The following is a 71208-nucleotide window of genomic DNA, read 5'->3' on the forward strand; positions in this document are numbered from 1 at the left end:
AAGTTGTCCTCTGACCTCTATAGGGATTCCCCCATAAGTAAACAAATGTACTTTTTAAAAAGTGGGGTGGGGGGAGTGACGCCACAATAGGGGCTCAGAAGGTAATAGCACTTGCTGAGCAAAAATGAGGACTTAAAAGTTCAAGTCCCCAGCACTCACGTTACAAGCCAGGCAGGCCTTCATACATCTGTAATTCTAGTTCTGGGGTGGTGATAGAGAAAGGCAGATCCTGGGAGCTTGCTGGCCATCCGGCATAGCTGAAAACAGCAAACTCCAAGTTCAGTGAGAGACTTTCTCTCAGGTAACCAGAGGAGGAATGACAGAGGAAGACACCTGACACACTCCTCTAGCTTCCTTCTGCATGTATGAGTGCGCACACAGATTTCTAAATCTCACATCCTCACAAAACAATGAAAGTAAAAAACATGACAAAGAGCCTGCTTCTTGTATTGCTGTTCTCCCTCAGACTCTGTTATGAAACTTGTGATGCAGTAAGTTTTCAGAAAGGAGAAATTCTGGAAATTAATATACATGGTTGAATTTAGGGGTTGTGGGAAATCCTAAGAACTGTAAGGGTTTCCCTTCATAGTAACAGAACCTCAAAAGAATTGCCTCCCTCAGATTGGCCTGTGGGCATGTCTGTAGCTCATTTTCTCGATTGCTAATTGATGTAGGAGGACCCAGGCCACCATGGGCTGCACCATCTGTAGGCATGTGGGCTGTATTGGAAAGGTAGCTCAACAGGAGCCTGAAAAGTGAGCCAATCAGCAGCTCCCCTGTAGTCTCTGTTTCAGTTCCTTTCTTGAGTTCTGGCCTTGGCTTCTGTGGAGACGACAGCTTAGAACCAGCAAGCCAAATAAATCCTGTACTCCTCAAGCTAGTTTTCGTCAGTATTTTATGACAACCATCAGCGCAAACTACAGTATATAATTTGTGTAATTAGGGATGTAGGATACAGAAAGTGGACATGGTGGTGCACTTTTAACCCAGTGCTTGGGAGGCAGAGGCATATGGATCTCTGTGAGTTCCAGGCTTGCCAGACTTACATACTGACACATGTTTCTAAATACATACATACATACATACATACATACATACATACAATTAGTGAAAGAGGTTGCAAATAGTTTACAGAGTCATGAGTGCTAGGCTGTGAAGTAACGCCATGATTTTAGGATGATCAGCCTACTAGTTTTTATGGCAATTAAAGATAAAGGCTCACAACCTTGCCCATTAACTTAGAATTCCAAATGCCCTAGACTTTTAGCAAGGGTCATCTGAAGTAAATCCTATTTTAGGCCATTTAGAAACTAAAACGGTGTAGATAGGCCCTGATCACTGAAGAATTCGACTAGAGAATATATTGTCTGTAGTGGAGGAAACTTGGGACATCTACCCTCACCCCAACTGTTGTCTACGGCCTTGTGCCTAGGAGCCCTGGAGTCCAGCACTCAGCAATTGCTGAGCGTAGTCCTCTCTTAACACACTCTCATCCAGGCTGCCAAGCCTCTGGGCAAGGAAGGTAGAGGTCACCACGCCTATTTTAATTGGTGAGTCTTTTGGAGCCTAAAGGGAACCAGTCACCCAAATCGGGGAGGGGGAGGGGGAGGAGACAGTAAAGCTTGTAACACGGGGGTTGCAATTCTGGTTGGGAAGATAAAGGGGGAAAAAGCGCTTCCGGTGACTTGGGGAACCTGGGTGGCAGGAGGTGAAAAGACACTCTGGAGACCGGCTCTGTTCTTTTAGGCCCCTGCCTTCTCATGGGCCGAGCAAAGAGAATGCTCTCCTGAGGTGACACCTGTCACCCAGCCACGTTTAGGTGCCGGTCCAAAATCACTGTACCTGATTGGCAAGATTGAAGGGGCTGGACGACTCTGATTGGTCAGTTGGACGTCAGACCAGGTTTTACCCGGTTACGGAAGCCGACAAGGACCAAGCGCGGGCCCGGCGTGAAGGAAGTTAGCCGCAGAATCCCAGATAGCGGCCGAGAGGGACTCGGATCCAATGGCGACCCCAGAGGCCAGCGGCAGCGGCAGGAATGGCCAGGGCTCCGACCCCGCCGTCACCTACTACCGGCTGGAGGAGGTGGCGAAGCGAAATACCGCGGAGGAGACGTGGATGGTGATCCACGGGCGAGTCTACGATATCACCCGCTTCCTCAGCGAGGTGCGGGCCTGGGTGACGGGAGGCCCCCGCGCGCTGCCCGGGTGAGGGGAGGAGGCCACGCGTAGCCGTCCGGCGCCCGGAAGGGGCCGTGATCCTCTGAGGGACTGCAGTCTCTGCCTCGGGTGACAACGTGCATTTCTTAATGCACGGAGCACTTGAAGTATGCTAGACCACACGCTACACCATCAACCCGTTTTCCATAAAGAGAAACTGAGGCTCGCAGAGGCTGAGAACTCTCAAGGGCACACGCACTTAACGACCTATCCACTCGAACCCAGTTCAGAACTGCTCCTTACTTTCCAGGAAGTATGCCTTAGAAAGCAATGCTTTTGGGGCTTTTATTTTCTTGAGAAGGCAGGACTTTTTTTTTTTTTTAATTAAAAACAATTAAATTATGTATGTGTGCCGGGGCATATGCATTTAGAGAAGCCAGAGGTCAGAATGCTAGGAACTGGAGTAAGAGGAGGTTGTGAGCCTCCTGATGTGGGTGTTGGGTACTGAGCTTGAATCTTCTGAGAGAACAGTATGTGCTCTTAACCAATGAGGTGAGATTCCTCCCACCCTCCCACCCTGTTCCTGGTTAGGCAGGAGCAGGAGGGAGGGAGGGAGGGAGGGAGGGAGGGAGGGAGAGAGAGAGAGAGAGAGAGAGAGAGAGAGAGAGAGAGAGAGAGAGAGAGAGAGAGAAAGAGAGAGAAAGAAATAAAGACAGCCTAGTTATGTAGCCCTATCTTCTGTCCTGGGACTTTTTTATGTAGACCAGGCTGGCCTGGAACTCAGAGATCCTTCTGCCTCTGCCTTCTGAATGTATCTTCTGTCCTGGAACTTTTATGTAGACCAGGCGTGGGCCACCAGCACCTGGCTTTCAACCCTTTTGTTAGCTCTTCAAATCAAATCTCATTACCCAGGATCTCTTGGAGACTGTTGGGCAACAGATAATTTTCGCCCCTTCTTGTGACAGGGTCTGATCTTCATCTCGATTACATAGTCTTTGTAGAACTTGAACTTCTAATCTTCCCAAGCGTGCCTTTCTAGGGATCCAGTCCCTTGTGCTTATTAGGCAAACACTGTCACTGTCTGTCCTGGGGTTTGACAGGAGGCCATTTGTGTATTTGGCCATGTGGTCACCTCAGTAAAGAAATTGAACATTTTCGCTCCCTCTTGTTCCTTGGCTGTCTGTCATTCTTTTTTGAAAGATTTATTTATTATATATAAGTACACTGTAGCTGTTTTCAGACAGACCAGAAGTGGGCATTAGATCCCACTGTAGACGGTTGTGAGCCACCATGTGGTTGCTGGGAATTGAACTCAGGACCTCTCCAAGACCAGTCAGTGCTTTTAACTGCTGAGCCATCTCTCCAGCCTCGCTGTCATTCTTAACCCAGGGAACCAGTGTGGAACAGTCACTGAAGATTAGTTTGAAGGTTGGATTTGTATGATCATTTTATTTTGTTATAGAATACTACCCTTATGGCTGACATCTTTTTTTTTTTTTTCTATTTTTTTCGGAGCTGGGGATCGAACCCAGGGCCTTGCGCTTGCTAGGCAAGAGCTCTACCACTGAGCCAAATCCCCAACCCCATGGCTGACATCTTATAACACAGCTTTGTTCTGAGAAAAATTAATTTCTTTGTGTGCGTGTGGTATAGGATGTTGTATATGAAGGCTTTGCACATGCCAGGCAAACACTACTTCTGAGCTAGTTTTTCAGAGTCATATCTTCCCTCCAGAGTCTCAGTGTGAAGTTTTACAAAGAGGATACTATGCTAATAATTTTTTTCTAGTAGGCAATGAGAAAAAGTCAAGAGTTGGTGATTTTGATTTGTGTAGTGGATGACTCCCTCCCTACCCAAGGTCAGGGAATGATCAGGATCCTTGCACATGCCAGGCAGCTGAAGTACTCTATCCCTGAGCATCGATGCTTGAGACATGATTTTACTCCATAGCCCAGGCTAGACATTAAATTTTCTGTAGGTCTCCTAGTTTAGCCTCGTTAGAGCTGGGATTTCAACTTTATGCCACCACATCTGACTCGCAGGTTTGTTTTTCCTCCTTTAAAAAAAAAAAAAGGTTCTTTGGCTTGAACCCAGGGCCTTAGATTAGTACAGGGCAAGCACTGTACATTGAACCAAACCCCCATACTCCAGCCCAGCTGTCTGCTTTATTGAGTGTTATTTTGAGATAGGCTCAAATATATGATATAACCTAGAACTCCTGATTCTCTTTCCTCTCCCTCCCAAGTACTAGAATTACAGCTGTGTAATAAATACTACTCCTGGGCTAACTTTTTTTTTTTTGAAACTGTATCTTTCTACGTAGCCCTGGGCTGTCCTGGAACTCACAATGTAGCCTAGATTGGCCTTGAACTCACAGAGATCTGCCTGCCTCTGCCTCTTGAGTGCTGAGATTAAAGTTGACCCAGCCTCATTTTTTTTTTTTTTTTTTTGGTTCTTTTTTTTTCGGAGCTGGGGACCAAACCCAGGGCCTTGCGCTTCCTAGGCAAGTGCTCTACCACCGAGCTAAATTCCCAACCCCTTGACCCAGCTTCATTTTTAAAACAACTGGTTGAGAGCAACATGGATAGAAGTAACTGTTGTGTTAATATGGACACCAGAATCAGTTGCTGTGAAATTCTGATAGTATATAATTGTCTGATGAGTGAAGGAGCCTGTCTGGGCAGATCCCTTGGTTTCTTTTGTCCATACAGTATTACTTCACAATACTAGTCTTAACTCTGTCTTCTGGTATTTGCCTTTCAATACATTTTCTGTTAAAGCATGGTATATGCTATATAGACAGTCCACGTCCCAGAATTTCTTGATTGGTTGAGCATAGAGAGTGAGTTTGGAAGGGCTCAGATAAGGAAATACTGCCAGCTATTTCACCTTGTATCTTGTCCGCAAGGCTTTCCTTGAGATCGTAAAGATACAGATCTTTATCTGTAGTTAGCTATTTCTTTTATCGTTGTCATTATTATTATTTAGACAGCGCCTTACCCGTATTTTCGGTGCCCAGACTGGCCTTGAATTTGTGGCAGTCCTCCTGTGTCACCTTCCTCAGTGCTGAGGGGACACGCTTGAACCGTCACCTCGCTGAGCTTGCACTTAGCTGTCCCATGTTAACTTGCTCCCTGCTCTCTAACCCTGTCCAAGCTTATTCAGTCACCTGCTTAATCGACTATCGGGTCCTTGCTCGGTGCCAGATACTGTTTGAGGTATAAAGATACAGTCGAGTAAACACCTGTGCCATCTAGAGTAGGAAGCAGACAGTAAACAGTAAATGAGTGACTTGTGCTCTGTGATGAGATAGTAGATAGGTGGAATCTGTGTGTGGGGGGAGATCATGAAGAGGAGGGTTGGCATTTTTTGGTATGAAGGCCAGAGGTAGAGTCATGAAGATGCCTAAAGGCCAGGAGGAAAGTGAGGGAGCTATCCGTGTGGATGTCCACACAGAGCATTCCTGGGAAAGGCACCAGAGGACTTGAGGCAGGAGTATGTTATGTTTGGAGACAGTCAGGGAGGCTTCAGTGGTTGGATCATGAGACAGAGTGATCAGAGGGATGATCTTGTCCTAGGATGAACTTGCTTTAGGTTGAGTTTTTGTGCTCAGAGGGAAAATCTTTGGAGACAAAGCATGGGGTACTATGATTTAATGATTAATTGGGTGGTTCTGGCAGCACTATTGAGAAAGCAGCACTAGAGGACTAAGGTGGAATTGAAGAGCGCAGTTAAGGAAGTTGTAGCGAAGGCAAGGAAGAGTGGCGTGGACCAGAATGGAATCGACGCGCGCAGTAAGAACTGCTGCCGGGCTGGGGATTTGGCTCAGTGGTAGAGCGCTTACCTAGGAAGCGCAAGGCCCTGGGTTCAGTTCCCAGCTCCAAAAAAAAAAAAAAAAAAAAAAAAAGTGCTTTAAAAAGAACTGCTGCCGATGTGTGCTCTGATGGTATGTGATGCACTGGATTCTAGACGTGAAAGACAGGCTGCTGAGGATGAGCCAGCGTTCTGGACTCCCAGGACACAGCAGGCAGGTTGCTGCTAGATAAGACGGAAAGACCTGCGTCATTTTCCAGTCTGAAATCATTTGGGGATTAGCAAGGGCTTCTTGATTGACTATCTTGAATCTATAGGTTTGCCATTTTTGTTGTTAATGACTGTGGTTGGATGAGGATATGACTAGAGTTTGTGATGACTTAGAACTGGTAATGTTTTTCTCCTACCTGATTACTTTTGCATTAAAAAAGGCCCTTGGTTTATGTATTAAAACTTAGAAATGAAAACAGTATGTATCATCACTTGGTGGGTTTGTGTGTGTGCATGTGTGCGTGTGTGTGTGTGTGTGTGTGTGCGTGTGCGTGCGTGGATTTGTGTGTGTGGGTTTGTGTGTGTGTGTGTATGTGTGTGTGTGTGCGCGCGTAAGTGGCTTGTGTATGTGTGAGTGGCTTGTATATGTGTGTGTGGCTTGTGTGTGAGTGGTTTTCTCAGAAAAGTGGTTTAAGCTGAGCAGGGACTCACTGCAGACTGTATTCTGCCCTCTTTCTATTCTAGGGAAGACCAAAGAAAACAAACCAAAAAAACATACAGTCCATCGATGAAGCACTTAACAGTGTGCATAAGACCTTAAATTTAACTTCCAGTACTACGGAAACAAACTGCTCTGGAAAAGCCTTCATGAGAAGATGACTTCCTTTGGCCAGAGAACTATGCAGAGGCCTGGAAATGTGTGGCTTTGTAGATAACTCATGCTAGGGGCCTGTGGAGGCTAGGTGTTAGTGCCTCTTTTTTTTTTTTTTCGGAGCTGGGGATCGAACCCAGGGCCTTGCTCTTGCTAGGCAAGCGATCTACCACTGAGCTAAATCCCCAACCCCATGTGTGTTAGTGCCTCTTAAACTAGAGTTACAGGCAGCTGTGAGCTACCTGATGTAGGTGCTGCGTGCCAAACTTGAATTCTTTGTAAGCACTTTTAATCACTGAGCCAATTTCTTCAGCCCCTGCATTGGTTTTTTTGTTGTTTGTTTTTTGTTTAATTTTTTTTTTTCGGAGCTGGGGACCAAACCCAGGGCCTTGCACTTGCTAGGCACGCGTTCTACCACTGAGCTAAATCCCCAACCCCTAATTTTGTTTTTTGAAACAGGCTTCCACTATGAAAACTTGTCTGATCTGGAACCCACTATGTAGATCAGGCTGGCCTTGAACACACAGAAATCCCTCTTTTTCTGCCCTTCTAATGCTGGGATTAAAGGTGTACACCACCAGCCTGGCCCCTGCATTTCTCTTTTTTTTTTTCTTTCTGTTTTTAAATTTCAAATGCATAGGTGTTCTGCCTGTATGTTTGTCTGCTTGAGGGTGTCAGATCCCCTGGAATTGGAATTACTATGTAAGCTGCCATGTGGGTGCTGGGAATCAAACTAGGGTCCTCTGGAAAAGCAGGCAGTGCTCTCAACCACTGAGCCATCTCTCCAGCCCTGTATTTCTCTTTTTAACCTATGTATCTGTTTTAGTTACTATTCTATTGCTGTGAAAATATACCATGACCAAGGCAACTATACAAGAAAACCTTTAATTGGGGATTTGCTTATAGTTTCAGAGGGTCAGTCCATGAATATAATGATAGGAAAGAATTGGATCAGGAGCTGATCCACAAGTTGCCAACAGAGAGAGGGAAAGGGAGAGGGAGGAAAGAGGGGGAGTGAGGGAGAGAGGGAGAAGGAGGGAGGGAGGTAGGAAAAGAGAGAGAGAAGAGACAGAGACAGAGACAGAGACAGACAGAGACAGACTAGGGCCTGGTGTGGCTTTTAAGATCTCAAAACCCACTTGCAGTCACATCTCCAACAAAGGCTACATCCACTCCAACAAGGCCATACCCCTCAATCCTTCCCAAACAATTCCACTAACTGGGGATCAAGCATGCAAATATTTGGGAGGGCGGTGTAAAGAGAGCATTCTCATTTAAACCACCACATATCTCAAGGGCTATGTTGTTTCCAGTAACATTTATTTATTAGTGGTGGAGATCAAACCCAGGATTAACACATTCCAGCCACATCTTTGGAATGCTGACAGGTGCTTTGAAATGGTTAAAGGTGAATCAGATGCCTAGGAATAGCAGGGAGGAGCTGGCAGTATTATTGTCACCTTAGAAGACAGTGGCATTGTCTGAAGGAAGGCAGAGAATGCAGGCTCTATGTAGTGTGATCAGTCCCCAGGGATCCCCTGAAATCTTGAGTTTGACTAATCATTTGCTGTGGATTTTCCCAAGGATGATAAAAGCAACAAACCAAACATCCCCTCCCCCTAAACCTACAGTCCAATTGTTACATAGGTGGTAAGTAGGCATGTACAGAAGGCACTCTGTGTTCCCTCAGTATTCATGCGAGCCGACCTAGAGAAGACTTGGAATAAGATAAGGCAAAGGTTAATCCCTGGCCTTGAGCAGGCAAAGTTACCCAATCAGTGCCTACTCATGTGTGCATATATGCACCTATGAGAACAGTGAGAGCTCCCAATCTTTCTGTGTCTTAGGTGTCATGCTCTGTTCTCAGTCACACTGTGGTCCCTATTCCTAAGAGTTTATAGTCTAATGAGAAAGAAAGACATTAAATAAAAATAACAATTGTAGGTTCTAGATGGCTTGGCTGGTAGAGCATTTGTTCAAGTCTGACTACTTGAATTTGATTCCTGGGACCTACATAAGGGGAAAGATGAACCTGCTTTACTTCACAGCGTTGTACTCTGATCTCCACATATGTGCTTTGGCATGTGTGTGCCTCACCCACCATATTAATTAATTAATATTGTGATTGTTTATGAAGATACATAAACTTGTGAGAATCTGTAGCAGCCGGGCCTGGAGTAGTTAAGGTTATCAGGTTATATTGGAATTCCTAGACCTGAATTTGGGACGTAGGGTAGTTTGGTGACCTTGCCAGGTTACACCCTTTGGCATCAGACTAGTTTCCTAGGCAACACCCTTGTCTTCCCAGACTCACCCTTATCCCAAAGCAAATGGCATCATTTCCTCCTGTGACCCACTCGTTCTCTTATCTTTCTCTGCCCTGCCATACTCTAATCTTCGCAGTTGGCTTTGGTGATAGAATGTATTTGGCCAGAGATTGCTCTTTATCCTTCAGTCTGTTTCTGCAGCTTCCTCAAGCTGATGGCTTTCAGTTCCATTTTCCACGTCAGGTGGGCTTCAGTAGCGTTCCACTGTCACATTTTTACTGCCACTGTATGGAATTTCCATCCACAGGAAACTTGAATAATTTTTTTCCAGCTAGAATTTTAAACTGCAGTTGTCATTCCTCACATTCTCTTGTCAGCTCCCCAGTCCTCTGTTCTTTCCATAGACTTAGTAATCGGGAATGGTTCCCATTAGTAGTTTGTCCTTTCATTCTTATAAAGCAGAGACTTTTCTGTCCCATCAGTAGTATTAAGTACAGTAATTGAATTTAAGACTAATTTTGCTCCCTGTCATGTATTCTTTAGATGGTCGTTGAATTGACTGAGATCCTTCACAAGAGGACAAAGCCTTCTACTAGCTGTAGTGTTTTACTTGGCTACTTTTGTTGAGGGAGTTAGAAATAAATAGACCACGCAGTCAGTTGTTTCTTCTCTTTTACTAGTTTATGTGGTAGCTTACCTGAGGTTTAGATGCAAGCCAGCTGTGCTGTCTCTTAGCTGAAATCCCTGTACCTATTATGCTGAGTTGGGAAGATCTTGAGTTGGGAACTGTCTGAGCTGTAATAAGAACCCAAGACCAAACACATAGAGTCACTTCCTTTCTTCCACCTTGTAGGTTCTGGTGATCAAACTCAGGCACTAAGTTTGCCAGCAGGGACCATGACCTACTGAGCCACCTCATCAGCCCTTCACTGGACTTTTTAGATGAAAAGCATCTTTATCACGCTGTTTTAAGCCCACCCTTCGCTGTGTGCACTGCTTTTAGACACGCGGTTTGGCATGAAGTACATCCGCATGCTCTCACCTCCCATCCTCAGAGCTTCTCACTCCAGACTGAAATGTCGCTCACTAAACAACACATCCCAGCTCCCAGGGCTCCCAGCCTCGGAGACCACGGTTCTGATTTCTGTTCCTCTGATTGAACTACAGCAGGCACCCACAGAAATGGAATCATGTAAGTCAGCATGGCGGTTCATGCCTGTGATCCTCCATCAGGAGGCTGAGGCAGGGAGATTGATGTAAGTGTGGGGCCAGCCTGGGCTTCCTTGGCTGTGGTTGAACTCAGGTGGTAATTCTTCTAGATGCTATTTTGAGTAGAATTGCTTTCTTTATTTTTCCTCCTCCTTTTCCTCCTCTTCTTTTTGGGTCATTCATTGATGGTTTATGGTAACACATTTTTTTTAAGCTTGTTCCCTACTTTGTTGACTTAGTTTGTGAGCTGTTAATATGTTTCTTGCAAATTCTTGGTAGATTTTCTTCTGTTTTTCCCTATCTCCCTGCCTCCCCCGCTTCATTCTTTCTTCTTCTTCTTCCTCTTCCTCTTCTTCTTCCTCTCCTTCTCCTTCTCCTCCTCCTCCTCCTTCTCCTTCTTCTTCTTCTTCTTCTTTTATATATATTTGTGTAAGTGTCTTGGCTAGAACTTTGAGTACAGTATTGAACAGCAGTCCTTAGAACTAGTGTCTGATTTTGTTATTGATCTAAGGAACAGTCTTTTACTTTCTATTGTATGTTTTTCATAAGTGCTCAGTATTGCTGAAATTTCCTTGTTTCTAATTTTCTAAGATTACAGGATTTTGAACTTCATCAGATGCTTTTCTCTGTCACTGAGATGACTGAGTTGTTTTTCCCTTCTTCTAGTTAATATGATCTGATACATTGACACATTTTATTTTTCTTATTTTTTCCTAAATTTTATTATGATTAAACATTTATTTATTCAAAGTGTGGGGGGTCTGTGCATGTGTGTGCACACATGTGTATGTCGTAACACATGTGGAAGTCAGTAGACAACTTTTAGGAATCTGTTCTTGTTCTCTCCCTCTACCATGTGACTCATGGGGAATGGACTCAGGTCTTTATGCTTGTGTGAAAAGCACTTTACTGACTAAGAATTTTCCCATCCTTACTGATCATAGAAAAAAAAACCCCAGAAAATAGGGCATGCACCTTTAATCCCAGTACTCAGGAAGTAAAGGCAGGTAGATCTTTGTGAGTTCTAGGCTAGCCTGGTCTATGTAGTGAGTTCCAGGATAGCAGAGTTATATAGAGAGACTTTGCCTCAAAAACAAAACAAATCTATCTATTCATTTATCCATCCATCCATCCATCCATCCATCCATCCATCCATCCATCCACTCTTGCTGGGTGGTGGAGATGCACATCACTCAGGAAGCAGAGGCAGGCACATCTCTGAGTTTAAGGACAGCCGGAGCTACACAGAGAAACCCTGTCTCAAAAACAAAACAAAACAGGTATGGGACTGGAGAGACGGCTCAGCAGTTAAGAGCACTGGCAGCTTCTCCAGAGATCTGAGTTCAATTCCCAGCAACCCATGGAGGCTCACAACCATCTTTAATGGGGTCTGATGCCCTCTTCTGGCATGCAAATATACCTGCAGATAGAATAAATAATTTTTTTTTTAAGATACAAACCTCTCTCAAAAGAACAAAAACCAAAAGATTCCTTTTTTCTTTTTTAAAAAAGATTTTAATAAACTTATACATGAGTAATCCATATCATTTCTATTCCTCACTCTCTTCCTCCAACTCCTGCCATATTCCCCTCTAATGTTATTATATATACATGTGTTTAGGACTGACCACTTGGGACTGGATAACTTTTCAGGAGGCTTCTCCCTGGAGAAGAATGACTGCTCTTAGCAGCCATTAATCAGCTGTATCTCTTCATCCAGGAGCTGGGGCTTGTGAAATTTCCCCCAATCACGTTGGTATCCCAACTGGTGTGGTTATTATATGATCTAGCCCAGGCAACCCTGTTGTTGAGATTTCATATGTGCAAAGCCCCTGTCTCACAGCAGGCGGCATCCTGGTTCTCTGGCTCTTACAGTCTTTCTGGCCCCTTTCCAGGATGTTCCCTGAGCCTTAAGTGTAAGGTTGTTAAACTTGGGATTTCTAACCTTTTTTTTTTTTTTTTTGGTTCTTTTTTTCGGAGCTGGGGACCGAACCCAGGGCCTTGTGCTTCCTAGGTAAGCGCTCTACCACTGAGCTAAATCCCAGCGGGATTTCTAACCTATTAGTATTAGCATTATTTGCCTGATGTTACCTATAGAAAGTTGAGCTTTTGACTCTGAACAGTCTTCATTGGCTTTCCTAGGAGCAGGGTAAATACAACTTTTGTTTTGGGCATCATATTACAAGCTTTAAAGAGTTTTAAAGGCTACAGCTCACCTATGGGGCAAATATCGAGTAATAAAAAAAATCCTGTATGTGTCTTAAGCCTTGCTTTGGTTTGCTCTTGAGCTGAATATGTTATTAGACAATTTGTGGCTCCCACAGAGCGTCATCAGTTTTATTTAGAATGGCTGAGAAGGAGACCTTCCTCCCCTCCTTAAGTTGAGATCTGATTTTCTTTGTTGATTCCACAAATAAAAAGAGTGAGTAGTGGCATTTTTGTTTTATTTCTGAGACAGGGTCTCACTGTGTAGCTCCAGCTGTTCTTGAACTCTATGTAGATCAGGCTGGACTGGAACTTAGGCTGCCTATGTCTCCCTGAGTACTGAGATGTTTGCTTTATAAAAGATAGTCAAGTCTCAGTGTGTTACTAACACCCAAGCTAGGCTTGGTTTACTAAGCTCAAGCAATAATCTTCCTACTTCAGTCTCAGTGAGAAATTTCATATGTAGTGTATGTAACCCAAGCAGCTCTCATACTTGCTCTGAGGAGGACTCTGAACTCCAGGTCCTACATTGGCATTACAAGTATCTGGGTTGCATGTGTGTACCATTGGGTTTGGTTACCAAAGCTTTTAAAAAATAATAAGCACTGGGTGTCTTTTATAATTTGTTGGGTACTATGTAGTATATTACAAATTATACTACAATTTATATATAATTATATATATTATTATATATAAACAATTTTGGTTGTTTGCCCTCATGATTGGATGGCCAATTGGAAAGTAGCATTTGAAGTATGCATACCAATTTCTCAACATTAGAAAGTCCCAAGAATGAAGGCAGACATTTAAGTGTGGATGCTTTCTACATGAAGATTTGAGATGGGGATTAATAAATCGCCTCATAGTACAAATCACTTGGGTAAGCAAGATGGCTCAGGGGTAAAAGGTGCTATAAATGGCTTCCTAAGCTGTGCATAGTGCCCCATGCCTTTCATCCCAGCACTTGGAAGCAGAGGTAGGTGGGTCTCTGTGAGTTCAGAGCCAGCCTGGTCTACGTAGTGAGTTCCAGGATAGTCAAGGCTGCAAAATAGACCCTATCTTAAAGGACCCTATCTTAAAACAAACAAAACAAACAAATTCCTTCCTGATTTGGGAGCACAAAAACTGCTTATTCTGTATTTATTAGCTACTATAGTGATTTGTGTTTTTATAAACAGTCTTCTACTTTGCTTATGGTGGAACTTTTTTTAGAAACAAGGAGAGTAAAATGTTATCTTTAGAGTGTTAAATTTTTCATCTAAATTAAATTAGATCAAGCATACTTTCAACTATAATTTTTGTAAATGTAATGCATTTTACAGTTAGTGACATGCTGATTCTCTCATTTTTTTCAGTTGGAATGTGTGTGGGTGGTATACATGAAGTGTTGGGATCAAACCTAGGGTCTTCCCTTACTACATAAGCATTCTGCCACTGAGCTCTCTAACTGTAGCCTTTCCCTAGGAGTAGTAGTTCCTATTCCTCCTTTTCCCTCTTCCCACTGCTTGCTCTTCTCTGCTGAAGAAAAATGAACACTGGGGTGGCCAGGTGGTTCATTGGGTGAGTGTGTGCTTGCTGCAAAGGTTGACTTCAGTTTCCAGGATCCATATGGTAGGAGAGAACTGACTTTTGAAACTTGTCCTTGGAGTTCCGTACACGTGACTTGAGGTGTACACACACACACACACACACACACACACACACACACACACACACACACAAAGTAAATGTAATAAACTTTTTTTTGTGAAGAAAAACAGAAGTTTCTATGAGAAAAGACAGCAGTAGGCTGGAGAGATGGCTCAGCCAAATTTGCTGTTCCTTCAGAAGACCCGAGTTTGATTCCTAGACGGTGTTTTACAACCATCTATAACTCTACCCCAGAGAATCTGATCCCTTCCTCTGGTCCCTGCAAGCATGAAGCACTCGTGCTATGACACATAGACATATGTAGGCATAGCACCCATATACATTAGAAAGAAACGGAAGTGCAGCACCAGGGTACTGCATAGATGTGGTGCCCACCTCAAGTTTTCTATGCTATTGTTCAACCTGAGTCAACCGCTTCATTGGCTCCAGTCCTGGTTTCGGCCTCTGTGGTAGTAGAAAGTATTAGAAGAGGCCACGGAAACCAAGCTCCACCATGATGCAAATGTCTCCCTGTGTGATGGGCCCCTCCTTCGATCTCAGCTCAGTGACTGCCTACTATGCTTTTTTATGGCAGTGTTTTAGATTTATTTCCTTTCTGCCCTTAATTAGGGAGTAGGTCAGAAGTACTCTATGTAAGTCACTTCATCTGAACTTGTAGTATATTTAAAATGTGTGTTTTTATTATGTGTATATGTATGCGTTTGTGTGTGGATATGTGCATGTGTGCGTGCAGGTGTCTGCAGATTCCAGAGACCCCTGGAGATGGAGCTACCGCAGGTAGTGAGCTACACAATATGGGTTCTGGGAGCTGACCTCTGACCCTTTTCAAGACCAGTACATATTCTTAACGCTGAGCCATCTTTCCAGCCCTGAGTTCAGTCTTATTTCTGATGATTTTATTTCTGCCTTCCAAGTGCTGATTTGCAGTCATGTGCTACTGTGCCTGGCTTTTATTTCTTATTATTCTAGCCAAGACAGTATTTATCACTACTGTATTAGTTACTTTTTTCTTGCTGTGACAAAATAGTTGACATTAAGGAGGGATTTATTTTGACTCACAGTTTGAGGGAATATGGCCAGCCCATCGTGGTAGGGAAAGCATGATGACTGAAGTGAGAGATGGCCAGTCAATGTCTGGCCACATGTTTGCCGTCACCCACATTCAAGGGCTGTCCTAGGAACATTCTAGAAGTGTCCTCATAGACATCTATAGCTGTGTTTGCTAGGTGATTCTAAATCTTGTTAATTGGTAAATTGATAGTGAACATTAACCAACACAAAAACTGGCAGACAGGAGCTGTTCGGGCTAAAATTGAGCTTGGTCCCATCTCTTATAACTTCTGGGCTAGGTCTAGAATGTACTCCTATCAACCATAGGACTTACAGCCTTTGAGTCGGGGGAGTGGAGCGCCTTGTGAACTATTCTCAATTCCTTTTCCTTATTTGACCTCTGAAAATAGCACAGCAGCTCATTTAAGTTCTGCCAGTCTCCAAGCTCTCCAAGTCCTGTGACGCTACAATTAGGGAGTTGTAGCTCTTGGTATTATCTAAGGCTGCCGTGCCTGCTACTGGTGCTGCTTGATTTGTCATTTAGTCTTATTTGTCCCTTTGTATGTGTGGGTGGTTTTTAGATTGATTCTCGAAGGTTGCTGAACACTGCACTTGCACTCGATTTATATGTTGGGCTTCCACCTAAAATACTGCCTGAAGAAAGTGCTATGCAGTGAAAAACATTCAAAACTCTCAGCCTGTGTCTAATCAGTAAACATGTCCAGGTGTTTCCTCTTCTCTGATGTCAGCCGCATAGTTCTGAAGACATATTTTAAAAACTGTAACACAAGAATGCACAAAGCCTAAAAGCATGCTTAGTGAGTTTTCCCTAAGTTTGTACTTCTGTGAAATTGTGTTCCAAGTTCTGGTGTTTCTTCCTATTAGTACTCCTCCTACTCCCTGAAGTGACCTCTGTGCTGATGTCTAGCTTTTGCATAATATACTGTTATAAAGCACTCCTTTTATGCACTCTTATAAATATTAGTTACTATGATTGACTTCAAAATGCCCCCTACAGTCTTACTCCCACTTGTCTGCCAAATGCTGACACTATTTTGGGAGGCTGTGGAAGTTTTAGGAGGTGGGGCCTAAGCGGACAAAAATAAGTCACTTGGAGCCGACCTTTTGAAACTGACACCAACTGTGGGTTCTAGTCCTACTCTCTGTGTCTCGTGTTCCTGCTACCATGCCTTCTGTGCACGGACCAGAAATCCTCTGAAACCAACCCAAAAGAAGTCTCTCCTCCTCATCCCTGATATTTCTGTTATTTTTCTGGTCACACTGATAAAAAAAAGTAGCTAATATGGTGATTACTGCCAAAACCAAGAGTTAGAACCTTAACTGTCAATCAAACAAGCTTTCACATGTGGAGCATGGTGCCTCACCCTGATCTCAGTAGTGGAAAGGCAGAGGTGGGTGGACCTCTTGTGAGTTTGAGGCCAGCCTAGTCTACATTGTGAATTCTAGAACAGCCAGAGCTACATAGGCAGACCCCATCTCAAAACAAAACAAAAAACAAATAAGCTGTCACCCATTTTCCTCTTATCTTTTGCCCGACCTCAAAATAACTATCATTCTGTTTCATAATATGCACTACTTTTCTAGTTTGTAAAATATACATCTGCATGTATCTTAAGATATTTATGCATATACCTTTCTCGTTGGTTTATTCTTTTCACCATGAGTTCTAGTGAACTCAAGTTTGTCAGGTTTGCACCTCAATGCAAGATAAACCATCACACTGGCCCACATCTACTTCTTGACAGAAATGTCACTCTGTCACCTCTCTGGGACATTTAATCCAGGTAGACTATCCCAGGGCAGCTCATGTCTCTGTCTGCAGACATTGTCCTCTGCTGTTTCTTTCCAACAGGGTGTAACCAGCTTAAGCAGGACAACTAGGCCTGTAGTTCAGCTGAACAACATGCCCCCTGTGTGGCAGCATTGATCTTTCTGTGGACTTCATATGTTCTATGTAATTTATTAAACTCTACTTTATGTGTATGGGGTGTTTGCATGCATGTATGTCTATGCACCATGTATGTGCTTGGCGCCTAAGGAGGCCAGAAGAAGAAATCAGGTCTGGAACTGAAATTACAGACAGTCGTGAGCCCCCATGTGAGTACTGGGGGACAGAATCCAGGTCCTCTGGAAGAGCAGCCAGTGTTTTTAAGTACTTGGCCATCTTTTCAGCCCCAGGTTGATAGATTCTTAACTCCAAGGCAAGAACCTTTATAATATAACCCCTCTTTGATCCTGAAAGCACTCGAGAATATAGTAATAAATTAGAGTTATTTATTTTCCTTCCGCAGTATTCAGAGATTCATTGAGTCTGTCCTGACACTAGGTATTCATGCTGAAAGAATTTTTGTGAATAAAATTTTGACTCAGTTGTTCTTTGTGTCGATTGAAATGAAGAGGGAAGTTTCATTTGCTCATCTGTAGTTAATAAATCTTCAGTAAGGAAAATTATGAACTTTGTAAAGAAAATGATAAAAATACCAACCAAAATATAGATAAGATGTTTATCCATAAAAATAACATGCTTAAAGTTAGGACTGATTGCACATCATATTTAGCTATAATTGATAATGCATTTCCAAAGGTTTTAAAATTATTTTATCAGTAGCTCAGGTTTCCCCTTTCCCTACTTCCTGTTTCTAGAGTTAGCAGAAGAAAAAAGTTAAAACATTTCCATGTATCTATGTGTGCAATGTGGGTGTGTATGTCTGTGTGTGCTCTTTGTGTGAGTGTAAATGTGTGTGGAGGCATAAGTTGACATTGAGAGTCTTCTCTAATTTGAGGCAGGATCTCAGCTGAATTCAAAGCTCACCGATATGGCTGGTCTAGCTAGCCAACGTGCTCCAGGGATCCCTTATTTGTACTTCCCCAGCTCTGGAATTACGGGGACCTGGCTTTTATATGACTTCTGGTTTTCATGCATGTATTCACTAAGCCAGCTCTCTGCCCTAAAACATTTCATTTTTACTTTTGTAAAGATGTTTTTTAAGCTGGTTACTTTTTTTTTTTTTTATTCTTTTTTTCGGAGCTGGGGACCGAACCCAGGGCCTTGCGCTTCCTAGGCAAGCGCTCTACCACTGAGCTAAATCCCCAACCCCAAGCTGGTTACTTTTAATTGCAGCACTTGGCAGTCAGAGGCAGGTGGATCTCTGTGAGTTCAAGGACTAAATAGTGAGTTTCTAGACAGCCAGACTACATAATGAGATCCTGTCTCACCCCACCCCTCACCAAAAACGATTTTTTTACATGATATTATTTTTGTTATTTATTCATTCATTTTATATAGATGGAATCCTCAGTGTATACCTTTATGTATGTGTGCTTTGGTGCTTACAGAGGTCAGAAGAAGGCATCGGATTCCCTGTAGTTGGAGTCAGATGGTTGTGAGTCACCGTGTGGGTGCTGGGAACCGAACCTGGGTCCTGTGCAAGAGCCCCTAAACTGCCGAGTCCCTAAACGTTTTTAAGCTGGCTTTTTCCTTGTGAATTACCAACCACACATTTATTATTTCCTTTCCTTTCTGGTTTTAAGGCTCAGGAAAGGGGTTGGGGATTTAGCTCAGTGGTAGAGCGCTTGCCTAGGAAGCGCAAGGCCCTGGGTTCGGTCCCCAGCTCCGAAAAAAAGAAAAAAAAAAAGGCTCAGGAAAGAATGGCCCTGTTTCATGTCCATATTGTACAGCTTCCCTTTTATTGAGGGAGACTTCCAAACAGTAGTTACCAAGTTAGAGACACCTTTTTTTTTTTTAAAGATCATATTTATTTTTCAAAATTTTGTTGTTAATTTTTGAGGTTGTATTTTAAATAAATAGTTCTCTCTCCAAACCCTTTCAAATACCCCTTCCTCCTCTCCTTTATGTTTGTGGCCTTTTTAAAAAAGCAGTCGTTATTATATTATTATAACCTGTCAAATCTGTGGGATGTTTCCTGTATGTATGTATGTGTGCATGTATATGTTTTTAGGGCCGACCATTTGGCAGTAGATAGCCAACTGGTGTGCTCTTCCCTTGGGAGGACCATGTCTCTCACTCCCAGTTTACTCATTTGTTAAGGGCAGCTCTTACGTCCTCACAGAAACCCGCCTGCTTCTTCTGGCTCTGTCTCCTGAGTGCTGGGAACTAAAGGTGTGTGCCGCCATGTCCAGCTTGCTTTTCATTTTGATACTGGAGCTGACAAAGTTGCCCCAGCTGGCTTCAGTTTAGGATGCCCTGCCTCAACCTCTTGAGATGCTGGGATTATGGGGCCTGTGCCACCAGGCTTGGCATGTCCTCTGACTATGAAAGCCTATTTGTTGGGATAGGATAAAGGGAAAATATTTTCCATAGTTTAGACATAAAGCAAATTGGGATGTGGTTCCCTATGCAGTGACTTCATTTTTCTCTCAAGACAAAACAGCTGAATGGTGGCAGTCTCACTCCTGCACTAAAATAGCATGGTTAAACACTGGGCTCTCCTGGGTGGAGACCTTTTAGGGGACCAAAATAGCAGCTGTTGTGATCCTCAGGGAGCCGACCAGTAAGTGGCTGTGATTGGTAGGCTGTTGTGCCACTCGGGCTGACAAGTGAGTGCCTGTGATTGGTAGGTGACTTGGGAAGACTTTGCATTTCTCTTGAATTAATCTTTAAAATATTAGTGCTGTCTAAGTGGTTGTTATAGAAAGTAACTAATTAAAAAGACACTAGTGTTTCAGCCACACAGGTTGCAGTGTGTTTATGAAAATTCTAGATTTGCTAATAAGCAAATGTCTGCTGAGTATTGAAGTCAGGCACTGCTGTGTGTTACTTTAGAGAATAAAGTTGTTAAATAGGTGATACCTGGTGAGTACAGCTTCAAAAGACACAGTGTTCACTTTGTGCAGCCACCAGAGTTCCTTTTGGCTTTTCGGGTATCTACTTTTTGTCTGCTTGTCTGTCTGTTTGTAGACAGGGCCTTTCTGGAGCCCTGGATGACTTTAGAACTCACTGTGTTTGCCAGGCTGGCCTGGAACTCAGAGATCTGCTTGCTTCTACCTCCCACAACTTGGCAGGTGCCAAGTTTTTAAAAATTTACTTTGTTTATTAGTTTCTCGTGTACACATGTGTGTGTGCGAGCTGCTTCAGAGTGTGGAGGGAAGACAGGACAGCTTTTGGTATTTGGTTCTCTTCATAGGTTTCAGGGATCAAAATCAGGTTGTCGGCCATCCCCAGTGCCAAGTGTTTGTGTCTTATCCCATGTAATAGCACTAGCTGTTAGGATAGGTGCTCTCGTTCTTCTTAGTTTTCAGATAGGGGCACCAAGCCATCTCAGTACTTAGCAATGTAACTACAGAACCTATTTCCCCTCCCCTCCCCTTCATACTTCTTATAATTTGAAAACAATTTTAAGTTTGGTGAAGGTGGTGCATATCTTTAATTCTAGCACTCAAGGAGACAGTGGCAGGTGGATCTCTGTGAATTTGAGTTCAGCCTGGTCTAGAGAGCCAGTCAATGATACACAGAGGGAAAAAAAAAGGAAGAAAGAAAAGAATTTCAAACTTAGAAAAAGTTTTGAGATTAACCATCCAGGAAGCTGAGGCAGGAGGAATTAATACATGTGCACACACACAAGAGAATAGGTAAGTATTTTTAAAAGAAGGAAAAAAAAAATAAGGAAGTGGGCAAGAACATAGCTCAGCTGGAAGAGTCCCTGCCTAGCACGCCTGAGGTCAGTCCCCAGCACCTCATTAATTAGGATGCTGTCGTGCACACCTGCAATCCAACCGGACAGGAAGATCTGGCATTTAAGCTCATCTTGGGCTATTTATTCCAGATTGACTGCACCACATGAGATCCCATCTCCAAAAAGAAGTAGGGGAAGGGAGGAGGAGGAAGAAAAAAAATTCAAGAGTAGAATAAAGAGTTCCAGAAATTGGGGCTGGGGATTTAGCTCAGTGGTAGAGTGCTTACCTAGGAAGCGCAAGGCCCTGGGTTCGGTCCCCAGCTCCGAAAAAAAGAACCAAAAAAAAAAAAAAAAAAAAAGAGTTCCAGAAATTTTGGAGTTCTCACTTGTGTGATTGGTTGCACTTTTAATGTTGACAAAGGAAATCAGCTAATACATGTATTACACGGTTTGGGCCAGAATATTGTAGAAAATGCTGCTTTCTTCTTCCTGATATGCCCTCACAGGTGGTACACAATTTGTTCCACTAAAGGGGATGGAAAGTAAAAACTTCAGTTTGCTTTTCAGAGAGCCCTCTAGTAAGCAAATGTTATTTCTTGATAGCATCCTGGTGGAGAAGAGGTTCTACTGGAACAAGCTGGTGCCGATGCAACTGAAAGCTTTGAAGATGTCGGCCACTCCCCTGATGCCAGGGAGATGCTAAAGCAGTACTACATTGGTGATGTCCATCCGGTAAGAACTGTTGTAGCACTCAGATGCTAATGCAGAGAAAACTACTTGATAGCCACTAACAGGATGAGAGAATGAATTATTTAGAGTAAAAATTCATTCAGCCTAGCTCTCAGGCCAGGTTTTCTCCAGAATCATCAAGCCATCCTGTGTTGTACACAGTATCTGAAAAGCCAAGGGAACTGGTTTTCGTCTTTTATTGATTGATTCTTGTAATTAATAACACCTGTTCCCAAAATAGCGGTTTGGTTATTCTTGCAAGTGTCTTGCTAAAGTTATTTATTATGTACCTGCAAGTTCTTTGGGCTTTGCATTCTAATAGGGGATCCTGGTGTGCTAAAGAGTGGACTTGTGCACCTCCTTTAGACTGTGAAGTCTCTGAAGAAGCTAACACATCGCTAGACCTCATTTAGATGCATCTCGAACATTGTTCTCTCTTTCTCTTTTTAAACAGAATGACCTTAAACCTAAAGATGGTGACAAGGTAAGAAGTTACTACTTTGTCTTGTGTATTTCAAGTATTTCTTTTAACTTGAGTAAAATTGCATAAGAGAAGTTAAAATTGGCTGGAGAAGCCAGGTGGTTGTGGAACACACCTTTAATCTCAGCACTCAGGAGGCAGAGGCAGGCAGATCTCTGAGTTTGAGGCCAGCCTGGTCTACAGGGTGAGTTCCAGGACAGCCAGAGCTACACAGAACTCTCAAAAACAAAACAAAACAAAACAAAACAAAAACAAACAAACAAACAAAAAAAACAAGAACAAACAAGCAAAATCCAAATTGACAACAACAAAAAACTCTTTGGAGAGATGGCTCAGTGGTTAAGAACACAGTTTGCTCTTCCAGAAGACCAGGGTTTGATCCTAGCACCTTCATAGTAGCTCAGAACCGTTTATAATTCTAGTCCCAGGGATCCAACATCCTCCTCTGGCTTCTGCTTGGTGCATATGCTGCACAAGTGACATTTCTATAGGCAGAACACTAAATTAACATTAAGGCTAAAAGAAGGGCCAGAGTCTGCGACCCAGGCTTTTAATCCCAGCACTTGGGAGGGAAAGGCAGATGGGTCTCTGTGAGCTCATCTCACTTTTATCCAGACAAAAAGTCTGGGCTCAAAAGCCAGTTTGTTTTTCATGATAGTTTCTCTGTGTAACAGTTCTGACTGTCCTGTGCTTTATAGATCAGGCTGACCTCAAACCCACAGAGATCCACCTTGCTTCTGGCTCCCAAATCTGGGATTGAAGTTTGTGTTACCCTGCTTGGCTCCCAAAATTTTATTTTTAAGGAATTTGGACTTTCTACCAGTCAGGAAAAAGGAAAAGCTACATCTTAAACATAAGGAATCATTGTAACATTTCTGTTGTAAGCCCAGCCTTTAATGGCTGAGACATCTTTTCAGCCTAGTAGGAAATATTTTATTAATGCTCTGTAAGCTTTTTTTATTGAGACTACAAAGTATGTTTACTGTGGTTTTGAAAGAAATTAGTTTATGGGTTCAGTTTGGGAAGACATCTTATTCTTATATAAAACAGATGACGGCTACTCTAATTATTTTTTTCTACAAGATAACTTATTTATCTATAATATAATATAAAGGCCTTTCTTTCGGTCCTCATTTCCTCAAATTAATTTTAAATCCTGTATGCTCAGATTGTCCCACACCCTTCCCAGTTTACTCACAAGTGCAGCCAAAACAAAAGGGTTAGTATTTGAATATTTGAAAACCTCAATGTGCTTTGCCTTACTTACGGACCAAGAAGAAAGCACAGAAGCCTTCTCTACTTCCTACAAGCAGGGCAGCACCACCCCCCCATGTTCTCTGACGGTTTTCTTGACTTCTGTCTTTGAGGAGGTTGTTACATGCCCTCTGAGTAAAGGGATAGCAGTCTAGGTGTTTCCTAGCTCATCATGGACTGTCGCGCCCACCTCGGCCGGCAAGGAAGACGCAACACGGTCGGATTCTTCTCAACAGCCTTTATTGCAGGACCACCTCATTGCTGATACGGGGACCTTGAGCAGCAAAAGCGCTCGCCTTATATACACAGCAGGCTGAGGCTATGCTAATTGTCCTTCAGGGATTGGCGGAGCATGAATCCCTCATTAGCATAATAACGTGAAGACCAGCCTAAATCTCAAGGATAAAGGCTGAGGAAGCAAAAGGCAGAAGTAAATTGACCACCATCCAGGTGTGGTCCAGGTGTGTCAGTTCCACATGCGTCAGCCGGGCTCAGCAGAGGTCATGCAGTGGAGACACCGGGTGTTTACTACTTGGTCTTTTCTTCCTGTGCCGTAAACACATGGGAGAGGCCTCCGTCCAACAATCCCATGACTTTATGGCAGTGATCTTAATTGTATCCAATATGGTTCCTTACAATGGACACAATGGTCCCCCCTTCTTCCTTCTAGATTCTCTTTCTTCACTGAGCCAGGGAATAATGAGCAGGTTTGACACCGTGATTCAGGCTGGCCTGGGCACAAGAATTCTTTCAATTCAAGAGGCTGCTTGTTGGCAGTGTGTGCCTTCTGTTGCCCTGAATCAGTCCAGGGCGTATATATCTTTAACTCTTCTACCTCCTCTACTGCTTGAACTGTTATGTTGTGAAGGAGATGAAATGGCTCTTTCAATGTTTGTGAGCACTGGTGGCTGGTTTTCCCTTTCCCTCCTCACAGCTTACCCAGTTTTGAATCATCTTGTGACATTAAGGTAAAACTTGAGCTAATGTGATCTTAATTGAACATGTCTAGAAAATGCCACTCTGAGTTCAACATTTCATTTCAAGGATACTCTCCAGTTTCACAGGCGACTCACCTTGAACCTGGTAGTCTTCACTCAGCTCTCCAAGGCAATCATTAAAGCACTCTTTATGTTAAGACAGAACGATACTTTTGCGGTTACAATGTCCAGAAATCTGCCAGTTGTTTCTTGTTGGTTTTCTTATTGCTAACACAGGAGGAACACATTTGTGAGGAGTGGACAGCAGTGTTTCAGAAATCCTGTTCCTTGCACCATTGTTCTTTTCCAGGGCTTTTACTAGTCCTGTTTAGAATCTCTGGAGTGGAACTGGCTTTGCATTTTTAAAAAAATAATTCATTTAATTGTATTTTAAGTACATTGGTGTGAACAGGAGTTCCAGACAGCTGAGGGCTGCCATGCAGGTGCTGAGAAATGAACTCAGGACCTCTGGAAGAGCAGCCAGTGCTCTTGACCACTGAGCCGTCTCTCCAGCCCCCTGGGTTTGCATTTTAAGTAGCCTAGGTGATAGGAAGGAAGCCAAACACCACACTTTCTGCTGCCTGTCACTGCAGATGAAAACCCAGGGATACTGAATTTGCTCCTGTGCAAGCATTGCCTGCCTTCTGTAAGCCAAATGATTACTTAGAGATTGATCAGCTGAAATAAAACGGATTGGCCCTGTATTTCTTTTCCCCCTGCAAGAAGTATAGAAAAAGCCCCCTGAGCACACCAAGCGGAATGGTAATTTAGATCTGGAATGGAGGATAGCCCCATCCCAGGGTAGGGAGAGACCAAGAGCTGCGCTCTCAAGCCTGTTTTTCTCCAGTTACGTGTTCCCAAGGGACCTGTCTCCATTAGGATGATTCTGGCTGTTTGTTTCCAGTCAGAAACCCTGTCTCTTACCTTCCAGGCACACTAGGCGAAGACAGTCTTTTGGAAAAATTTCAAGACTACCTACCAGGTTTTCATAGAATTAATTCCAAACTGATTTCTTTTCCAGGAAGAAATTCTTGATCCCTCAGGTTTATCTCTGTGCTTGATGTTAGCCAAAAGGCTGAGAGGTGATCTGGCCTCTCACAGACGCTGAAACACACTTGTATCCTAGGATGCAGAGATTGCTCTCCTTCCCGAAGTGGGAGCGAAGCTCATTTATTAATTAGTTTCCTTTCCTCTGCCTCAGGGCTTCTGCATCTGTAAAGATGATTGTAAAGCTTCATTAAGCACAGCCTTCAGCTTGACAGATCGCTTTCATCTTCCTCCTCCCTTCCTTTTGTCTGTTCCACTTCTCCCCCTTCAGACAGCCTCTGCCTTCTTCCCAGGGAAAGGCAGTTTCCTGCCAGGGGTCTGCTGTGTCTGCCGAGGATGACCTTGAACTCCTGATCCTCCTGCCTTCACTTCTGGAGCCCTGGGTGATAGGCACGGGCCACTGGGCCCAGTCTTCATTTCCCAGTTGGAGATAATGATCACCACTGTTTCATTGTAGATTGGTAATACCCTAGTGGATGGCGGACATTCTGCAATATAAAACGTTTAAAGATTTTTAATTTATAAATCTGGCAAGTTATTTTTCTCTTTGATTCAGGGTCTCTCTGTAGCCTTGGCTGGCTTGGAACTCAGATCTGCCAGCCTTTGCCTCCCAAGTGCTGAGATACAAGGTGTGCCATGACGCCTGCTTTAGTCAGTAATCACTAATTAGAATTAAAATAATTTCACTCTTTGGGGTGTGCTGATGCCATATGGTATCTTTAAAAATAAAAAATAATAAAAAGAGACTTGTACTTGATAGGAGAGGATAGGAGAGTCAGTACTTCCAGACCTCCTAAGCTACACCCTGGTCCACATGAGAACCTGTTTCAGAAAAATAAAAAACAGTTCTTTGCTGTTCTTGTCTTAACTACTTAACTTACTGGAGTTTGCAAGGAGGCCTCATAGGATCAATAGTAACTGCCACTGACCACGGACTTCTGTCTGGTGATGTGGTTTGCCAGACAGCTATGGTCTTTGGGAATTAAGCATAAAATGTCCTGGCCCAGTCACTCTTAAACAACAAGCTGCTGTTTTCTGAGCAGTGTCGGGCATTAATGTCTCTAGGGAATTCTAGGAACAAACCGAGCATGCGAAGCCAGACACTGCTCTTCTGTACTTCCCAGCTAGAGTTTCTCAGTCACACATTTCCCCTTTAGGTCCAAACAGGGATGTTCACCTGGGGAGGGATTTTTCTTGAAACAAAATCTCATGTAGACCAGGCTGGCCTGAAGCTCACCACTTAGCAGATGATGACTTTTGGCCCTCCTTTCACTGCCTCCCAAGCTCTGGGGTCACTTGTGTGGGCAGCCATACCTGGGTACTGTGATCAAACCTAGCCCTTCATGCTAGGCAACTATTCTCACCACTGAAGGGCACTCCCAGGCCTTTTCCTTCCAGTGATGTTTTATGTGTATTACCACAGTGGGTTCTTTTTGTTGTTATTTTGAGACAGTTTCTCAATATGAATCAGATAGTATATTTAAGAGAATTTAGAAAATTGTATTAGGGAGTTTTTCTTGTGAAAGTATTATTATATACAGCTATACTAACTACAGGGACATAGACTTTATGAGGCAGGAATTATTGAACTGTGTTTTCAGCTAGAAAAATTATTTGGGATTGGAGAGATGGCTCAGCAGTTAAGAGTGTGTGCTGTTCTTTCAGAGAACTGAAGTTTGATTTCCAGCATCCATATTAGGTAGCTCACAAAAGCCTGTAACTCCAGCTCCAAGGGACCCCCACCCTCTTTTAGCCTCCCAGGGCTCTACTCATATATACATACTTATATGGATATAATGTACTCAAAATCAACAGTAAAAAATAAAGTTTTTATTGAAAAAATTATTTGTAGTGACTGATATATTTTAGTATGCTGAAACTTCATGAGAAGGTTGTTCCAAAGATTATATACTACATGACCTTATAAACTGGATTAATAAAATATATACATCTTAAGTCTTCTATCCTCTAACTTTTTAAGTAATAAGCACCTAATAAAATTCATACAGCAGTACCTTATGATATAAGAGCCATGATATGATGGGGGGGCGGGAGGGGAGTCCTTTCCAGAAGTATTTTAAATAAAAATTCCGCGGCTTGTTTTCCTTAGTTGGTGGCCACAGAAATGCCACTGAGTAAAAAGCTGAGGGAACCGTTTTGTTGAAGCTGTCTTAAGGCTTAAATTTTAAATATTTGGAATCCTTATTTATCTGTTATTTATGCTTTTGAAAGCCTCCTTATAATCTCTGATTAGCCAAAGATACAGAACCCTGTCTCTACTGTCATACCTTATAGTCATGCATTTGGCTTTCTCTTTCCTGCCTCATGTTCTGGTGATGAAGTTTACCACATCACTTAAGTGTGTGTTCTCTTTTATGCTTTGTAAACAAAAGTTCGTCGTGCAGTACTCCCTCGCTGACCCCAGCATCCTTGCCTGTGACTGCCAGACTAACGTTTCTTTCTTATTCCATTTTCAGATTAAGTCAGTATTCAGTGTACAGTGCTGCTAGAGAAAATGTCTGGGAAAATGGTCTCTTATGGAGCTAGTGAAAGAGAAAGAGATGGTGTGGGGCAGTGAGCTCCTGCAGTCTTCCTAGGCATATGAGAATGTTGTTTCCTCTCCTGCCCTTTAGAATGCCCATCTTAAAGGTCTTGCTAAGATGCCCCGACTCAGAAAGTTGTGCTGGGATAATGATTTTAGAATTCAGGTTCATCTGAATCTTCATTCTACAAACAAGGAAGCTGAGTTAGCCTTGAGCTGGAAGATACTACACATATTTTCAGTTATGGGCAGCTTTAGAAACAGTTGACTTGGGATTGGTTAAGAGCGCAGGTTCAGAGGACCTGGGTTCAGTTCCCAGAACCCACATGGCAGCTCATAACCATCTGTAGCTCCAGTTCCAGGAGATCCAATGCTCCTGATCCTCCTACTTCTACCTCCCTAGTGCTGGAATTACAGGTGTGTCACCATGCTCAGCTAAGCAGTTGATTTTGGTTATTGATAATATTGGACTAAAATCATAGCAGACTCAGACATTGTGTTTGCAAGTGTATTCCTTGGAAAATAAAGAAACGTGCACACTGGTTATGTGTTTTGGCTGGAAGAGTATATGATCTGATCTGACCTCTCACTACTAAAGCCTTAGTGAAGAGCACTAACATGGGCATGGACTTTCTCATGTGCCTGATGTGCCTGAGCACCAAGGGGTAAACTAAGTCCATTGTAGCCTGTAGGAATGTCACTGAAGTACACGCTAGATTCGTCAGTGTTCAGACATGGAAATGAAGACTGTGGGAAGTGTGTGAGGTGGCAAAAAATTATTGTTTTTTCTTTTTAGTTTTATAAAATTAAGAAAGAATTGAACAACAAAATTAAACCTAACTTAGGTGGTTTCTTTCTAAACTGACTGAATGACAACTGTCACTGGCTGTGCCTTAACTGTCACTCATTTCGTCTGACTAAAACAGGGCTGCAGCTTAGCACGTGCTGTGCTGTCAGTGTCCTGAAGGAGTGCGTGCTTTCGCTTCTCCTTCCGATGTTCTATGCAAGTTTTTCTTCTTTACTCCTTCCAGGAATGAATTGCTCTTAAAACAGGGGTACTTTTTAGGTACTTAGTTAAAAATCAAACAACCAGCCAGGGCATTCTCCATGATTTCTTATTTGTTAGAATTGATTGCCATCTGCATACTGCAGGCTTCGCTCTCTGCTCTTGTTCCTGAGGATGCAGCCCCAGGCTCACTGTAGTTCGTCCGCGTTCAGAACTTCGGTTGTAAAGAGTATAAAGGAGTTGAAATGTAGCGGCTGTCTGTTTTTAGGCTTGAGAAATGTATTCATCTGCATGATCGTGTTTCTAGTTCATGGCGCTGTAAGATAGTCAATTTTAGAACAACTCGATCTCTCCACAAAGAACCCCAGACCTCTTAGCAGCCATATTCCCTGTGCCTGTCACCCAGCTTTCTGTCTCACTCTCTGTCCACACGAAGGAACTTAGAACTGGTGGTCTTGTGTCGTCTGCCCCTTCTCACTAGCCTAGGTAATGTTTTGAAGGTTCATCCATCTTGTCACATAGATCAGTAATTCATTGCTTTTTATTCCCAATGTTGTGTATGGGTTTAGATGTTTTGTTTGCTTTCATATCAGTGCCCCATGTGCACGCTGGTGCTTGTGGAGGTCAGAAGAGGGCAGGGCGTCAGATTCCCGTGGGACTGCAGTTACAAAGTTGGAGCTACTATTGGGTGCTAGGAATTGAACCCAGATCCTCTGGAAGAGCAGCCAGTGCTTTTACCTGCTAAGTCAGCTGCCCATCCCGCGACTCTGATTTTAAAGATGATTTTGAGGCAGCTATGGTGATATATACTTGTAATCCCAGCACTTAGAAGGCTCAAGCATAAGGATCTTGAGTTCAGGCTACCCTCGACAGAGTGAATCTATCTTTCTCTTTCCCTTACTTTCTCTTCCCCTTTCATAGTTTCATCTCTCCAGGTTGGAGAGATGGCTCATTGCCTGCTCATGCAGAGGACTAGGCTTGATTCCTAGCACCCATAATTTATAAGTATTTATGTCCAGTTCCTGGGTGTCCAACACCCTTTCCTGGTGTACATGCAAACATCAAGGCAAACACATACTCATAACATTAAATAAATCTTTTTTTTTTTCTTTTTTTTCGGAGCTGGGGACCGAACCCAGGGCCTTGCGATTGCTAGGCAAGCGCTCTACCACTGAGCTAAATCCCCAACCCCAACATTAAATAAATCTTAAAAAGAAAAAAAAAGTGTTAAATAATCCCCAAAGTCGCTAGTTTCAATTTCAAAGAATAAGCTGGGCCACTACTGTAAGCCAGGAAGCAGCCGTCTACATGTCCGGGAGCCTTTGACAGCCAACAGATAGTTGTGCAAGAGAAGACTGCTGAGGGCCTTTATAATGTTTTCAGACAATGGGAGCATAGCTCTGCTGATGGCAGGCCAAGTTAATAGGCCTGCCACTGTGACTTAGAGCGTTAGTCCACTCCAGCAGTCTTATCATTGGCATGCACGTCATTCCAACGTTCCCGTTAGTGACTTACTAAGAAGTACCAATTGCTAGAAGCAGTGAAAGATTCCAAGTCTACCCATTGCCGAGAGGTGGTAGGCATCAATGCATGAAGGACATTCTGTTACCATCTATAGTTTCTCTAAGATAGCCAAGAAGACTTACATGCACTGTACTAATCTTTTCTTTTTATTATTTTTGAACATGTGACTTCTTCAGGACCCTTCAAAAAACAATTCATGCCAAAGGTTAGTATCTCCCTAATGGTCTTCCTTATACCCTACATAATGTCGGGCAAGAGGTTCTTCTGAAACACGTCTCAGGGCTGGAGAGATGGCTCAGCAGTGAAGAGCACTGGCTGTTTTTCTAGAGGACCTGGTAACTTCAGCATGGGTGTGTGAGTGGGTGAGTGGGTGTGTGGGTGTGGGGGGGAGTGTCTTATGTCGTCTTGTAGTCTCTGTGGGCACTAGGTATGCATGTGGTAGACAAACAGACATATAGGCAAAATATACATATACATAAATGTTTGTTTGTTTATTTTGAGACAAGGTTTCTCTGTGTAGCCCTGGCTGCCCTCAAATTCAGAGATCCTCCTGCCTTTGCCTCCAGAGTGCTGGGATTAAAGGTGTGTGCCATATAACTAAAATTTTGGGAAGGAAAACCAAAGCAAAGAATTTCTGTGCAGATATGGGCAGCACTGATTGGTTTGGGGGAGGAAGGAAGTAATTCTTTTACACAGAAGATGTGAAGCTGAAAGAGAGGTAGAGCTGGAGGAGGATGGTGGTGAAGGGCATCATCAAATATATGAATTATGAATATTCAAAGAATCAGTGTGTTTTAAAAAGAATTATTATCCAAAATACATAAAGATTAAAAATATCTCAATAGGATATGCACAAAGATTTTCATTTAAATGCTTTATACAAATACAAGCAAATGGAAAAAGATTTAATGCCTTTATCATTAAATCATGGCTCTGTTTTACACCTGGGTGGGCAAAACTACACTTTCTACACCTGAGACTTACTTATTAAGAAGTGAGTTATCAAGACCGTAACCCTTCCTCAGGGGTGTTAATGGGAACATTCACTTTGAGAACATTTTGGCTCTGTCTTGTAAAATGAACAATATGAATAGTTTGACCTAACAGTTCTTTCTATGGGACCTGTTATAGAAACACGTCAAAAACCAGGGCACAGTGTGCCTGCCTCGTACTTTCAGTTGCTGTAAGGATTGTTTGACCCAGGAGTTTTGAGACTAACCTTGGCAACATAGTAAGACTACTGCCCAACAGAAAAGCACAAGGAAACATATATGAGTGTTTATAGCCGGGCTGGAGAGATGGCTCTGTGGTAAGGAACTCGGGCTGTTCTCACGGAGGACTCAGGTTTAGTTCTGGCACCCACATGATGGCCCACAGTCAGCTGTAATTCCAGTTCTAGGGAATCAACACCTTCTGACCTTTGAGAGCACCAGGCACCCATGTGGTGCACATACATACATTTAGGCAAAACATCCATACACATTAAATTAGTTGTAAAAAGTTTTAAGTTTATCTTCAAGTGTGGTGGCACACGGCTTTAGTCCCAGAATGTGGGAGGCAGAGGCAGGTGGACGTGTATATCAGCTCAAGATCAGCTTGTCTACATAGTGAGACCATGTCTCAAAACAACCATGCCAAAAAGAATGTTTATAGCAATGTTAGTCAAGACATGCAAATATTGGGAAAATTTCAATTATTCAGTATGAGTTCTAGTGTAATAATAAAATATTACTAAGGGGCTAGAGAGGTGGCTCAGTGGTCAGAGCACTGCTGCTCTTACAGAGGACCTGTGTTCAGTTCCTAACACCCACCTAGTGGCTCACAGTCAGCCACAGCGCCAGTTCCCTCACTTGACCTCTGAGGGTACCATGCATGGTGTACATTATGTACATGGTATACATAATGCATGCAGGCAAAACACTCAGACATAAAGTAAATAATACATTTTAAAACAAAACAAAACTGGACATCGAGAGTCTGGCCACCTGATTCCCATTACCAGCTTCTTACTTGGGACTCAGAGATTGATTACGTTGTGCTTCCTGGATGGGAAAGAGAGATTGCTCATAATCGATACTATTGCTCCTGAGCTTGTAGTAGGATAGATAATACAAAAATCTATATGGAATGATTATTTTCCTCATAAGGTCCTGCCCCTGTACACATAACAATTAATATTGTAGTGTAATAATTTGATTAAAAAATCACAAAGGCAAACTTTAATAGCTATAATTCCATAACCCAGAAATAACAATGTCTATATACTAGAATGGTATGTATGTATATTCTATTTATCTTTTGAAACACCAGAGTGGCTATAAACTTTTTTTTAATGCATGTGTCTTTGCCTGCATGTGTGTGAATGGGGTGTATATCACTGTCCTGTAGTAAGTACACCAACCAGCCTAGCTACCCTGGCAAATACATGGGATCCGCCCCTCTTTATTCCCCCAGCACTGACATTTCGGGCATAGTCACTGTGCCCTATATTTTTATTTGAGTCCTGGGATCACACTTAATTTCCTGAACAAGAACTTTAAATAACTATTTCCTAGTCCTAAAATTCTTGATCTTCCTGCCTCAGTATCCAAATTCTATGATTATGGGCCGTGTGTGTGTGTGTGTGTGTGTGTGTGTGTGTGTGTGTGTTGTGTGTGTCCCCTTTTTGTATATAAGTACTCTACCACTAAGCTACACCCTTTTTTTTTAAAGGGGGTCTTTTGGGCCCTGCAAGTTAGCTTAACAAGAAAAGACACCCGCCAAGTCTGATGGTTCAAGCTCTCATGTGGTAAAAGGAGAGAACCCGACTCCCACATGTTGTCCTCTGACCTCCACATGTACATCATGCCATGCCTGGGCACATGTGTGCACATACACAAATAAATGTAGAGTTGACTTTGTTTGTTTGTTTTCCCTTTCAAACACTGTATGGTAAAAGCAATTTTAATTAAGAGAGAAATCAAGATAAATCAAGACTCCTTTCTCAAGTGTATTAAACATGAGTGCTGAAAAACATTCAATTATTGGGATAAAATATTCTTAACATATTGCTTTTTCTTCCTCCTTTTCTAGTTCCTGGGCATATTGGATTGTCCCCATCGTGGGTGCTATTCTTATAGGTTTCCTGTATCGTCACTTCTGGGCTGACAGCAAATCCTCCTGAGGAGGCCACGTTGAAGTGTCGGAGCACATCTCCTGGGAGTGAGAGGTGGAGACTTGTGTGGAGGCTGCAGGGTGCTCCTTCCTTGGATCCTGCCAGTTGTTTTCTTTCCCCTTGGAGCCAAGATGGTTGACCAGATATCTATCCTCCTTCAATGCAGGACCAGAATCTGTCCATCAGCCTGAGCCTGACGCCCAAAGCACCTGCTCACGTTGTGTCCTTGTCAGGGTTTCTTCTCACTGGTTCCCACTCATTCCCTTCATTTCAACAGTTGATGCCAATGACTTAGAGTTCCTTTGTTGTAGTGACATGGCCTTTGGGGACAGTACATGATTTCTGATACTTTGAATTCACAGTAGACATAGTTAAGGGAACAGCGGTCTAGTTTTGAGTCTTTCCCCATTTTTCTTTTAAGTAAATTTTTTTAATTCTGATTTAATTTTGTCATTCATGATGATAAGGGATTTAATTCATGAAGTTGTGTAGCTCTTGTTTCAAACACAGCTGCCAAATGATCTTACTTATGATTGTTAGAAGTAAGGAGCCAGCAAAATGGCTCACTGGATAAAAGCAATTGCAGAAAAACCAATGACCTGTGTTTGAGTCCCTGTACCCACAGGGTAGAAGGAAGAGAACCAGTTCCCAAAAGTTGTCCTCTGACTTCCACATGTGTGCTGTGGTCTTTGTGTACACACACACACACACACACACACACACACACACACCCCAGATGTAAATTTTAAAAATAGAATACAACAGTGGTTGTCTTCCTCCCAGATAGTGTAGCTGATGGCCCCTCCTGTCTTTTTTCCCATGAGTATGTCACCAAACTGTGCATCCCTTTGATTTTTTAGGGGTATAAGAGCTGAAGAAGGGCCAACTTGAGAATAATCTCATTTACAAAAAGAACCAAACACTACTTATAGGCTAGCAGTCTAAAAAGTGACTGGCATGCACTCTCTGGTCTGCCCTTGGTCCCTGACCGTCTTCCGTCCTGGCTGTCTTTACTGGTGGAAGTTGAAGGTGTGGGTATCCATGGGACTTCTGTCCGGTCCGGTCCGCGGGGCTTCACAAGAGGCTTGCTGCTTTTCTGTTTACTGATTAGCAAGTTTCTGTTTCCCTGTTTGAAAGTAAGAGACTCAAGTTTGATCTTCCGTTTCTCTCAGTAAATAACTCACATGTAAATGTCATTGTCCACACACCATTTCTGATCGGGAGACCATGCCAAGAGACTTCTGTTTTCATTTGGGCTCTACCTCCATGGCTCCAGGTTGGTGATTTTGTCCTACTTTTGAGGATAATGATAAATCTGGAAGCTTTTTTCCCCCTTGGATATGAATTTCATTGGAAAGTAGGCAGTCATTTAAAATTCCTTTTCTTACTGGTCCAGGCATTTTCCTGGCATCTCTGACTGTATTCTCTCTCCCTGTGGCAGTGCCCGACAGTACCCAGCTGTTTCTTAGTTTCTATGATTTTCCTTCACATGTTTGGTCATTGCTAGTCAGCTTCTGAGCTGGTGTCACATCCAGTAGGAAGCCATGGAATCCCAGCGGGACCAGAGATATTGGGAAGTGTCCTCCTGCTTCCCTTCTACCCTGCCAGGGGCTTGACAAGACAGGACACTACACAGTACACCAGTCTGCCCAAGCAAACTGTTTTAAAAAAAGTTCAGCCCAGGACTTTTATCCTGTGATTTTAGCAGTTGAATGAATTCAGAAGTCATCAAAATAACATTAGCCTTTTCCTTGCATACTTGGATATGATATTTTAGAGTGATTTCTAGGTGACTTTTATACATCGAAGATGAAGGCTTAACCTTTCATTTTTAGAACGTCTGTAATACTGTGTCACTTATTGACAGCGTTGTCACTCTGTAACAGCAGTGGCATGCCCAGCGCACCTCCACTTAAAGGCAGGGAAGGCTTGTGTGCAGGGAGGCTGGGATCCACTTTTGAGGATAGCCAAGTCACATGGAGTATATGGAGTATGCTGGGTAAGAGGAAAGGACGAGAGTGTGGGATGGGGGCGTTCCAGCCAATACCAAACCTGATGGTGTGCCTAGTGAAAACACCTGGCATAGGAAATTAGGTAAAGAACTACATTTTTGGCTGGGCATGTTGATGCACACCTTTAATCCCAGTATAAGAGAAGCAGGGGCTGGAAAATCTCTTGAGTTATTGCCAGCCTGCTCTACATAGCAAGTTCTAGGACAGTCAGGGCTACATGGAGAGACCATGTCACAACCACTCCACCAAATAAAAGAACTGTATTTTCAAGTAAAATTGGTGTTTTGATATTTCTACCATAAACATCAATACAAAAAACGTTTTTTCTGTTTTACATTTGTTCTTTTCCTGCTTAATATAGCCAAGCTTTTCCTCCCCTGGGAGCCAGGAGGAAAAGATTTCATACTTCTGCCTTTGTTATCCATGAAATCCATCAATACCCAGGGCCTCTTTTGAACTACTGATAATGTGATATCATTTTATGTTATAGAAAATGATGCTGCTTTTTTTTATCTTTAACCCCAGCACTTGGGAGGCAGAGCAGACATTTTTCCTGAGTTGTCAGCCGGCCTGGTTTAGAGCAAGCTCCAGGCCAGCCAAAGCTACATAAGGAGACTCTGTCTCAGAACAGAACCCCAAACCTTTCAGGTCTATTTGCTGTAATTCTGTTGCCTACATAAACAGCCAGGCGAAAGGTGGGTTTTAGGCGGGAGTTTGTCAAGGCTTTTCCTAAACAACAGAGCAATACAACATGTGCGCTAATGCATTTTTAAAAGTCTGAACTTGTCAAAGAAGCTTTGACATTTGAGGGTCATGAAAACCATTATTAAGACCAAGAGGAGACAGTTCCTGTCCACTGACAGCAGCTCCTGACCTGGAGGTGAGGTGCAGATTTGGTTGTTTATTCTTGAGGTGACCAGCTGCTGCCACATATACAGGTAGTGACTGATGAGAAATGAAAGAGAAATTTATGCTACCCAGACACGGTGTTAACACCCATTCTCTAAGTCTCTACCCGGCCCTGGGAGCTGGTGATGCATCCTTTTGTAAAGAGAGCACCAGGACAGCGTATGGACTGTTCCTGTCTCCTTGTGTGGTTACTTAGGCAGAGACAAGTCTGTCCATGCCGTCATTTGAGCTGGCTGGCTCTTCCAGCAGTTGCCATCGGGGCTCATTTAGTGCTGATGGTGAGCAGTGAGAAGTGAGGTACAAGCCAGGTGTGTCATCACAGGCGGCAGTGCTTGTGTCAGGTGATCCCCGCCTGGCTGCCGTTGACCTGAGATGACTGAAGCATAAATGTTCTTTGCCTCCTCCCCCAGGGGAAGTGGACTCAGACATGTCGTGTCTCAACAAGAAACTGAAGTGTTGAAGCTGTGAGATTCAGTTGCCAAATATCCAGAAGTAACGGGGAGCTCTGTCATGTTTGGCCAGCTTCGGGATCAGTGGGAGTGGTCCAGGAGGGAGGCTGACGAAGCAGGGACGTGTCGGTCACCTGCCTTACGCCCAGTGTCTTACTCTCGAGTTGCAGGGGCCGCCCCTTGCCCATGCCCGCACTGTCCAGGTCAACTGCTCGGGTAGAACATCCTTTCAGTTCCTTAACTCGCCTTCTCCTGCGCCCTCAACTGAGTGGCTAATACTACATTCCTTTTGTGAATTCAACGGTGGGGTTTGTTTACCTACGTGGTTTCAGCTTATTTTGAACAAAGATCTTTGTCTCTTTCTACTGGAATGTGCACACAGTGAATGTTTGTTAGAACTACACAATAAAGACACTGTTTTCCTTTTCTCGTCCTGACTACGGTTGCTTTAAAAAAAAAAAAAAAGACTTGTTTTTAAGGAAATGTTGGTGCTGTGCTTCTTAGGTGCTCTGGATGAAGACAGGGTGCACCATGTTCTTCGGCATCAGTGCTGACATTCGTAACCTAAGTTAGGCTGTGCAGTGGCTCCTCAGGGTTCTTTGTTGGAAGTGGATTTCTCACTTGGTAGTTGGGAGAGAGCCATCAGGTTTGGCCATGCTAAGGGATATGAAGTAGGAACCAGAAAACAGTTTGAAGTTCTCTTTCTATCAGTAAAGAAAAGCCTACATGAGATAATGTTTTATTGTCTGTGGTGCTGGGCCTCAACTGATTGTTTTTCTTGGAACTAGCTAAACTGTTGGGGAAATTTATACACAGAGGGTGAGGGTCTAGTGATTGTGTGAAACAAGGGAAATAGGCCATTTTATAATTACCTCTATCACACACTGATAGCCTTTTAGCATGACCAGCATTAGGTCAGAGTAGATCACTCATTAGGCCCCGGCGATTCCACTACCACAGGAATCGAGGATTAGTCACAGGAAGGGATAGCCCCATTCTTAATGCCAGCATTTGAATCTAATGTTTAATCTCTGATGCTAATAGGAATTCATTATCAAGGCACTCTTCCTGCTGTTTGATAGTTGCGTGACAAATCTTGATTCATAATAATCTGGAGGTCCGTGACTCCACTTAACGAGAGTTTAAGTATCTGGTAGCATCCATCTGACAGCATTCAGCTAGACGCAGTCTGTGTAGTCAGAGCTGCTTGGCTAAGGTGTTTAGATGCATTTTGAAAAGTTGGTTCTTGAGGCTGGAGAGATGACTTAGAAACTAAGAGCACTGACTGCTCTTCTAATGGACCTGGGTTCAAGTCTCAGTACCTATATGACGACTAACAATCTGACGTCCTCTTCTGGCCTCTATGGTCACTGTTCATAAGTGATGCATACACACATGCAGGCAAAATGCCCATACCTATAAGAATAGAAAAACAGACAATGACAACTCCATTCTTTCTGAAGCACCATCTTCCTCAGCTTCCCCGATGCTGGGTTATAACCTGATGCCACCACATGGCTCTGTAGTGATAGTAGGCTTGAGATGGCTCAGTTTTCTTGCATAACATTTTATTTTATTTCTGGGCATCCCATCCAGAGCGTTCATATATGGTAAGCTACTCTTGTATACTCAGTTTCATTTGTAGCACTGCAAAATGTTTATTATTTAAGAGAATCCTGCTGTGTACCTAAGCTGACTTAGAACTCCACTTTCCTACCCCAGCCTTCCAAATGTCACATACTTACAAGCGTATGATTAAAAAGTATTCAGGTACACGGCTATCAGGGAAAGTTGTGGCTATCCAGGTGAAAGATCTAATCTCAGGGCTTGGGGGGTTGAGGCAAGTAGATCTTGAATTTGAGGCCAGCCCAGAAATTAGGAAGAAAAAAGGAAAGTAAAAGAAAAAGAAAAGGAGGATATATGCTCTAGAACTATACTTAGAATAGTCCTAATGTAAACGCTCAAGGAAAACCTATAGAAGCCCATGTGTGAATGTGCAAACTATTGTTATTAAATTCTCATTATTTAGAATGAGAATGTCAGGAAATGGTGACAAGAACAACAAAACCACATGTTTTTCAAGATGGAGTTAAGTATTAGAAGGATCTCTAACAGCTGAGGAACTTTGCTGTACCTCAACGGTTGCAGGGAGGAGAGCTGAGTGTGGTGTCACTGGGTCCCTGCACTGGGAGGCAGAAGCAGGCAGATCTCTGGGAGTTGAGTTTGAGACTACCCTGGTCTACATATTAAGTAATAGGCCAACCAGGGCTACATAGTGAGACCCAGCCTTTAAAAAGGAAAGGAAAAGAAAAAAGAAAAGAAAAGAAGAGAAGAGAAAAGAAAAGAAAAGATGAATAATATATTAGTCAAGGTTCTCTATAGGGACAGAACTGATAGAATGAATATATATTTTACGTATATAATGGGGATTTATTAGAATGGCTTACAGGCTGTGGTTCAGCTCATCCCACAATGGCTTTCTACTAACAGAAAGTCTAAGAAGCCAGTAGTTCAGTCCTTGAGGTTGGATGTCTCAGCTGTTTTCAGTACACCAGAATCCTGAGGCAGTATGCTCTATGCCAGTGAAGGAATGAACTTGCCAGTTTCCTCCTTCCATGTCCTTTATATAGGCTGCCAGCAGATGATGTGGCCCAGATTAAACATGGGTCTTCCTACTGCAAAAATTTTTGATTTAGGTGAGTCTTCCCACTTCAAATTATTTAATTCAGAAAAAAATCCCCCACAGATGAACCCAGTTGCTTTAGTTAATTCCAGATGTAGTCAGATTGACACCAACAATAGCCACAAGTCAGACCCTTGTGAACTTGACACAAAATCACATCTTCCTATGAGGTAGCATGGGTGTGATGTCACACCTCTTTCCTCCCAGCATTTAGGAGGTGGAGGCTGGAGGACAAAAAGGTGAAGATTGGGACTGGAGAGATGGCCCAGCGGTTAAGAGCACTGACTGCTCTTCCAGAGGTCTTGAGTTCAAATCCCAGCAACCACATGGTGGCTCACAACCATCTGTAATGGGATCTGATGCCCTCTTCTGGTGTGTCTGAAGACAGCTACAGTGTACCCACATAAAATAATTAAATACTTCTTAAAAAAAAAAAGCTGCAGATCATCCCTAGTTGTATAGCATGTTGGAGATCAGCCTGGTCTATGTGATGTATCATTTCAGAAAAGGAAAAATTAGGGCTGGAGAGGAGAGACGGCTGGGTGTTTGAGAGCACTGGCCCTTCTTCACAAGGGCCCAGCTTAAGTTTCCAGCACACACATGGCAGCTCAAATCTAACTCCAATCCCAGGGTTCTGACACCCTCCGAGGGCACCAGGCACATACATGGTGCACAGACATGCAAGCAAGCAAAACACCCATACACATAAAATAATAATACTTTTTAAAAATGGCTTAGTGGGCAGAGGTCCATGCTACACAAATCTGACAGGATGTATTCAATCCCCAAAGCCCATGTTAAAGTGGAAAGAGAGAAAGGACTCTGGAAATTTCCAATCCCCACACCTGTGCATGGCCATACTCACATATATAAAATCATAATAATTTTTTTCTCAAGACAGGGTTTTTCTGTGTAGCCCTAACGGTCCTGAAACTCACTGTGTAGACCAGGCTGGCCTCTGATTTAGAGAGATCCACCTGCCTCTGTTTTCCAAGTGCTGGGATTAAAGGCATGCACCATCACTGCCTGTTAATAAAATAATTTTTTAAAAAGAAGCAAACAAACAAACAAACAAAAAAGAACTGGGGAGGCAGCAGCCTTGTGCTGCATCCTATAATCCCTGCTGTTTGCGAGAGGGTTTGTGGCAGGTTCGTGTGTAGCTCTCCATGTGAAAGCTTGAAGAGCCATTCTGCTCTAGCAGGAGACTGTGACACTATTTAGCCTTTAGAAATATGTACATGTGTTGCATTAGCCGGGTGTGCTGGCTAGCTTTACGTCAATTTGACACAAGCTAGAGTCAACGGAGAGAAGAGAAAATGCTTCTATAAGTTCAGGCTGTAGGCAGTCCTGCAGGGCATTTTCTTAATTAGTGATTGATGGGGGAGGTCTCAGACTGTTGTGGAGGGGGCCACCTCTGGGCTGGTGGCCCTGGGTTTTATAAGAAAATAGGCAGAGCAAGCCTTAAGGAGTCAGACAGTAAGCAGCACCTCCCACAGCCTCTGCATCAGGCCCTGCCTCCAGGTTCCTGCCCTGACTTCCTTTGACGATGAGCTGTAATGTCCAGGTGTAAGCCAAATAAACTCTTTTCTCCCCCAAGTTACTTCGGCCGTGGTGTTTCATCACAGCAATGGTAGCCCTGACTAAGACACCGGGCATGGTGGTGCACGCCTGCAGTCGTATCATTGGGGAGGTGGAGAGACGAGAATGAGAAGTTCAAGGCCATTCTGAGCAACACCGTGAGTTTGACGGCAGCCTAAGCTATATGAGATACAATCTCGAAATACACACACACACACACACACACACACACACACACACACACAATTAGTGAAAATAATGAAAAAAAATCTGTCAAGTTCAGTTTGCCACTTTTCTGTCTTAGTATACAGCGCACTGGAGTCTGGCCTACATCTGAATTGACAATTAGCTGTGATAATTCTCTGTTTAAAATCAAGTTCACACTTGCACAGTGCTTATGAGACACCCTACCCATTACGTCATTTGGTTCTCTTTAACAATCCTACTAAAGTTTCTTTTATCGTCCCCTGCTTATAGAAAGAGAAACAGGTATAAAAGGTTATATGACTTACATTTACAAGGGGAATTATGGGTCAGAATCTTCACCCGGGCCCCTGCTTTGGCACTACAACCTGTACCACACATGGTATTGTCTCGTTTATGTTGCGTGCTTCATTTGTGTCTGCATATCGTTATTAATAGACCTTAGGAGGCAGAGGCTGCTACCCCGAGCTTAGAGGGTGTGTACTGGCAACGCATGTTTGTGACTCCACTGTGCAAAAATCATTCTGAAGCATCACTGTTTTCAAATGAACTTCAGACTAAGTTTATCGGGACACTTTGTGCAGCAGCGGGTAGTGGCAGTTCTGTAGCCCCAGTTCTGGGAGGCAGAGGCCGGAAGGTCACAGCACATTTGAGGCACTCTTTTCTATATAACAAGTTCGGGCTTGTCAGAGCTGTGGATGGAGACGCTTTCAAAACCTAATCGATTCATATAATAAAACTTTAAACATCCTTTATTCGCAAGAATTAAGAATTACCAGTTAGGGCAGCCAGGAGGGAATGATGTATAGTAAAAGTCATAGCACTCAGAAGTCTGGGAGTCATGAGTTCAAGGCCAGTCTAGGCTACATAAGGAGACCCTGCTTCAAAGGAGAAAAAAAAAATATATATATATAATATATATACGTATATATATATATATTTCTCTGTTCCAATGTGTGATTTTTTTGCTCTGTTTTATTTCTTTTTGGAGACAGGATGTCCTATAGCGCAGGCTGGCTTCAAACTCCCTGTGTAGCCAAAGAGAGCTTAAATGAATATCCTCCTGCCTCTGCCATCTGACTGGGCAAATTCCAGGTGCGCACCACCACGCCCAATTTCTGTGGTGCTAAGGACTGAACCCATGGCTTCTTGTAGTCTACCACCTGATCTGTGTCCCCAACCATTGATGAATGGCTTTAATGGCTTGGTAGATAAAGGCACCTGTCACCCAGGGATTGACCCCTGGAACTCTCATGGTAGACGAAGGGTCTTCTTGTCCCCTCGTCTCCGCACGCTGGGGCACACACAGTGCAGGTACACAGCATAGAAGTGTAATGGATACTTAGATAACTGTTTGCATTTTTGACTTGTTCCTTCCAGTCTATTTTTATTTAATTTTATTATATACATATTGATTATTAGTGGTGCTAGGGCCCTATACATGCTGGGCAAGAAAACTATTTTTCTTTAAGATTTTTGTTTATTATTTTTGATTGCATATGCACATACTTATGTATGTGTGTCTCGGGGATTGTGCAAGTGAGTGCACGTGTTAGAGTGAATTCTCACGAATGCCAACTTTTTGTTGTGCAAACCTTGCTCCTTAATTTAAAAGTATTGGTTGAATAAAAATGTCCACAGCCTGTAACTTGGCAGAAGAGAGGTAGGCAGGGTTCCTGGCTTGGGGTCAGAGTCAGAGACCAGGAGGAAGAGAGCAGAAGTCCCCACGGGGTAGTGGATCTTGAACGGCATGGCCATGAGGGCCTGCCTGGTGGAGCCGGAGAAGCCTAAGCAGGACAAGGCCAGTGATACCTCTGGGTTACGGACAGGGAAGTGGATAAAATGCACAGAGGACTGCTGTCTGCTCAGCTCTAGCGCTTTAAGGCTTACTACAAACATAGAGGTTTTGTGTTTTTTATTTGGGAACTAAGTGATCAAGGTTGGGTAGAAAGTCCCAATTGACATTTACTGTAACAGCGTCAGATCCCCGGAGCTTGAATTACAGGGGGTTGCGAGCCACTCTACACGAGTCCTGAGAGTCCTCTGAGTCCTCGGAAGAGCAGGACATGGTCTTAACTGCTGAACCCCAGGAAAAGTGTTGTTTATCCAGCGAGTTCTTTATCTGTGAGCATCATCTGCATTCTCTGTGACCTCAGCCAGCATGCTTCCCAGCAGACAAAGGTTAACAGAGCTGGAGAGCCTTCTTAAAAGCTCTGCATTTCCTTCGTAAAAACATCGTTTAAAGCCGGGTGGTGGTGCACACCCTTTAATCCCAGCACTTGAGAGTCCGGCAGATCTCTGAGTTTGAGGCTAGCCTGGTCTACATAGTAAAATCCAGGACAGCCAGGAAAAGAAACCCTTCACGGAGAAAGACATCCTGTCAATAATAATAATATTTTCATTTAGATTTTTTTCTAAAATGTTATTTTTTAAATTTTTATTTATTTATGTATATGAGTACACTCTCTGGCTTCAGGCACACCAGAAGAGGGCATCAGATCCCATTACAGATGGTTGTGAGCCACTATGTGGTTGCTGGGAATTGAACTCAGGACCTCTGGAAGAGCAGTCAGTGCTCTTAACCGCTGAGCCTTCTCTCCAGCCCTAAAGTGTTATTTTTAATTTTAATTTTTAAAGATTTGTTTATTTTATCTGTATGAGCATTTTGTCCGCATTATGTACATGCCTGGCTCCCACAGAGGTCAGAAGCGGTCGTCAGTAACTCCAGTTCCAGGGGATCTGATGTGGGTGCTGGAAACTGAACCCAGGTCCTCTGCCAAGAGCAACAAGTGCTGTGAACCCCGAACCATCTCTCTAACCTTGGATTTTCTTTGACAGACACATGACTGGTGCTTTCCCAGTCTGTAAGCGGCTACGTGAAACACTGGCCGAAGCGAGTTCTCTGGTTTGAGTCTGACCTGAATGGGCAATGGGGGTGACTTTGCTCAGCCCCAGCTGCCTGTCTGTGCAGAAGCTGTGCGGAGACAAGAAGCCGCTCCAGGAGGCCAGAGTCTTCCCGCCCTGTCCGTCATTAGGGGTAAATCTCGCTGTTCATTAGCAGAATGTAGGAAAATTCCTCTCAGGTTTCACCAGCTACTTCTGTTTTTTCTCCTCATTCTTTTTTTTTTTTTTCGGATCTGGGGACCAAACCCAGGGCCTTGCGCTTCCTAGGTAAGCGCTCTACCACTGAGCCAAATCCCCAGCCCCCTCCTCATTCTTTCTCCTTGAGAGATCTCTCTGGCAAGCCAATACACCCTACCCCTGCCTCCTGATGGATTTTGTTGCTAGTTCTCCCTCCAGTTGAGATGTTACCTGGAGCACTGTATTGGGTCTGATGGCGGGTGGATCCGTGTGAGCACTGATTAGCAATGTCTGCCGGAGACAGGAAGAGAGAAGTGGGAGATTCCCAGTCCATTTCCACTTGAGTATTCCCTGGCGTCAGTCTCTCAATCTTCAAGAAACCTCAAATGACTCCAGTCCAGGTTGACTGAGTTCTTCATCTTTCATCCCTGCCGTGTGTTCTGTTTTCCTGTCTACACTGGAGTTTCACTGAGGGCAGAAGTTGGCAGGGGTTCCTCTTCTGAGTTCCCTCGCTAGACCCAGGCCAGTGCCTAGACTAGTGGCAATATGGAATTGTGTTGTGTTGTGTTGCTGGGGTAGTTACTACAAAACAAAACAAAACAAAACAAAACAAAACAAAACAACTAAAAATCCAAACCGGAAACAGAGGATACACCATCTCCTGACAGGGTGGGCAAGAGCACTCCTGTTAAAGTCTACAACCTTGACCTGACCTTTTGGAGTTTTCGAGTGACACTTCCTTAACTGTAAAGAGGATCCTGAATGTTCTTAAGAAGCAACCTTGACTACACTGAAGTACTTTATTTTTATGTGTATGAGTGTTTCTGTGTCCACATACATGTGTGCCCAGTGCCTGTGGAGGTGAGAAGAGAGGACCCGAGTGGCAGATGGATGTGAGCCACCATGTGGCTGCTGGGACTTGTGCAAGAGCAGCCAATATTCTTAACCACTGAACCATCATCTCTCTGGCTCCTGCAAGGGGGCGGGGCATCTTGAAATGAAATCATTCACTTCTTTCACAAACGTTTACCTGAGACTGCAAAGTGGAGGTGGACTGGAGGCCTGAATAAAAGGCACATCCCAGCTGACACAAGATTGAAGACATGACTCAGGTCACTCTGAGCGGGGAGCAGACTCCTAACAAGAACGCAAATTCAAACATCCAGGGGCTCTCAAATGGCAGCTACCGTAAGAGTACAAGGAAGGCCATCACGTTATGCTTATATGCTTTTTGCCTTTAAAATTTATTACTTTTATGCACAGATGTTTTGCCTGCATGTACATCTGTGCACCACAGTACATGCCTGGTGCCCAAGGAGGTCAGAAGAGGGGTGTTCGACCCCCTAGACTGCCTTTATGTGGTGCTGTCTGTGGTGCTGGGAACTGGACTCTGGTCCTTTGGAAGAGCAGGCAGTGCTCTTAACCACGGCGTCTCTCCAGGTTCACAGTTTTCTTTTTCACTTTAGTAGAAACAATAGACACTTAAATAAAGCATGCTATCAATGTATTTTCTTATAATGGTAATATTACAGAACAGAGTGGCTACATGTGCTGATGGTACCTTACAAATGGGGTACAATTAAAAACAAAAAATATTAAAAAACATTTGTGACTGGGCCTGGGGAGATGACTCAGTAAAGAGTTTACTGCCTTCCCAGCCCCTTAGAGCTTTTTAAACCAAATGTAACAACATAGCACATATGTGCTACAGTGGCTGTTCTTGGTGTCAGCCTGACTACACATGCAGTTAACTAAAACCCAGTCAGCTGGATACATCTCTGAGGAGTTTTTCCGTATCAAATCATCTGAAGTGGGAAGACCCACCCATCTGGGCCACATGGTCTGCTGGCCGCCTGTGTAAAGGACATGGGAGAAGGAAGCTTTTGCTCTTGGCCTGCTCGTCCCCACTCTCTTGGGCATGTCCATTCGTTCACTGGCATCAGAGCCTACTTCTTCAGGATTCTGGGGTGTAGTGAAGACCAGCTGAGACATCCAGCCTCGTGGACTGAACAACTCCTGGATTCTTAGACAGTCCGTGTGTGTGTGTGTATGCACACATCTGTATAAACTTACATGTGTATATAACACAGTACCTCACCGATAAAAGTTATGTGCTGTTTATACTCGCATTCATAGATACCCAAACCTTGCCGGTTAATACAAAAATATCGCTGTTGCCTTTGCCATTCGTTTGATTACTAGTTACTGACGAGGGTTTGGCAATCATTCACATCTTCAGCGACAGATCTTCCAGTTAGGTTTGTTCAGCATTTTATTTGTTTGTTTGCTTATGTTTTTATTTTGGGGTTCCCCCCCTCCAAGACAGGGTTTCTCTCTGTAGCCCTAGTTATCCTGGAACTCCCTCAGTAGATCAGGCTGGCCTTGAACTCACAGAGACCCACTGGCCTCTGCCTCAAGTGCTGGGGTTAAAGGCACGTGCCACCACACTTGGTTTCACTTACTGTTTTAATAAGATTATGACTCCCAAGTTGAAAAAACATAATGAACTCCCAGTTACCTCTTTAAAAGAAGTATCGATGGTGCTGGAAAGATGGCTCAGCAGTTAACGCTTCCTCTTGCAGCTGACCTAAGTTCAGTTCCTAGTACCAACATGGCAGCTCACAAGCATCCAGTTTCCACGGAACCGATGTCTCATTCTAACCTGTGAGGGCACTGCATATGCACACACACACACACACACACACACACACACACACACACACACACACCATAAATATAAAAAATAAATATAAATACGGTCATAGATGACTCCTAATAATTTCTTAAAGGAATATGTTGGGATTTTTTTTTTTAGCATGATAGAATATTCTAGAACATATCGATAATGCTTTGGAGGGGGGCGTGACTGTTTTTGGTGTACCTTGTAGCATTTAAATGGCATACCTCTTGTGTGCGTCAGGCCAGCATGTGACTTGAAAGAGGTAGAATTTGTCCTGAGCGTAGACCGAGACATTCTGTCCCGTGTTTAGCATAACTGGTAACAGACGCCATTCCAATAGGTTTCAGAAAATCTCTTCATGACTCAGTGCCTAAACAGGCAGCTCAGAGAGTCGGGATCATTAGCATTCTGAGGAGAGAGAGGGCAAGGGCTGCCGTGTTTACTTTGTCATGGTCAATTTGTTCTTTCCTCATAGTCACTTACCCTAACCTTGAATCTCCAACAGTCTGTTCAGCCACAAATCCACTGTTTATAGCCCTCGTTACCATTTAGCAATAGGAATCGGGCTGATAAATTCAAAGCAGACGTCTTCAGTTTCGTGACGTGGTTCCTCTTTATATAGCACCATGGAGTAGACATCTCAATGTCCACGCCGGCCCAAGTGCTAAGTCAAAGCCAGCTGGAGTAAATGAGTCCATCCACTGGTCTGGTGGGCTGCACATGTGACCCAGTTCTCTCTCTTGGGATGTGAGGGGACATCTGGGAGCTGTCTCCTGTCTAAAAGAGAGAGCCCCAAGAAAGAACTAATGTGAACATCTTGTGAAATCCACAGAAGCTGAGGCTGGCCAAGTAGGTTCCTGCAGCTTACCCTCAAGCTCGCCGTACAGCCAGGCTTCCACTGCTGGAGAGGGCATACATGTTCCTGTTGTCGGGGCTGTTTGTTTGAGGGCTCTGTTGCTTCCAGCTGGAAGCATCCTCACTGATAAACTATGCCGAAGAGAAGTGACTCATGGGAAAAGAATGCTCCCAGCTTCTGATTAACTCTGGCCTCTAGAGATAATTATCTGGGCCATCAGATATATAAAAATATGGAGGTCAGAGGATTAAAATTATAGTAGCTGCCTTTGGGGAGAGGGTGGGGAGTGACTAGGAGGGGGCCTGAGAGGGGCTTCTGGAATGTTAGTCATCTCTTGACTGGGGTGGTGTTTTGTGAGGGTGTTTACCTTGGACAAATTCATTGAGCTACAGTGTACACACTCAAGGGCTATGTATTTTTCTCAATTTTCAGATCTTGACTAGAAGGCTATGGATGGTGGGTCATGGTCATTTTACCAGATAGCCACATGAACCTAGGAACATGTTTTCGTTTTCTTCCTTTCTCTTTTTTTTAATTTATAAAATGCTTATTACATTTACAGGTGGGTCCAATGCCTCTGGCTTCCAAGGGCACCAGTGCTCATATGCACAAACCCACAGAATTAAAATAAAAAATAATTAAAATTTAAAAATTAAAAAATAAAATTAAAAATAACTAAAATCAGTGAACAGTAACTAAAAAATAATAAAATAAAATTTAAAATTTGATTGCATTTATTTATCTATGAATAGGGAGTAGGAAAGTGTGTGTGTGTGATCCCATGGATGGAACTCAGGTTGTCAAGCTTGGCAGCAAACCCTTTAGCTGTCAGCCATCTTGCCAGCCCAGGATATGCTTTTGTCTGTAAACTCCTAAAAGCTCTCGATGCAGGTTCCCTGTCAGTTGTGCAGTGCCAACTCACTTTTCTCAGCTGTGGAAGCTTCCCCTTCTGGCTTAGATGGGAAAACCTCAGGAAGGACCCTGTGGTTTCTAGAATTGAGCCACAACTAATTAAAAACCTGAATAAAACCCAGCAGATTAAAGACTTCATGGAGGGCTTTTTTTTCCCAGCAGGAGTTTCAGGGAGGAGCTTTAGTTATGATGAGTTCACTCCAAGGAAACAGGACTTTAGAGGAAAGCAGCCCCTTTTCATGAAGGAAGAGGTGTAATTTATTTTGTCAGTAGCCTTTGGGGACTGTTGTGTGAATGAGAACAGCCCCATTAGGACAGAGAAGAAAGGACCTAGGAAGCAACCATATCTGAATACTCGCTCCTATATTTGAATACAGTTAGTGGACTGGTTTGGGGAGGATTAGGGGGTGTGGTCTTGGAGGAGACGTGCCACTGGGGGTGGGTTATGGGATTTCCAGACTCGTGCATTCCTGCTGTGCCCAGCTTGTAGATGAAGACGTGAACTCTCAGTGGTTGCTCCAGCCACCTGCCACCGTCCCTTTGCCCCGCCACTGTGAATTCTAATTCTGTGGGACCATATGCCCAATGGAACTCTTCTTTTATAATTTGCCTTGGTAATGGTGTCTCATCACAATAATAGAAAAGAACTGGTACAGGAACAGGTTATCTGCAGATAGTTCTAACTCTTCTGGAGAAAGTCTAGCACGAGCAGCTGTAGTAAGGCAGAGCATAGAGAGTTAGAATTAGACGCAGAAAGACAAGAACCTGAAATAGCAGCCATCATGAGAGAGGCTGGCAGGATGGCTCACCTCAAAGGAACCTACAGGCAACACTGACAATCCAAGCTCGATTCCTGGGACACACTTGATAGACGTCGAGAAACGACTCCTCAAAGTTGCCTTTTGATTTGTATACACACAACACAGTACACATGTATCCTCACGCACGGACACCCATACACACAGATGTTACACAGAGAAGTAAATGAACTGTAAATGATTTTTTTTAAAAAAAAAAAGTCTCAATCCCCATGAAGAAAAGGACCTAGGAAGCAGCCACATCAGGAAGCCCAGTGTGAAATGCGGTTGGTTGGTAACAGAGAACCCTGTCCTGTTGAGCGGCTGCCCATGAGACACATGAGAGGAATTTGCAGACTTGGCAAACTGTGTCTCACCTAACTCTTCAAGGTGTGCTCACACTGATAGCATCGCAACTGTGTGAGGCAAGTTAGACATTACCACGAGGGAGACCATGACTCAGAACAGGCTTTGGGGTCAGACCAGCCAGGATTTGGATCCTGGCTCTGTGATAGCAGTGGAAAGGCTTTGTTACAATTCCAGGGCCTGTTTCGGTGGTTCCCAACCCCATGGCACATTTGACATAATCCAGATTGGATTAGATTTAGGGCTTTACACATATCAAGGATGGTGAACATCCAGCTCCCTGAAGATATTTCTTTAAAAGATCTATGTAGGGCTGGAGAGATGGCTCAGTGGGTAAGAGCACTGACTGCTCTTCCAGAAGTCCTGAGTTCGAATCCTAGCAACCCCATGGAAGCTCACAACTGTCTGTAGTGGGATCTGATGCCCTCTTCTGGTGTGTCTGAAGACAACTACAATGTACTCATATATAATAAATAAACTAATCTTTAAAAGAAGATTTATGTATTTTGACTTTATGCATATGTCTGCTTCTCTGAATGTGCACCATATGAGCGGGTGCCTTAGAAGGCCAGAAGAGGGCGTCAGAGTCCCTGGATCTGAAGTTAAAGATGCTGCAGGTTGTCTGACGTGGGTGCTGGGAACTGAATCCTGAATGTGCTTCACGGCCGATGCATCTCCGCAGGCCCCACTAGAGACGTTCTTACTGTTTCAGCCAGAGGAGTGCCAATGACATCTAGTTAAGAGAGAGGCCAGGGCTGCTGCTAGCCATGTCATGGTGCAAATGAGGGTCCCTTGCCTTACAGATAATTGTGGATCCCAAAACATTCACAGTGCTGCTCTTAAAGAACGGTGGGCAGCCAGGTGGTGGTGGTGCAAGCCTTGAATCCCAGCACTTAGGAGGCAGAGGAAGGCAGGTCTCAGAGTTTGAGGCTAGCCTGCTCTACAGAGTGAGTTCCAGGACAGCCAGGGCTACACAGAGAAAGCCTGTCTCAAAAAAACAACAATAAAAAGGACCCTGGGTACTGCGTGGTTTTTAGTCACTTTGTAAAATGGGCAGATTTTACGTCATTGCCTTGATGGGTATTAGAGAACTGATTAAGTACGAGTTGGTGTCCATTGTTCTGTTCTGGGCTCCCTTCCCCACCCACTCGGGGCCATGCACGCTCCCTACAGAATTAGGTCTCTGTGCACTCACAGCCAGCTTCTGTGTTCCCACTCAGTCTCACAGCTCGTGTCCCGTTTTGCAGATGATTCTGCTCCTTCGCCACAACTGAGCTGCTCAGGAATGGACACTTGATCCACATTAGATCAGTACCAATCCTGTCCCTGGGACTCTGGTTAGTTTGTACTGAGACACACTAGGCTCTGTTGTTTGGTGTCTTAAATGGAGAAGATACAAATCTGAGAGCTGTGGTTAGCTCCCCCCACCTTGATGGTGATGTGCGACAGCCATTCCCAGCGGGGGAAGGGAGGGGGACGCTGCCTTTGGAATTGGCAACATCCCACTGAGAGGTGGAGTCCCAGGGTCCATTCCTACTTGTATGTACGTACCCTTAGGTAGGCTCTAGCTGCTAACATTCTTTTTCCTCCTGAAGGTGGCTTCAGTCAGCCTTGGAGCTGCAGAATGATAACACCAGTAGACTCCCTGAGCATAGCACCTAGAGAGAGGAAGCCTCAGGACGGTCATGGCTAATGTCATTGTCATCTTGTTTTAGAGATACAGAATCTGAGACAGAGGTTAAGTCATTCATTCAACTTCTGTCACATAGCTCCTAGATGGTGAACCTGGTCTAGAATCCAGGCCTCTGACACCTGGACCTAGGTTCTGTTCCGCCTCCTCTAAACTTCGGAATAGAGGAGAAGGAGGCAGGTGCCATCCAGCTGCGATTATTCAGAGAGACCTGTCTGCAATCTGCAGAAATTTCCTGAGCCCTTCCCTGACACGAGTTTCCCTCTTGCTGCCAGGGACAACCGATATCCTGGGTTTTTTTTTTTTTTTTTTTTTTTGTTAGAATCATTTTAATAGTTTTTCCACCTACCCATATAACCTTAAGCCACATGATTCTGTTTCCTTTGTTTTGGAAGTTCACATGAGTGAAACCACCCCTTATGTATTCTTTTGAGACTTGGTTCTTTCAACACTATGTGAGGTCCCCCTGGGCTCTTCCTAATAGTGACAGTTCGTTTAGTTTTCTTTGCTGGACAGTCCACAAGGTATTTATGCAATCTATGTTCAATGGACATTGGATTGTTTCCAGTTTTTAAACCAGCAACGGTACTGTGAGCATTCTTGTTTGTATAGTCCGATTGGCTGACGTGTGCCTAAAGGCGGGTCTACAATTGTCAAGATGTCCTTTGTTCCATGCCCTGGTTGGTATGGGCATTGCATCATGCAGATATCAATACCCGTGGCCACATGGGAAAGAATGCACTATGCATGTTGTGGGATACACAGAAACCTAAAACACGGGATCCTTCCTGAAAACAATAACTGAAGAGATCGTGCAACCCAGGAATTTCCCCTCCTCCGTACATGCTGTGAGTACTGAGAACATGTTTAGCAAGGCCTGGTGGCACATACTTGTAACTTCATTGCTCAGGAGGCCGAGGCAGGAGGATCATGAGTTAGAGGCCAGCCCAGACTATACACCAAGAGCCTGTCTCAAAAATAACAGTGTGGGATGGGTGGCAAGAGACTGGAGAGATGGTTCAGCCCCTCACTTGTTGCTCTTATAGAGGACACAGGTTCAATTTCCAGTGCCTACATGATGGCTCACAACAATATAGAACTCCAGCTCCAGGGATCAGACACCCCTTCTGACCTTGGTGGGTACCAGGCATGATCATGGTGCACATAGACACATGCAGGCAAAAAACTCATGCACATAGAATAAGAATAATAAAGAAGAAAATACATGTTCATATAAGGTATATGCAACAATATTCACAGTAGCACTTTCAAATACCCAGAGAGGAAATATAGTGTGTATGCATGTGAGCATGTGTGTACACACATGTACATGTGCATAATGGAAAATTATCCAGCAATAAGAATTAAGGAAACTGATATATGGATGAATTTTGAAAACATGACATTAAGAAAGAGAAGAAACAGACATCGAAAGAAAAATCCAATACAATATGATCCAACTTAGGTGACATGTCCAGAATAGTCAAGTTCAGACACAGATTGGGGCAAACTGGGCTTTCCAGGAATGGGAATGATTATAGGGTGATGAAGGCTTCAGTTAGTGGTCATGGACATGGTTGTTTGTAAGTATAGCAAAAGCCCTAAATTGTATTATTAAAAGGGTGAATTTTATGGTATATAAATCACACTTTAATAAAATATAAATAGAAACACAGCACTTTATTTTTAGACAGTGTCTGTCTATGTAGCCCTGGCTTCCTGGAACTCATTCTGTAGACCAGGCTGGCCCTGAACTCACAGAGATCTGCCTGCCTCTGCCTCCTGAGTGCTGGGGTTAAAGTTGGGTGCCACCATGGCAGGCTAGCATTCTTCTTTTCAAAGATATTTTAATGTTGTGTATGTTGTCTGTGTGCAGGTATGCCCACATGTGTGGGTGCCTGACGAGGCTGGTAGAGAGTGTTGGGTCTCCTGGTGCTGCAGTTACAATAAGCCTTCTCAACTGCTGAACCATCTCGCCTCTCCAAGTTCCAGCATCCTTTCCTTTCATGCGTCAAGACTGGGATACAGCTCAGTAACGACATGCTTACCCAAGATGCTCAGGACCCAGCACCTCACTAAAATAAAAATGAAGTCACCCATTCAAAGCAGGCATATGAATACCTAAGATAGGACAGCCCAGTGTGTTGTTGGGCTAACAGCGGTCACTGAGTCAGACATGGCCCCAGAACTGATCCTGGAAATAACAACTGGATCACTCAAAGGGCAGTTTAGTGAAGGTACCAAGTACAGAGTGTAGAGAAAATTTGTCTCAAGGCATAAGGAAGCAGTTCAGGGTTGGTGGCAGCCACCAGACCTGAAAAGGGGCAAGGTGTGATCTTCAGAAAGAACTGTGGGAGAGAGCTTCCAAGAGGGATTTCCACATCGAGCAAGCTCTCTACTGCACCCTGTCCTCTGCTCTGCCTGTTTTCTGTGTGCCTCCCATTACAACACCAGTGAGACAGGAGCTTGGGCAATGGGGTCCGTCAGTGCAAACCGCGCATGCTTGAGTCTGGTTGCTGCAGAGGCGATTGGCAGTGTCTCCATTCATCCACTCCCCAAGGCACACAGTGGAGGAGAGAAGGCTGCCAAGCCCCTGTGAAGAAGAAAGAGACCATGTAGCGTCCCAACCCCTCGTGACTTCACACTGAGTTCACTGAAGACAGAACATGATCCTAAAAGAGGCCGACTTTAATAAAAGGAAGTTGGTGCATGGGGTGCAAGCACTTTGGATATGGAGTCTAGAAAGGTCCTTCCAATTAAACAGTGCACAGTAAGTTGGAACTCCAATGATGAGTCCTGGTGATGAAGGTGCCATTCATGATCATGAGGAAGCTGGGAACTGGAGACTAAGCATCCCTGGGGGGTGTATTAATGAGAAGCTTTATGTAAGCACAGAAGGGCAGCTCCACGCTGAGGGACACCCCAGTGAGGCTCAAGGCCTAGGGCTGAGCTGGAGAATCTGATAATGGGCAGACACCCAAAGTCTGCTCTCGGAAGCCAGGATGTGTGTGGACTGCGCCCTCCCTGGAGGTTACCCCGAGTGCTGGCGCAGCTCTCTGGCTCCTCTGCCTGAGCACTCACAGGGCTCTTTCCAGCATTTATTGGGACATCTGCCACCTCCCAGGTCCTCCTCTTCCAAAGCCAAGAAGGGTCAGAGGAAGGGAGTGTCCCTGTATACCAACGTAGCAAAGCAGCTTCTGAAAGCTGAGGGGGCCCCAGGGAGAAAACATGGCCGTGCCAATTTTGAAAGGTCCCCAAACGACTTCTAAAAGTACCAAGGCCCATGAGTAAGACTGCGGTGCTGGATGGAACACGGAGGGGGTGGGGGTGGGGGTAGGGTGGGGGGCAGGAAAGTTGCCCAGATCCCTGGCAGGAGCTGCGTGAAGAGAGCGGGCCAGGGCACTGCCTCTGCAGTATTGTCCCCCCTGTTTTGTGGGTTCTGGGTCCCTCTCGGACCGGTCCGGGCAAAGCCCGAGCCCACCCGTGAGCAGTTCTAGCCTGCAAGGCTCAGCACCCTGCAGGATTCTCTTCCACACAGGTCCCTCACCTCTGGCTCTATGCCCAGCCAGTTGCCCACAGACTGGAAAACAAAGGCACACTGCCTTCCCTGGAGACCTGGGCTTAAGGGATGGGCCTTGGGCAGGCTGGGCGGATGCTCTGTTGATCTTTCTTTCTTTTTTTTTTTTTTTTCCGAGTGCAGAGACTATGACAGCCAATTCCTGTTGGAAGTGGCTTTGTTTTCTTTGGAGCATGAAACACTTTTCCTTTCTCGTGATTGTGGCAGTTTTGGGTCATGTTTAGGATGGTGACTGGCTAGCCTAATTACGTGCCTTCCTTAACCACCGTTCTTAACCTTTTGGCGCACACATGATTACAACCTTGTTTGAAAGGAGGGGTCCTCTCTTCTCTCTCCCCTCTGTGCCGCAAACTGAGTATTCAACTTCTTGAGGGTTAGGACTCTTCGTGACAGGCCAGCAGTGTGTAGCTCAACAGGCATAAGGCCCTGAATTCTGTCCCAATTTGGGGACAAAAAAAGAGAAACTGTTGGATTAAGGAAAATAAGGAAAGGTCTTCCTGTCCCTCTATATTCTACCCTAGATTTTTTCCGGTCTGGTTTTTAAGATTCTCAGCACTGGTTGGGGCAGTGTATCCTGCTTGGCTCCTGTCTGAATCAGTCCATGTGTGTAGGCACGTTTCTAGCTAAGGCCGCCTCTGGGTGAAGGCTCCTGGCCGGCACTGTGCCTCTCTTTCAGGCATCAGGATACTCCAAAGGGGTTTGTAAGCCTTTTGTCTTATCTCTGTCTCTCTATCACACAGAAGCCGGCGACCAGGATGTCTGTGGATTCCAGGAGAGGTGGCCCTGCGTCTGAAGAGGAGGTTCTAGGGAGACAGGCGTTGTCTGGTTTTGTTAAATTCCAGCAGAAAGTCACTTTGCCAAAAATGCCAAAAATAAAAAGGACTGTCTAGACACTCACATATTAGAAGCTCTAAGATGAACCGAGACTTTGACCTTGACGTCATTGGTTTTCGCTTCCATGGCAAGATGAAGGGGTAGGTCAATTAGCAGACAGACTTGTGTACCTGCTGTGCACCAGGCTGTGTTCTTGGCACCCGGAGGCATGTGGTGATGAGACACGCAAGCGCTGGTAACCGTAGGAAGTGGAAAATACAAAGATGAAAGTGATGTAGTATGGAGTGACCAGGGCCGAGGTAGGGAAGTGATGAGAAACGTCTCTAAGAATCCACACTGGGGCAGAGACCCCGCCACCAAGCTCGCTTATCTGCCTGTTCTCCACCTCACTTTCTGTAGCCAGTTAAAGGTCAACCGTGAAAGAAATCAAATGGAACATTCTAGAAATAGGCAATTTATAATATTTACATTGTGTACTATTCTGAGAAACATGATAAAATGTCATGCAATGCCACTCTGTCCACCCAGCACATGACCCACGCTTCTGCACAGTGTGTTTATGCTGTATGTATATGCTCCCTACCTGCTGGTCCCTCGGCAGATGTTCTGAGGGAGGTCACAGTTCTGCACAGGTCGTTCTGTCTTACTAATGGTTATTATCAGTCTCGTAAATTATTCCTTTTAATCGATAAGGACATATAGGAAAAACACATGTAGGATTTGGTGCTATCTGATCCTTTAGGCTTCCTCTGTGGGTCTTGTGACATATTTCCCATGGGCGAGCCAAGACCACAGTATTTAAAAGATAGAACTCTATGTAGAACAGGCTGGCCTTGAACTCACAGAGATGCACCCTCCTTGCCTTCCAATTGCTGAATTAAAGGCACGCACCGCCACACCTCACACATTTATTTCTTTTGAGACAGGGTCTCATGTAGCCCAGGCTGGCCTCAAACTCACTAAGTAGCCAAAGATAACTTCCACTTCTGATCCTCCTACCTCTACTTCCCAAGTTCTGAAACTGTTAACGAAGGTTTCCATAACTAGTCACGGCACACTGGGGGTTGATTAAAGGGCTTTGTGCACACCAAGCAAGCAGTCTACCAACTGAGCTACATCTGAAGCCTGCATGATGTGCCTTCAGTGACCACCCTCAGCTCTCTCATCCAAGCTGTCTATTCCTGCTCTCTGAAGGAAGTTGAAATAAAGACAGGACTCCTCAGTAGGAGCAAGCGCATGGCTGCTCTTGTCTCTACAGCGTCAATATCCACAGAAGGCGGCGGGAGGGGTGTGTGCGCGCGTACGTAATAAGTGCCAGCTGCATACCTTTGATCCCCCCTTATTCTACAATAACCACACAAAACTCTGGCCACTAGCTTTGGATTCGTTCCTTGTGGTTTGTATCTTTTGTTTGATTTTTCAGTTTAGATAAGGGTTTTTGACAGCCAGAAAGGGTGGATGCATTGCCCAAGGTCACATAACTAACGAATGACAGAGCTGGGATCCATGTCTGTCTAAGTCTTGCCACATCAGTTGAGGCTGGTGAGACCAGTTCTGCACATCAAGGGGACCTAAGAACACCAAGGTTCCCTGGGTTTTAGCTACTGTGATCTCCTTGGGTGGGGGCGGGGTGGGTGTCTTCTGATTTCCTGAAACTATGAAGCATAGTCAGGGTCCAGTGTGTCTTTGTAAGGTTTCCCCAAAAAGGACAACATTTAATGATGCCCATTAATCTAAAGGCGAAAGAGGGAGTGTGGGTCTTGAGATAAATAGACTCGTTATGTAGCAATAAACAAACTAGGGTGCGATCAATTAGTGTGGACTGAGGGCAGAGCTGATGCCATCTGTCTGGGCTCTTTTGACACGAGAAGCCGATGGTGGCTATGAATGTTTCATGGAGGAGCACCCAGGAACCAAGATCCTGGTGACAAAGAAATTATTATTTTTGTTAAGATTTAATCCCATGGCTGGGTGGAGGTGGCACAAGCCTTTAATCCGAGGCAGAGGCAGAGGCAGAGGCAGAGGCAGAGGCAGAGGCAGAGGCAGAGGCAGAGGCAGAGGCAGAGGCAGAGGCAGAGGCAGAGGCAGAGGCAGAGGCAGAGGCAGAGGCAGAGGAGGCAGAGGCAGAGGAGGCAGAGGCAGAGGAGGCAGAGGCAGAGGAGGCAGAGGCAGAGGCAGAGGCAGAGGCAGAGGCAGAGGCAGAGGCAGAGGCAGAGGCAGAGGCAGAGGCAGAGGCAGAGGCAGAGGCAGAGGCAGAGGCCAGCCTGATCTACAGAGCAAGTTCCAGGGGAGCCAGGGCTGCACCGAGAGATCCTGTCTCAAGAAACAAAAACAAAACAAAACTGCAAAAAAGATTTATTTCCATTACTTTTGACTGTATGTGTGTTGTTTGTGTGTGCATATGAGTGCAGTGTCCACAAAGGCCAGAGGTGTTGGGTGCCCTGGGTGTGGAGTTACAGGAGGTTATGTGCTGCCCCAACATGGGTGCTGGGAACTGAACTCGAGTCCTTTATAAGAACAGTGTGCCTCCTAAGTGCTGAGCCATTTCTCTAGCTCCAGAAGTTCTAAGAAATAGTGAAATCCTGGCCCTGCTTCTTGGTGACAATTACTCCCTACTAAGGCTTGAGGGAGGGGTACCCATGATTCTAGCAAGACCTGCTGGCCCATCATTCTAGCGCCCAGAACTGTGTGTGCGCCACTCAGGGGGTCTCTCAGGTGTCACAAACCTTGAGAGCACTCCATAAAGGAGTGGCATTTGCAAGGCTGGCCTGACCTGGCTGCCCAGGACTGTGTCAGGAAAGGGCTACAACAGCATTCCCAGTGACTTTTCACAGGAAGAGCCCAGCCCTTAAGATCAAGCAATGGCAGTTTTACTGAGGGTTCCAAAGAGCATGACCCACCTGTGTTCTCCCCGTGGGTGCCCGGAGCTGTCTGGAGAGTGACTTTGCCTACTGCTGCCCAGAAGGCTCTTAACTTCCGTCTTCCTCTCCTTAGAGTGTGGTCTTTACTGTGTGAGTGAATGAACTCAGGTTGACTGGCAAATCCTCCACCTCCCACAATGCATTTCAGTAGGAGTTATAAAGTCTATTATGAAGAAGTGGAAGCATTCAGATCAGGCTTTCAAGAATTAGGTTCTGGAATTTACTTCCGTGGGAATCAGGACATGAGGTATAAACCCAGGTCCTGTAAGAGCAGTAGACGCTCTTAACTGCTGAGCTATCTGGCCAAATCCCAAACTCTATTCTAAAGCGGACGACTCAGTAGTTTGTAGTCTACGTACAGAATAACCATCTAATTCCAGACACCCATTGCTCCAAAAAGAACTGTACACATCAATACCCCATCCCTACCCCTGTGTTAGAGCTGAATGTAAAATGTCCCACCCCAGGTATCTGAATACTGGACCTCCAGTTGGTGGCACTGTTTTGGGTATGAAGCCTAAGTGGATGACCAGGATTATAAATGTGGGTCTTAAGGGTTATAGGTCAATCCAATTTAGGCCCAGTGTCTTGCTTCCCAACTGCTATGGTAGTCACCCACCTCAAACTTTCACTGCTGAGATTTGCTCCTGCTCCCACGGAGCCTTTGCCACCGTGACGTCCTGCATCCTCTGAACTGTGAGCCAGCGTATGTCTTTACCCTTTGCTTTTCCTAGGCATTGTGTCACAGTGAGGACAAAACACCCTGACAAACACTGACCCAAGGGGAGAGACTCTGAGGATGGATCCCCCTTTGGGCCTCAAAGTGATTGAACACACCCACTGTCCATCATCAATAAAGGCCTGAACTGGAGACCACCAGGCCAGGTTTTTATGGAGGGGTGTGTGTGTGTGTGTGTGTGTGTGTGTGTGTGTGTGTGTTGCCTGTGTGGTTTTAAGCACACTCATGCACAGAAGCAAGAAGATACTCTGTGTCCTCCTTTATTATCCTCTCTCTGTTTCTCTGTGCCAGGGTCTCTCCCTAAGCTCCTAGGCTGGCAGCCAAGAAGCCCAGCAATCCACTCTCCACCTGTATCAGTACCAGAGCTACTGGCACATGCAGGACCACATCTGGTTTTTATACCAGTGCTGGGTCTGAGCTCTGGTTTTCGTGCTTGCACTGTAAGCACTCTTAGCTGCTAAATCTTCTCTCCAATTCTCTCCAGCCCTATTTAGAGATGAGTTGAATACACATTCGCCGAGCGCTATCTTTGGGAAGGAAATCGGATTCAAACGCAAGGTTCGCGGTGACGGCTCTAAAGAATCGCACAGTCAAGCTTGTCTACAGATGGCGGAAGGCATAAGACACAAGCTTTCAAAGCAGTTTTTAAGCCACAATCCATAAACGCTCAGAAGAGAACCCAGAAATCACCTCAAATTTCTCCTGGTGGTTGACATCAAGTGAACGTTATTCTGGACCAGTTTCCGGGGTAACAGAGTATTTTCTCGACCACCGGTTCCTATAAGCACTGGCTATGTGTGCTCACTGAGCTTAAAATGTGCCCACTGCAACTGAGGCTCTGGGTCATTTATGTCCTTTAAATTAACTTTACATAGTCATGCTCAGTGAGTGCTGCTGGAAAGAACAAGGCCCCAGCAATTCTCCTGTGTATTGTAGAGGGAAGTGAGGTAGGAATACATACCATTGTGACCATGCCTCCTCCAACCTGATAGGTGTGCTTACTAACTAACCCACTTATAGAAATTATCCTAATTATCCTAAGGGCTCAGCAGTTAAGAGCACCGTCTGCCCTTCCAAAGGACGTGGGTTCGATTCCCAGCAGCCACATAGTGACTCACAACTGTCTATAACTCTTGTTACGGACAGTCCAGGTGCCCTCTCAGACACACATGGAACTTAGCACCCACACCTGTAAAATAAACAAATTTTAAACAAAAAGGAAGAAAAGAGGTTATCCTAGTGAAGGGTGAGGCAAAAGGAGGGGTTGGAAGCCAGTATGGGCCATTAAAGGACACTGTGAATTTGCCCAGAGTCTAGCTCTGAGAATGTTATCATATACAATTCTTTCCCAACATGGGATATGTTCACAATTGTATGAAGAGCTAGGTCAATTACAAAGCAGGACGATATCATTAAAGTGACAGGGGTGGGGCTGGAGGGACGGCTCAGTGTTTAAAGTCTTCCAGAGGACCAGCGCTCAGTTCCCAGCAGCAATGTCAGATGGCTCAAAACTCCAGGAGATCTGTCCTCTTCTGGTTTACACACACACACACACACACACACACACACACACACACACACACACACGTTAAAAAAAAAACCTACCTAAGAAAAAGAAAGAAAAGAACCAGGCATGGTGGAACAGGTCTTTAATCCCACCACTCAGGAGGCAGAGGCAAATGGATCTCTATGAGTTCCAGGGCAGCCTGGTCTACATATCAAGTTCCAAGCCAGCCAAGGCTGTGGGGCTGGCCTGGAGCTGAGGAGGGGTTGAAGCATGTCCCAAACCCCAGAACTTCTCATCCTGAAAGGGGCAAGGAGTTTGGCTGCTCTCCCCGTCTGGCACCAACAAACCCCAGCAGATAGATTTCCCCTGGCGCTGACATACCCTGGTGCATGTAGCAACTGATAAGTCCATGCATCTCCAGGGTTACAAGGGCTGGTTGCTGTTTATCTGACCCACAGGCCTGAAACATCCCAGGCTGGACTTCCCTTCTATACGACCTTATAAGGTTCCTTCCCCTGGCCCCTGCTGCTCTCAAGTATGTAAACGGCATCATCAAAGTTCTTGCCCAAGCCAATAACATCACCACCTGGGCCCACCCAGCCATTTCCCCTAGGTTATATTTATTCTCTGCCCCCTCCTAATAAATGAGCTGATTTCTGACAGTCTCCTGCTTTCTTTCCCATCATACTCACTGCGGCTCAGGAGCCCCTTCAGCCCCAGCCATGCCTGGGCCTTTTCCCCTCTGGGATCAGTCTAGTATGCAGGAGTCTGACTTTTCCAGGACAACGTGGGACTCAAGCCTGCATCTGGCAACCAGTGTGGGTCTCTAAGGGATCCCCGTGATGCTTAGAGGGAGGGTGAGTACTCCTCCAGAGGGACATTAGCCTTCTTGAGCTTGTTTTCCCATCCGGAGGGCTAGCAGACTCTTCTTTCTTTACTTTTGGTTACACTGTCTGGAGGGACTGGGCACAGTCAAGGAGCAACTGATGCCTTCTGGATAAAGCTACTCCCTGTCATTGGTAGAAGGTCCTCAGCCCTCTGCCCAGACCCCAACAGTTTGTTTAGGTCTTGGTAACGACCTATCTTTTTCTCTCCTGGGGCAGGGGACAGGGGTGGGGAGCATGTAACTGAAATTTGCCAGCCTGCTTGCAGGCTTGCATCTAGGACTTTGGGAAAATGTTCCATTTTGCCAAAAGGCCCCAGGATGTTCTGCTTTTGCCTTTTCTGTACCTTCTCTACCATGGGAAATACCTCAATATGTCACATCAACAAAAGTCTCAAATTAGAGGGCCGTGGCCTTGCTCAAGACACATGGCATGTAGCTTACCCAAAGGGAAGCCCCCTCTTTTAGAGAGAGGTCCCCTAAAGGCCCCCTGGGTGATCCTTATGACCTCAACACATGGCCCTGGGTTGCTTATCCCATCTACCACCAAGGAACCTGGAAGAGAAGCCCCTTCCCTCTATCCTCTGTCTATCTTGCTGCCATCTGTCAATGCATGGGCCCCTGGGGGCCCACAGAGTGTGCTTTGCTCCACATCAGACAAGTCTGATGATGATCCCACCGTGGACCACCCTTTAGCAGCCCTTGCAGCCCTTAAAAATGTGACTGAGGACATATACAAGACTATTGTCCCCTCAGTCTCTGCAACATGTTCTAACCCTGTTCAAACCACTGTATACCTCCCCTTACCCTCCCTTGATCCCTAGGAAGATGCCACATAAATTTACGGCTCCCTCCACCCCTTCTTCTACCACCCAACAACTCTGCAAGAAATCCAGAGTTCCAGAAGTTTCCAGTCAATGTGTACCCCACTGGATCTAGGCCCCTATATCAGCACCCCATCAGGCTGGAGACCTGAAGGAGGTCAGGCAGGCAGCCAAGGAGATGGAATTCATAACCCATGGACTAAATCTCTACTCCTAAGTTGAATTGCCATCTTAAACACTCCCAAGGATTGGCGGGATACTCCTCTTTGCTGCTCCTCTTTGGCCCACTCTTTCTACAGTAGGAAGCTCTATATAGAGATGAATGCCTTTAACAGGTCAGGTGAAATCATGACCAACAAAAGACATCAGGTCTATGATGAACATTTTGACCAGGGAGCCTTCTCTACTGGGGTCAACAGGCTGCATTTCCCACAGGATACTTTGACCAGGTGCGCCTGGGATAGGATCACATCCCCACCTCCGGCCTCTAGGACAATACCACCTCCCTGATCTTCCTTCACCAAAGACCAGAAGAGACCCTTTCTGATTTCACTCTTAGGACAAAAACAAGCTTGGAAAGAAAAATCCCCATCCAGCTGTCTAGGGACATCCTTCTTAAAAAATATATCATTTGGGAGGGTATGACTTCTGAATACAGGCTTGCCCGCCAAAGTCTCAAACATGAACATTATGATAGGTGGATTATGCTCCCCACACCCAAGAAATCGGGGTTGCATCCCATCCCTGGCCAAGCCTTTGGGGCAACAATATAAAGAGATGAGACTTGCTTTAAGTGTGCCAAAAAAGGAACACCGGAAAAATGAATGCCCTAAAGTCATCCCCTCATCGTGGATACTGCTACCCCAGGACACTCTGCCCCTGATGCTGTAAGGGCTTCCACTGGAGAAAAGATTGTTGCTCCTGCTATGACAAAGATGGCAAACTGCTGGAGCCTTTAAACATAAAAACCAAGCAGCTGTCAGTCCTGACAGTAAGAAGGAGGAGCACCCCAATAAAAGCTTGATGTGTTTCTAACATTTCAGAAAGATCTCACCCAAAAATCATCAACATAGGTGGCAAACCATGCAAATGCCTTATTGATACAGGAGCAGACAAGAGTATCTTGAGGCATCAAGGTGTCTCAAAAGACTGGGAGCTAATCCCCAGGCCCCAACTATTGTTTGTAGGATGTTGCTCTCATACCTTTACCACCAGACGAGCCTACAAATAGGAAGAACCTGAAGTGTCTACTGTGCTGATATGTCCTTGCATGATATGTCCTCTCATAGCCAAGATTTCCACCGACATTCCAGGGAGAGATATTTTGGAAGCCTGGAAGTTGTACTTGCTAGACAGACAGAAGGAGACCACATTAAAATAGCTGGAAGGGCCTGTAGAGATCACAGAACTCATAGAAAACTAGATAACCTCCTCCAGGTTATCCCTAATTCCAAGGGTCAGTGTTAAATTTGTTAGCCCCTGCCTTGACCGACCTTGTGATGATCCCATTTGGGTTGAACAATGGCCTTTGTCAAGGGAGAAACTGAAGATTCACAGAACTATTAAAAGAACAACTCCAATTCCACCATATCTGCCCCCCGCCCCCCACAGTCCATGGAATACTCCCATGTTTTCCACGAGGAAGAGTTCCAGGAATGGAAGCTACTTGAAGACTTAAGGGTAATTAATAAACTCCATGCAGGTTTGGGAACCCCGCAGAGGGGGCTACCCCTCGCTTCAGCCATTCCCACCAACGTCCCTCTCCTAGCAATAGATATAGAAAAGATATAGCAATAGAAAAGGTTCTGTTCCTCTCCATCCTCAGGAACAACTCTGGGATGGCCTCACATTATGGATGGACAGTCCCTCTGCAGGAGATGGCAAACAGTTTGCCAGGAGGGTGTTACATGCATTAAGGCCCTACTTAGACAAAGGCCCCCACATTTACTATTACAAGGCTGACATCCTGGTATGGGGAGACTACTCCCCAGTCCCCTCCTAACTTAAAGATCAATTGATACCTTCTCTATCCTCCTTAGTGTTTAAGATAGCCTCCCCTCAAACACACCATGTTTTACCAATTACATTCCCAGGAACAGAAATCTCTCTTACCTCAACATGCCCCCTTAAACTTACCCTTTCCTTCCATTTAGCCTTGACTCTTGGCTCCCGTCAGAGCTTCTTAGTGAACCTTAATTGGCCCTGACCTTGGCTCTCACCCATTCTAGCCACCCTACAGTCCCTCTTTGACCTAAAAGGAGTCAAAACCCGTCCTCTTCATGAACTGTCTCCACTGAGGTAGCTTTAGAAACCAACAATACAACCCTAAAAGCCATGCCACTTGCTAGATATAACCCAGCAATGCCCAAGCAACTTCTTGTTTTCATCTCCTCCCTACCCTCCCTATCCTACCCTTGAGGGAGCCCTGCATCAGCCCTGAGGAGTATTAGAATGGTTCCATACCCTGTGGAGAGTACACCCAGGATCCTGACTGAGGTTGATGCACTTGCCACCGTGATCAAAAAATGTCAGGGATACAGCCATACAGACCTTGATGTTGGGGCCCATTGTGTAAAGCCGTGTCTCTGTATATTCAGTTATTAATTCTTTATGGGAGAAAGCTAAATACTGGCAGGATCTTGGTATTGCTGTTTCTATGACCTGTCACCAGGTTTTCTATTTTGTAAATATTCATTCCCCCTCACTTGGCTAAAGGCAATTCGGAATGTATCAGAGACTGTCTCATCTGATTGGCTGTAATAAAGATCTGACGGCCAATAGCTGGGCAGGAAGTAGGGGCAGATCTTCTGGGCAGAGAGAAGGATTCTGGGATTAGAAATTAGAAGTGGTGGATTCAGCCAGCAGACACAGAGGTGAATGGGCAGACCAGAGGGGAGCAGAGAGGTAGGCCTGGCCATGTGGCCCAGAATTAGTCAACTTAGAGGAGTCTGGAGAATGCCTAGCAAAAGGCTAACTTTAAAATATTAGTAAGCCTTTGTGTTAACACTTATATCACTGGGGTGTCTGTCTGAGTTGGTCCCACTATACATTGGGCAAAGAACAGGATATCCTTGTAACCCCCTTCCCTCTCTCCATCAGCCTGATGGGGGTCCTGGGACAGATTGACATTCATTACCCTAATGAAAAATGGACCTCTGTTTTGCCTCTACTACGATGCCTGCCTCCTTGGCTCTTTGCTACAGACCCTATCACCAGAACTCCCTTGATATATACCCATGGGGGCAAGAGATGGGCTTTTGTGGTCATCTACTACTGCCACAATGAACCCCCGACTATCTACTCCACCATTTCCCTCACTACAGAGAGATGTACACATTTGCCTAGCCTAGAAGAAGTTAGGAGTCCTTTAACTTGTTTTCAGACAGTGTTTATGCCATTAATTTGCTCCCATGCCTGGCCTACTCTTTCATTAAATTAGATAAAAATCCACTTTCCCCCTTGCTCATCCACACTAATACAGGAAAGAATAGCTTCCCTCTATCTCCAGTATATCAGATCAGGTCCCACAGCCCCTTGCCAGGCCCAATATTGGGAGAGATGCCTTCACTGACCAGATCCTCTCCTGAGGAAGCAAACAACTAACAGTTTCCTAATTTAAAACTACAATAATTGTCCAGGTAATAAAAATAAGGACATTCTGACCCATTTTCACAGCTAAGAGGAATCCAAGGAGAGCAAAGCGATTCGATGTCTATGAGGCACCCGTATGATGATGGATTGATTCTAGAACACAAGGGAGGTGAGGAAGTTGGGAAATCCGGATGAATGATAATACTACATCAACTTTGGTACACAACTCTTAGCAAATGTATCAGTATAAGATGGGAATGTCATCATTTGGCTTGGGACATCTAGTATGTATGTAATTCTTCTGTAAATCTAAAATGTTCTGCATAAGAAACCTATTAAAAATCATAATTTATGGAACCAGAGAGATGGTTCAGTGGTTAAGAGTGCTTGCTGCTCTCATGAGTTTGGGTCCAACACCACATCAGATGGTCCATAATTGACTGTATTGACTGTAACTCCAGTTCTAGGGGATATGATGCCCTCTTCTGGTCTGATTGTCCCCTGCACTCACATGCACATACCCACACACAGAAACACACACATACACATAGACATAAACAAATGAATTTTTTTTTCTTTTTTCTTTTTTTCGGAGCTGGGGACCGAACCCAGGGCCTTGTGCTTGTTAGGCAAGCGCTCTACCACTGAGCTAAATCCCCAACCCCACAAATGAATTTTTAAAACAGATTTTTTATTTATTATATATAAGTACACTGTAGCTGTCTTCAGATACACCAGAAGAGGGCATCAGATCTCATTACAGATGGTTGTGAGCCACCACGTGGTTGCTGGGAATTGAACTCAGGACCTCTGGAACAGCAGTCAGTGCTCTTAACCACTGAGCCCTCTCTCCAGCCCAAATAAATGATTCTCAAATAGCCTAATAACTTAAGGCTGTCAAGAGGCCTCTGTGGTAAACGCTCTTGCCATACATGCTTGACAACCTGAGTTTGAGCCCCAGAACACAGAGTGGCAGGAGAGAAGTGACCCCTGAGAATTGTCCTGTAACGTGTGTGTGTGTGTGTGTGTGTGTGTGTGTGTGTGTGTGTGTGAATGTTCAAGTGTATTCCTGCACACACAGAGAGCAGGCACGCACGCGCATACACACACACACAGAGATAGATAGAGAGAGAGAGAGAGAGAGAGAGAGAGAGAGAGAGAGAGAGGCCTATCCATGCCCTGATCCATCCTCCTCTGTTATTGCTAAGCTGAGGCTCAGTCTAAGCTTCTCTGAGGATAAATACACAGATGCTTGTAGAAACCACATGAGAACTCTTACAGATCGACCACCAAGCACTTACATATCTTTTTTTTTTAAGATTTTATTTATTCATTTTATATATGATGAGTACACTGTCACTGTCTTCAGACACACCAGAAGAGGGCATCAGATCGCATTACAGATGGTTGTGAGCCACCATGTGGTTGCTGAGATTTGAACTCATGACCTCTGGAAGAGCAGTCAGTGCTCTTAACCGCTGAGCCATCTCTCCAGTCCAAGCACTTACATATCTTGACTTTAAGTTGATTAGATTAGCAGCATTTACAACCAGCCAGAGGGAACACTCAGCACTCTGTTTTGAGTCTCCCCACCTCACACATTTCATAGTGCACACACAGGGGAGGCCCCAGTATCACCCCCCACTTATGGAGGAAAAAGAACAGCTCACCAAGAACCAACAGCCAACACCAAGGAACCACAGGCGGGGATGCCAAGGTCCAAGCCCAGGAAACAAACTCCAAATTCATGTTTACATACCCCCAGCTCTGAAATCCCTTGAGGAGAAGATTTTAATAATAATAATTATGGCTATAATTAGTATTACTCTTTTAAGACAGAGTCTCTCTGTGAAGCTCAAACTGGCCTTGAACTCATAATCCTCCTGCCTTAGCCTTTAAGTGCTGGAGATTACTGATGACACCGGGCCAAGCTACTTTTTTGGTTTAATTATTTTCAGTACTATAAATTGAACATAGAGCCTCACACAAATGCTGTACCTCTGGGTTGTCTTCTTAGCCCTTCTTGTTCTTGTTCTTTTCTTTTCTTGTTCTTTCCCTTTCTTTTTTTTTTTTTTTTTTTGGCAGCACTGAGGTTTATTGGAGCATCCTAATACACACGCTGGGGCTCACACATTGGGCTCTTGATGTACAAAGCCGGGATGTTCTGCCAGTTTTTCTTGAGCAAGGACACCAAGAAATTGACAGCCAGGTGGATGTTGTAAACCAGCTCGTCATCGGTCATCTTTACGTGGTCGACAGCAACAGCCAGACACAGCCCCTTCTTCATCTGGAGCTTGATTGTGGATTTCACCTCACCCACTCTGGCCACCATGTTTTCATTGTGTGTCAGCAGGGAGGGGAACTTGCCAGCCTTGTTTAGGCCGGGGGCCCGGGATACCTGGAATCTGCTTGATCACAGACTTAGAAGCCAAAAAGGCATCGTACTTCTTGGCCAGTTTTTTGACCAACTTCTTGTTCTTATTAAGCTTCTTGAGCGCTTTGATGTCCATGTGGGGGATATCCACGGCCTTGGCTTCGTCACAGTGCTGCTGGTCCCCCAGGACGCACACCGAGAACTTGGGGCGATGGTTGAATTAAGCCTGACGGTGCCCGAGAAGCGTTTGTCCTTCTGACGGTCGTAGTTCTTCAGGCTGATCTGCAGCTCCACCATCTCCAGACACTTGAGGCACTTACACTGGTTCCCATGCAGGACTTCCCGCACCTTATAGAGGATGTCACGTGAGACTTTGCTGCTCATGACTGCTCCTGCCGCGGAAACCGGAAAAGAAGCCCGTCTTTCTTTCTTTCTTCCTTTCTTCCTTTCTTCTTCTTCCTTTCTTCCTTTCTTCTTCTTCCTTTTTTTCCTTTCTTCCTTTTTTTCCTTTCTTCCTTTCTTCCTTCCTTCCTTCCTTCCTTTCTTTCTTTCTTTCTTTCTTTCTTTCTTTCTTTCTTTCTTTCTTTCTTTCATGCTAGTAGCTGGCATTACAGGCCTGTGTCACCAGCCTGAATAAAGTTATTAATTTAAAATTTTAAGTTTTATTTATTATTATTATTCTCTCTATGTGTGTGTGTGTGTGTGTGTCTGTCTGTCTGTCTGTCTGTGTTTATGTGTGTGTATTTGGGAAAGGAATGTGTTCAACTCCTAGCCAGTGGGAGTAGGATGGAGAAGTACTATGCATGCCAGTCTAGAGCAGGTACTATACATAATATATAATATATTACAATATATAATATAACTTCTGGGGGTTCCAGAAGTAGAGGGGGTCTGCTATAGTTCGAGGCATATAGGACCTTCTTCCCCACCCTACAAGGTCCTCCCAGGTCCCCAGTGATGGGAGAGCCTGAGCCTGTCCTTCCACTGCTCTGTCTGCACTCTGATTAGGCCCTTATCTTTCTGGCTGTGCCTTGCTTGGCTGCCTGTCACGTTCAATTGCAATGCAGGGCCTTCATCCTGCCATGGGCTGAGTGTCACTGAGTGTGAGGTTCTCAGACTCGGGATCTGCTCTGATGGTCCTGGGTTCCTATACTCCAGAGCAGTGTTTCTGGAACACAGCAGGCTCCCATTGTGTGTCTGGATCAAATTAAGGAGAAGCTAACTCCCCGTCCCTTGATGTTGGATTTCAAGGCATTGAGAGACGCCCACACATCTCCCCTTTCCGAAATAACTTGTCTCTCTCTCCAGACTCTCTTTTGCCCCAAATTCTATGATTAAGGCCTCATTTTTTGGCTTAGGCCAAATAGAGACTTTGTACATGATTTTTTAAAAAACAACATTCTTAGTTCTAGCTGGAAACAGAAGGTACATTGAAAATGGTCTATCAGAGGTGTGGCTGGGGAGTCAAAGCACCCTGGGTCTTGCAATAACAGGAAGTTGTTAGCTCCCTAGGGCTGAAGGGCCAAAGGGAGCCCAGAGTGCTGAGCCCTAAAGAGCTGCCCTCACAGCTCTGCCTTCACAGAGACTGAAGCAGGTGTCTTCATGTTGCCCTCTTGAAGCAGCAACTGTGTCCCCCAACACTCCCCTCACCCCCAACACACAGAGGCTGCATTTACCAGAAGCCAGAGTGTAAGGGCTCTTCTGAGACGTTCAGGCTCAACTTCCCAGGGCCAAAGGACAGCGGAAAATGCATCCTGACTGGTTTTAACAGGATGAATGATACTGACCAAGGTGGATTACGATAGCTCAATTGAGAGTGTGCTCGCCAGCCTGCACCAGGACTCAATTCCCAGCACCACATGAACTGGGCATGGCGGGGGCACAGCTAGAATCTCAACTCACAGGAGGTGGAGAAGGGAGACGAGAAGCTCAAGGTCATCTTACATAAAAACCCTGTCTCAAAATAAACAAGTTAAAACAATAAATAAAATAAAAGGGGGCTTGCGGATATACTTCAGTGGTAGAGGGCTTGCCAGGCACACACAAAGCCGAGGTTCAATCCCTGTCACTGGGGCAGGAGTGGGAGGGAAAGGATGAGAGAGAAAGGAGATTTAAGGTGACTTGGAGCCTGGTCCTGTGTAAGAGGCTACGCTATGGA

The 71208-nt window shown here is 44.6% G+C and overlaps 1 protein-coding gene, 2 long non-coding RNA genes and 1 pseudogene across 5 annotated transcripts; 2 read left to right on the plus strand and 2 right to left on the minus strand.

The window, feature by feature from the left end:
• The first annotated feature begins 1934 nt into the window (after positions 1 to 1934).
• Positions 1935 to 37380, plus strand: Cyb5b (cytochrome b5 type B). 2 transcript variants are annotated; one of them, XM_087595219.1, is made up of 6 exons: positions 1935 to 2166; positions 21473 to 21601; positions 22053 to 22082; positions 30606 to 30634; positions 33502 to 33637; positions 36915 to 37380. In XM_087595219.1, the coding sequence occupies exons 1-5, from the start codon at positions 2005 to 2007 to the stop codon at positions 33590 to 33592; spliced, it is 441 nt and encodes a 146-aa protein (XP_087451345.1). In that variant the 5' UTR covers positions 1935 to 2004; the 3' UTR covers positions 33593 to 33637; positions 36915 to 37380. The 2 variants fall into 2 exon arrangements, with proteins under 2 accessions (XP_087451345.1, NP_085075.1); NM_030586.2 differs by lacking the exon at positions 36915 to 37380 and having other exon boundaries at positions 1999 to 2166; positions 33502 to 35871.
• Positions 37381 to 44068: 6688 nt separating this feature from the next.
• Positions 44069 to 48135, minus strand: LOC147999444 (uncharacterized). Of its 2 annotated transcripts, none has more exons than XR_015644127.1 (4): positions 48048 to 48135; positions 47404 to 47956; positions 47018 to 47172; positions 44069 to 45081 (listed from the first exon to the last, which is right to left on the minus strand). It is a non-coding gene; the product is annotated as an uncharacterized LOC147999444 (long non-coding RNA). The 2 variants fall into 2 exon arrangements; XR_015644126.1 differs by lacking the exon at positions 44069 to 45081 and adding an exon at positions 45716 to 45959.
• A 4403-nt stretch (positions 48136 to 52538) lies between these two features.
• LOC147999445 (uncharacterized) lies at positions 52539 to 56226 on the plus strand. Its single transcript, XR_015644128.1, has 3 exons — positions 52539 to 52648; positions 53677 to 54570; positions 56118 to 56226. It is a non-coding gene; the product is annotated as an uncharacterized LOC147999445 (long non-coding RNA).
• Positions 56227 to 68783: 12557 nt separating this feature from the next.
• On the minus strand, positions 68784 to 69434 carry Rpl10a-ps12 (ribosomal protein L10A, pseudogene 12; annotated as a pseudogene).
• Between the last annotated feature and the right edge of the window lie 1774 nt (positions 69435 to 71208).

The sequence above is a fragment of the Rattus norvegicus genome, chromosome 19 (genome assembly GCF_021556685.1).
Source record: "Rattus norvegicus strain SHRSP/BbbUtx chromosome 19, alternate assembly SHRSP_T2T, whole genome shotgun sequence".
Classification (NCBI taxonomy): Eukaryota; Metazoa; Chordata; class Mammalia; order Rodentia; family Muridae; genus Rattus; species Rattus norvegicus.

What these genes read in the sequence shown, in the direction of transcription:
- Cyb5b (XM_087595219.1), top strand. Translation starts at nt 2,005, where the DNA reads ATGGCGACCCCAGAGGCCAGCGGCAGCGGCAGGAATGGCCAGGGCTCC. An exon ending in ACATTGGTGATGTCCATCCG is followed by an intron (nt 21,602 to 22,052) that starts GTAAGAACTGTT and finishes CTTTTTAAACAG; the next exon opens with AATGACCTTAAACCTAAAGA. An exon ending in AAAAACAATTCATGCCAAAG is followed by an intron (nt 30,635 to 33,501) that starts GTTAGTATCTCC and finishes CTCCTTTTCTAG; the next exon opens with TTCCTGGGCATATTGGATTG.